The sequence below is a fragment of the Hordeum vulgare genome, chromosome 5H (genome assembly GCF_904849725.1).
Source record: "Hordeum vulgare subsp. vulgare chromosome 5H, MorexV3_pseudomolecules_assembly, whole genome shotgun sequence".
Taxonomy (NCBI): domain Eukaryota; kingdom Viridiplantae; phylum Streptophyta; class Magnoliopsida; order Poales; family Poaceae; genus Hordeum; species Hordeum vulgare.
Genome location: NC_058522.1, coordinates 579581631 through 579653719, shown reverse-complemented (window position 1 = coordinate 579653719; position 72089 = coordinate 579581631). Strand labels below are relative to the sequence as shown.

The 72089-nt window shown below is 46.7% G+C and overlaps 2 protein-coding genes across 2 annotated transcripts; one reads left to right on the top strand and one right to left on the bottom strand.

The window, feature by feature from the left end:
- Positions 1-4311: 4311 nt before the first annotated feature.
- Positions 4312-9080, top strand: LOC123395112 (phosphatidylinositol transfer protein 3-like). The gene is made up of 3 exons (XM_045090046.1): positions 4312-4697; positions 8125-8420; positions 8504-9080. Exons 1-3 carry the CDS (start codon positions 4581-4583, stop codon positions 8850-8852), a joined length of 762 nt encoding a protein of 253 aa, XP_044945981.1. The 5' UTR covers positions 4312-4580; the 3' UTR covers positions 8853-9080.
- Positions 9081-38468: 29388 nt separating this feature from the next.
- LOC123395111 (KH domain-containing protein At4g18375-like) lies at positions 38469-43552 on the bottom strand. Its single transcript, XM_045090045.1, has 8 exons — positions 43443-43552; positions 41628-42222; positions 40442-40951; positions 40104-40343; positions 39742-40026; positions 39574-39629; positions 39316-39406; positions 38469-38828 (listed from the first exon to the last, which is right to left on the bottom strand). The coding sequence occupies exons 2-8, from the start codon at positions 42210-42212 to the stop codon at positions 38697-38699; spliced, it is 1899 nt and encodes a 632-aa protein (XP_044945980.1). The 5' UTR covers positions 42213-42222; positions 43443-43552; the 3' UTR covers positions 38469-38696.
- Positions 43553-72089: the final 28537 nt, after the last annotated feature.

Below are 72089 nucleotides of genomic sequence, written 5' to 3'. Positions count from 1 at the left end.
ATTAGAGTGCCATCACATATCTTATATTATTAAATAGTTAGTATTCATTATTCATTTTTTTTCATATAACAATGCTACATCATCAAGTCATGTATGTAGTCATAAGTTATTTTTTTTATTAATCTCTTCATGCAAAATATATCCTCAGGCATGAATTGTTTTTTCTAGGTAATTAAGCAAGACATTTTTGTAATAATTTTTTACATTAACATTAGTTTTCTAACATTTATCCATATATTTTTAACAAGTTTTTCGCAGCAACGCACGGGGCATCGTCTAATATACATGGACTTGGACATCCGTGCGAATCATTATATGAGGTTCGACACATATACAATATGCACCGACTTGATAACAATGGCTAGCATCCGCGTCGACTCTTAGTAATGTGCCCACTAGCTAAATTCCTATTTGGGCTTAAGGCGTTACTTATAGAGTGCGGGGTTTCGGTGCCCAGACTCATCTGCATCCGTTTAATAAAAAAAAAACTATTTTTTTTTAAATTCCAAATTGTTCTTTGATATTTGAACATCTGAGCAGCTATCAGAAAAAAAGACAAATCGGGTTAAAATGGTGCATGTACAATAAACATTTTTAGAGACCCTGAATTTGTTTTTTTTCAAGCGCAGCTCGGATGTTCAAATTGTAAAAAAATTGGAGAGAACCTCACGCATCAAATTATCTATTAAAAAAATTGAGATTTTTCTAAATTGTTTTAATATTGTTTTGATTTTTTACTCGGCAAGGTGCAGATAAGCCCTGTGCCCAGAAATGCATTTTCACTTACTTATAGGGTTATTTTCAACCTCTCGCACGCCCTCGCATCACCTACGTAGGAGATGTGCAAATCCCAGGTAGGCTGGCTTTTTCCGTGTATGGAAGCATTTGCAATATCTAATTTTATGAAGCTTGTGTTTTTCTTTATTTTATTATCTTTTTATTTTTTGCATTTGTTATTATTATTTTTCATTTTCATATTTCTCAAATTATCATTTTTCTTTTCAAATTCGCAAACTTTCTAAAATTCATGAACATTTTCTGAACCTGTGAACTTGTTAATAACTTCTGCACATTTTTAAAATTTGTGAACTTTTCTCAAATTCATGAATCTTTTTCAAATGCTGAGCTTTTAAAAATCTGTGAACTTTCTATATTTTTGTCAAATTTTCCCGAATTCACAAACTTCTCTCAAATTCGTGAAGTTTTCAAACCTTTTGGCAAATTCATGTTGTTTCAAGAAAAGTTGTGTTTCTTTAAATAATTGTACCTTTATTGAACTTGCAAACTGTTTTTCAAACCTTATGTACTTTTACCATACTACAAACATTTTTTATTTCATCATTTTTCGGATTATGGAAAACAGGTTTTTGTTAGTAAGCTGTAAGAAAACGCTAGTCTAACAAATGCAGACTGTCGCCATTGTCTGTTGGCCGGCCGGCATTCCTTGCGGCGGCATAACAACGTCGGAGTTGGTGGCATTGATCGGTCGATGGGGAGAGGGGTCGAGCGTCACGCACGCGCGAAGAACTGGCACGATCAACTCCAACCGTTGAGTAATAAGATCTTCAATTAATCGTTGTCGTATGTACCAATGTGTGTGGTAGGGCACTCCACCGATTCTTCTCGCGACTGCTCGGTCCCTGGCCTGCCTTGCCATCTAATCGAGCTGAGAAGAGGACCGGCACTACAACTCATTCCTCGGGGCGGTGGCCAGTCAGATTACTGTATCTTACACTTTGAATGTGATGTGTTCTTCCCAATGTGAGGACCGATCAATGCTACTTGTGTTTTCTCTATATACAAATCAAAAGTTATATATAATTTGGGTATGTCTTCATCTAATCTGCTGGTGCATCCACAAGGGTATCTCCAATACTTATCCTTAAACCACTCGCATAAGTTAAGTTGAAGTGGTTGAGACATATTTTATCATCACCCCTCCCCCCCTCCTAAACCTGAGTCAAACTAGAGGGGTTTGTGGGCGACCCTAACGCTACCACGCATGGGTTGGTCACCCGAACCCACCCAAAAATTTCTTCCATGAGAAACGGTTGCCGCACAATCATACCGGCATGCGCCGACCCAGAGCGTCGGAGGTGAATAAGAGTGACCGGACGAGATGGTTATCCTTAATACTGTACAGGTGGTCGATGATCCACTAATTAATCTATTGTCACCACATATTTACAGAACGATGATAACGCTTATCAATAGTACAAGTTTATCAAAAACATCATAATAAATATATATATTATAATGTTTAACAAAATTTGTATATTTAGAAATAAGTTGCAATTCAAATATATAGATTTCACTGCCCTTGCTTCTTTAAGTGCAAATTGTATGACGTACGATTTTCCATAAAAGACCACTGGATCTCAGATCTAGCTTTTCTGTGTCATTCGGCATTCTTTTATGCCTTAATATATTTTTGTTTTAATAAAAATAATTATGTTACAAATATGGCACCAATATATCTAGTACGCAAAACAAAATGAATATTTGTATTAAACTTTTATATTTATATATAACTCATTTTTATACATCACAGACATAGTAAATATATTTTTTATGATCATTAATCAAATGTCAATGTTACTAAATATTTATAATAGTGTTACTTATATTATAATTTTAACGTCTATGGTTGAGCAATATGCATGCACATGTTAAATTTAAGCATTGTTTATAATAAGAGTTATATTGGCTTTAAGTTTTCCATATGCTAACCTAAAAATATATTTAAACCAAATCTCCACCAATATGAAAAAAATAAACAAAAAGTATCACATGTCTTCATGGATTAATTTGTTATACTTGCATTAGCATAGCGATATATATCCCTATATGTATTCTTAAATATTCTTGTAGAGACTCAAAGGTGTATATTGTCAGAAATATCTAGTGGTTTCTAATTCTGGAGTACAAAAAATCACTAGGAGGTGCTTGTGGTGTAAACTTACTTTCGCAAATGGAGCTTATTGTTTTTAGGTATTTACGTGGGTCTTGGATGTAATAACTACTCCCTCTATACGGAAATACTTGTCGGAAAAGTGGATGTATCTAAAAATATTTTCATTCTATATACATTCATTTTTATCCATCTACCTGACTAGTATTTCCGTAAGGAGAGAGTATTTACTAATCATGTAGTGATTGTTTTAGCACAATTCACTAGGTTTATTGACTAATGATCATATGAATATAAAGAGTATCATGGAGTAAACCAAGCCATGTATGTGACCAGTGATCTAAAGAATAAGCAAACCTAGCAAGCTAGATTGTTAGCTTCATAATTTGAGCCTCTTTTTCATGGACGAAATTACACGAGGTGAAAGAAGATCGAGATGCTACAATATCCTTAACCACAGCTTCATATTTGCCATCCTGCTTTGTAGACATATCCTTTAAAATTCTTCTGCATACTTTCTGTTATACGTCCGGACGACCACTGGCTCTGGGGGATCAATGCCGAGGCGCTTCGTCTCGGCATTGAGCAGTCCGAGTGTGAGGCGGCGGAGGAAGCGACGAGAGTGGTCAAGCTCAAGCGCAAGCAGGGGCACATCATCCAGCGCTTGAAGGGCTACATCGTCATCTCCGCGACGACGGGTCCAACTCCAAGGGCTCCGAGGTTGACCCACCTCCTGTCACGGACGCCTACAGTAGCGTCGGCGACCGGAAGGGAAAAGGACCGCAAGAAGTGGTGAAGCTCTGGCCTCTCATATAATCTAGCTCCTAGTATCTGGTTAGAATGTTTAGGTTGATATGAACTGGGTGAATTATGACCGTTTGCTATCGATTTATATTGTCGATTTTGGCTATCTGATGATCTACGTGCTATGTTGCATGATTTTATATGAATATATGATGTCGGATATGAAATACTTGACCGTGGATGCACCGATTCAAGAAATGTGCGATCACTGTCCAAGGATGTACTCCCTCCGTCCCAAAATTATTGTCTTAAGTTTGTCTAGAAGTGGATGTATCTAAATACTAAAACGTGACTAGATACATTCATATTTAGACAAATCTAAGACAAGAATTTTGGGACGGAGGGAGTATAAGGTTCTCGACTTGATAAGTCCTGATGTGGATGCTCTGGCACACGCCAGAACGGCGAAAGTAGAGAATTTTCACAATGACCAAACAGTTGTGCTACAACTGTTTTGGCTTCTATACTTGTATCTTTTTTGCAGATTGGGGATCCAACGACATGGGGTTGAAGAGGGCGGTTGGCCGTCCGTTTCGGCGCCAGTGCACCGCGCGCGCCCCATAAATAAACAGTCGGCGTGGCGAGGTGAGGGGACGCGGCTCCCTGCGCGCCTGGCGTCAATTTTGATGACCTCCGCCGTCACTTCACCCGGAGGAGAAGAGCAGACAGCCCTTGCACAGCACAGCTAGGCCGCACCCATCTCTTTCTTCATACTCTGTCCAGCCAGCCACAGCTCTCGCACTCCTCTGCCGCTATAAAATCGAGAGCCTCCCGAGCGAGCGAGCCACTCTCTCTATCTACTTGGTTTTGCTCCTCTCGAATCGCGGCAAGGCAATCAACCGAGGAAGGAGGCCGGGGGAGCGGCATGGACTGCGGCGGTGAGGAGCAGGCGAGGCAGAACGGCCATGGCGGCGACCCGGCGGAGTGGAAGAAGGTGGCCGAGCTCCGGGCCGTGGTGGAGGCGCAGGACCCCGCAGCCAAGGTACCGCCCAGTCCCACTGCTCATCCCCTTCACGTGATCGCTCTTTATGTCTCAGTTAATTGGTTGGTTTCCCGTCGTAGTAGCAGCAAGCTCACTCACACCTTCTCTCCCGAGTTCATGCATTCATTTCCTCTCATACAGTACAGTAGCAGCAGCTCACACTTTCTTTCACTGTTCAAAAAACTCCCAGTAGTAGCTAGCTCACACTTTTAACTCACAGTAGTAGCTAGCTCACACTTTTGGCCATGTTTGGATACTCTAACTTAGCTAGAGGTTAGAGTTAGTTTTTAGCTCATGACTAACCTTAGACTAACTCTAACTAAAGAGGTGTTTGAATGATAGGATGCAACTAACTCTAATCTAACCCTCATGTTTGGATACTTTAGTGCTATTTCAGCCCCAACTAGCTCAAACTAACTCTAGCCTATGGATCCAAACAGGGCCTTTGATGAAATGTTAAGAAAAAATAGCTCACACTTTCTCTCCTGTGTTTATTCATTTCCCTTGTCTCATAGCAACCAGCCTTGCTCAAACTGAGATCTCCCCACAAAAAATAAGATAAAATATGAAAGATCACAAGCTCGACACCTCTCTCCGTCTCACATTAGGTTGTCGCTCAAATGGATGATACCGGCCGTGCAGCTAACCAACCAGCAACCAACACCAATCACTTAACGAAGCGATAGCTGCACGTGCTTAGTAGTAGAATACCATAGTTAATTATCGTGACCAAGATTGTCGCTCGCGGTAGGTTTATAATACTTAACAAGAAATTACTCTAGTGAGGTTAGGAGACACGTAGCTAAGCGTGGAGGCCAGGTAAACGAATGAGACGATGGACAAAATCAGAAATGATCTACTGCACGTTCCGTCCGGTCAAGTTGTTGGTCGCTGCGTGCGAGTGGTTGATGGTGACGATACGGCTGACACGCTTGCTAGCTTTTCTCTGGTTCACATCAGTCTCTTTTCTTTTACATAGGCAGTTAATGCATGGTCATGGCACGGGTAGTTGGCCGTTGGCTGGTTGGTTGGCCCAGTAAGGTCGACGAGCTGCTGCCATCAGTCCTGAGCAACTAGAGCTACACCGACGACGACGTGCCGTCACGCCGTCCGTACCCACTCTGCGTAATGGACGACTGGTCTACCTCCCTAGAAAGAGGACGATAGCACCATGTCGGAAACGGGTGTGTCAACAGAATAATAAGCAGAGCAAAACATGGACCCAAAACGGCAAAACTTGCTGCACCGACACGTACGTACGTACGTGCACACATGCATGTTTATTCGACCCACCGGCCGGGCCATTCTATGTGCACTCGCATAGCATATTTTATGTATGGCAGGGGACAGTATAATAAGTTTTTGGCGATTGAAAACGTGTAGGTAGTATAGGGAGTTAATTGCAAAAGACTACCATAATTCGGGCCGTATTCATAAGTTGGTGTCATCTTTCAATTTTTTTGCAAATACGTACCAAGATACAAGCCATATTTTGCAGATTCTGTATTTCTACGTATAGATGCTCTTTCTGACACATATGACCCACGGGTCAGTCTCTTACAAAAAAACCGGCCCGGACCACGGGAAAAACCGACTCTCTCTCTCCATCCGGACCGGACAAGAAAAAAAAACTTCTTCCCCTCCGGACCGAGCCCACCCTGCTCCTTCACCCCGCCTCCCCTCACCGCCACCACCGCCACACCCCGCCGGCCACTCCCTCACCACCAGCACCGCCCCTCCCTCCTCCGCCCCCGCGGGCTGGACACGCGTCCGCACGCTCGGCCGCGGCGCGTCCGGCGCCGTGGTGTCCCTCGCCACCGACGATCTCTCCGGCGCGCTCTTCGCCGTCAAGTCGGCGCCCGCCGCCGCCGTGGAGCAGCTCAGGCGCGAGGGCGACATCCTGTCCCGGCTCTGTTCGCCGCATGTCCTGCCGTGCCTCGGCTTCCGCGCAGCCGCCGGCGGCGGCGAGTGCCAGCTCTTCCTCGAGTTCGCGCCCGGTGGCTCTGTCGCCGACATGGCCGAGAGGAGCGGGGGCCGGCTCGAGGAGTGCGCAATCCGAGCGTACGCCGCGGATGTGGCCAGAGGCCTGGCGTACCTCCACGGGAGGTCCTTCGTCCACGAGGACGTGAACGGGCGGAACATCGTGGTCGGCGCGAGGACGGCGGGCTCCGATCGGCCGTTCGGCTGCACGCCGGCGTTCATGGCGCCGGAGGTGGCGCGGGGGCGAGGAGCAGGGCCCCGCGGCCGACGTGTGGGCGTTGGGCTGCACCGTCATCGAGATGGCCACCGGCCGCGCTCCGTAGAGCGACATGGGCGACGTCCTCGCGGCGATGCACCGGATCGACTACACGGACGCCGTGCCAACGGTGCCGGCGTGGCTGTCCGCAGAGGCGAAGCACTTCCTGTCCATGTGCTTCGCAAGAAATGCCTGCGACCGGTGCACGGCAGCGCAGCTGCTGGAGCACCCGTTCCTGGCATCAGCCGGCTGCGGCGTGAAGCCCGAGGAGGCAGCGGCCAAATGGTTGTCCCCCAAGAGCACGTTGGACGCCGCGCTCTGGGAGTCCGACACCGAAGACGACGACGACGACGTTTCAGAGAGCCCCGCCGAGAGGATCAGAGCATTGGCATTCGCTTCCTCGGCATTCCCGGGCTGGGACTCGGACGAAGGCTGGACCGACGTGCTCAACGAGAGCCACCGCCTCCGCCTGCAGCGCCTCCAGCCCGCGGGGCGGAGGAGGGAGGGGCGGTGCTGGTGGTGAGGGAGTGGCCGGTGGGGTGTGGCGATGGTGGCGGTGAGGGGGAGGCAGGGTGAAGGAGCAGGGTGGGCTCGGTCCGGAGGGGAAGAAGGTTTTTTTTTCCTGTCCGGTCCAGATGGAGAGAGAGAGTCGGTTTTTCCCGCGGTCCGGGCCGATTTTTTCTGTAAGAGACTGACCGGTGGGTCATATGTGTCAGAAAGAGCATCTATACGTAGAAATACAGAATCTGCAAAATACGGTCTGTATCTTGATACGTATTTACAAAAAATTTAAAAGATGTCACCAACTTGTGAATACGGCTTGAATTGTGGCAGTCTTTTGCAATTAACTCTAGTATAGGTGGCATCACTGAACGAGTGCACACACATCACATCGTTGGCGGTACCGAATTTATTGTCACGGGTGCAAATGGGGCCATCCATAGGTTTGATTGATCGATCGAACCACCCACATATAGCTCGTGCTCAGAAAAGTCCATCGTAAATGCTCACCAACACCTGTGATCAATCCTTGTCGACTCAACCTCCACGATCACGCCACTTGGTCGTTCAATTCTTTTTGTAGATCACAATCAAGAATTCCTGCATTCAATCATGCACCGTCGTGGACGTGGACCTTCATCCCACCGTCGATCAACCGGCTCACATACATGTGTGTGTGTGTGTGTGCAGGAGGAAGACGACTTCATGCTACGGCGGTTCTTGCGTGCCCGGGAGCAAAACATCAACAAGGCATCGTCGATGTTCCTCAAGTACCTGAGTTGGAAGGGCACCGCCAAGCCGCATGGCTCCATCACCGAGGCCGAGGTGCGCGGCGAGCTCGTGCAGGACAAGCTCTACGTGCAGGGCTTCGACAAGGTGGGGCGCCCCATGATCTACCTCTTCGGCAACCGGCACTTCGCCGCCAAGCGCGACCTCGAGGAGTTCAAGCGCTATGTCGTCTACATCCTCGACAACACCTGCACCAAGTACGTAAAGCTGAACGCGCGAGTTATCTTGCTAGTTCATAGTGCATTATTGACGTATATGTGTCGATCTATGTGTTCTTCAGGTTGCCGGCGGGGCAGGAGAAGTTCGCGTCGGTGGTGGACCTCAAGGGGTGGGGGTATGCCAACTGCGACATTCGAGCGAAGCTGGCGGCTTTGGAGATCATGCAGAACTACTACCCGGAGCGGCTGGGACGGGTGTTCCTGATCCACGTGCCATACGTGTTCATGGCCGCGTGGAAGATGGTGTACCCCTTCATCGACGACAACACCAAGAGAAAGTTTGTCTTTGTAGCTGACAAGGACCTCGACGCCACGCTTCGGGACGCCATCGACGTGTCCCAGCTGCCTGAACAATACGGTGGCAAGCTCAGACTTGAGGGATACAAGAGCTCATCATCACCACCATCATGATTTATTTTTTTGAAGGGTGTCCAATTGTGTCGGAGTATTACTGGTCGCTGCAAGTGGGCTGTTGCAGCAAACAATCTCCAGCGCGCTAAAAATGTTATTTTGACGTTGAATATATTTTTTTAGCGCGCATCTATTGAAATTGCTTGAAACAAGTTGTTGAACGTCTGTGTTTTAGACTCGCGTCATGAAAAATAACTATATACATATAAGTTATTGGAGATGCTCTAACAGTATATTGTCCACAAGGATGCTGATATTCTTTTCTAACATGTGTTTTTCGGATATTCTAACAAGTCAACCAGATTTCAAACAGTTTGATCTAAGAATTAAGTAACCTTGCGTGGAAGAAAGCGGGTAGCGGTACGGAAGAGTACTACGGACGGAGTATGGTTGTTGGGAGAGATGATCTTGGAACAAAAATTCGATTGATCTGTTGGTCCCTGCCTCCTGCACATGCATATGCAATGCATTGATCGATCGACCAAGCTGAATTGGAGTGATGAGCAGTGTAGGTTCAGAAATTGAATGCACGTACGTTGGCGTAGGGCGAGATCGATCTGGCCGTGAACTGTTCTGTGCTGTGCTGCACTGCTGCGTGGTGCTGAACGGTAAAGACAAAAGCCAATTTATTGAGCCGGTACGGTGCAGCGTGTGCGCGCAGGAAGGCAGGTACGGTGCATGTGTCGTCGACCGACATGCTAAATTAATCACGATGTCCAAGCGACTCGATTTATTTTGCGTATCCGACCGTTACTTTCACGGCAAAGAGGACGAGTGCAAGGGTAGCCATGCACCATGGACCATGGTTGGACTTTCTCTCAATATCTCTAGCATTTAAAACATGGCAACTTTTTGGGTAGTCCCATGGCATGTATGAAAAGTAGCCTTATGCTATGTGTGTGATCCAGATATGGTACGTGAGTTTAATTTATGCCGTATGATATTGTATGGATTTGAAATTGGGAAACATTTTTCGACGTCGCGCCGGCCGAACGCTTTGGCCGGTCGTCGTGCGATCCCGCGCGTGGAACCTCTCTTTCTTTTTTGCTGCGAGGCGTTATTTTTTATGTAACTGATATCTTTTTTCTGCTACTATCGATAGGATTTTTTGCTGTAACGGTTTGTGATTTTTGCAACATTTTGTCCATTAAAAAAGTTGCATCCACGTTTAGTTATAAACCCGAGTTCGTTGGATTTTTTTGTTACAACCGTGTTAATTTTTGTTACAACCAGTATCATTTTTTGCTACAATCGTTCACTAAAAAAGTTGCATACACGTTCCTCAGAGTTGTAACCCGAGTGCTATAACCCATATTTTGATTTGCTACCACGCATCATCAGTTTCGTTTTTTTGCTACGACCACATTGATATATTTTTGATATAATCATATTTTTGTTGCATCTATGGCCGAAATTTGCTGCATCGTGACCAAAATTTGCTGCATCGAGGATATTTGTTGGATGGACATATTGATGGTCATAACAGATCCAATCCGATGGATCAGGCGACCCGCGTGTGGCCGATCGAAAGTTCGCTCGCGCAGAGCATTGTCCTTTGAAATTTGCTAATGAGATACACGGTTGTGGAAGTAGATATTTAAAGGATGAACAATCATTATCTACGTACGTGTGATTTGTTAAGCCAAGATGTAGATGCTCTTCACTCTATGAAGAAACACGGCGCATTCTACAATCAACGGGGAGAACGAACGCCGACTACACCGTCTTCCAAAGAGAGGCACCGAATCTAGATGACCAAGTTGCCAATCCAAGTTTTCACGTGGAGGTAAAGGCGTAGCCAGAAACAGATATCCTCTCCCCAAGAAATTGTTCGCCTTTGATGAAGAAGTCAATATCCGTAAACTCTGAAACAAATGTTACATGAACCATCAACGCTCGCTCATAGGTTTTATCCTGGACAAGGAACCCAATGTAGACGTTGTGTCGGAACCTCAAGAAGAAGCCTTCAAGAAGGTGAGTGACGCCGAATGCCACCTATCCTCAAAATGGAACTTCCACACAAAACTAGACACCACATCACGCTCACCGATCCAACGTGCCCTACGTGGTCGTGGCGGCGTGGAAGATGATCTACCCGTTCATCGACGACCACAACAAGAAGCTTGTATTCAACATGTAGAGGGGGCTCACCTCTATGATGCATGATGTCATAGTGTATATCGACCGTCTAAATGGGATAACCAATTCTAATTCAATGTATGTCGACCGTACTACTATCATATCAACAAATGTCATGCCTTAAGTGTGCGTTAGCCAACTTGTATGCGAACGGTCGTTTTCCTCGTCCCTGGCGGTTGGAACCCTAGCCATCGTCACAAGAGGCCAACTTCCAGCGTCGTCTTCCGACGGCTCCCCTCCGTCAACGACCTAGGTCGTCAATGGTGGGGAGGGGAGGGGGGCGTCAGATCCACGCGTGTGCACCTTTTTTAGTTTTCGTAGTCTATTTTTTAGGCTATTCATCGTCTTCGTTGAATAAAAATTATTTGGATTCTTTCCTGATAAGGCCATCGGTCCTGGTTGGGGATGGGTTTGAAAACTAGCGTGTTCAATTAAGGATGGCATGGTGATGGCGGCATCCTAGTAGTGGAGATGTGTCCTCGGGCTCGATCATTGCAACGGCGTTTGCTCTAGCGTCAGCGCGGAGCTTGGGAGGTAGTCCTGGGGCGGATGCAGATTGTGGTCTGCATCGACGACATCTGGAACACGGAACGTGTACGTGTTGGGTTTGTGGTTCATGGATGGCAGGTATGATTTCCTCCTTTGACGTCTTAGTCGTGGTGACATGATATATCTGGAGTTCAATGGCGTGTGCGGGGTGTAGGTGACAATGGAGCTCGAGTGAGGAGGTGATCCATCATTCTTTTCTTCGGTGTCTACTGTGGTGGTGCCGGAGCCAGGTGACGGATGTAGGTGACAAGATCAGAAATGTTCTGCTATCTTTTAAATTTTATCGTGTCGGTCTTTACTTAACTTATACTTTATTTTTTATGATATGAATAAAACACATGTTATCATGTAACAAAAATTGTATGCATGTACAGATGTATGAATGTTGCCCCACATCTTTTTTCTGCTTCTTTTTCTTGAGTAATTTGTATCCTTTTTTTGCATCGAAATCTCAGAGCTTTATTGATGAAAGGTGTTCGCTTGGCAGTCAGCCAACAGGCTGCTCACCAGAAAACTAGGAGTTTCGGTAAGCCAACTCTCGGTAGCACTGCTAGTGCAAGCACGCTTGGCACATAGATGAGCTGGACCGTTCGCTGCTCTTAATACATGCTGAATTACAAAAGAGAAAAAAATAAGAGAAAACTCTTCAATCTCAGAGAAGATAGAAGCCACGACGGAACGTCCATCACGGCGATCATGCCAGAGATTTACAACCTCCAAGCAATCTATCTCCATCACCACTTCAGAAAAACCACGAAGACTTGCGAAAATTACTCCTTCGCGCAGGGCCAGAGCTTCGGCAATGAGGGGATCAGTCACCCCGATTTGAGGCTTACCCCATGCACCCAACAAGGAACATCTGGAGTGAGCCACACCACCAGCAGCGCATTGTTGGCTTATGACATCGACCGCCGCATCGGTATTGATCTTAATCCGGTTACCTTCATGTGGCTGCCACCCATATCCAGGCAAGGTCACAGCTTGCTCTTTTGGGATCTCCAACAAAGCTAGAGCTTCCCTGATGAATTTGATTGATTGCACTGGATCAAACCTCTCGCCCTCATGCGTCCATCTATTCCTTGAATTCCAAATGGACCACATGATAGTAATGATTGTGGTTCGATTCTTCGGAGAGAAACTAGGATCAGAAAGAATGTCCTTTCGCTAGGAATTTGAGTGGAGCGCTCGAAGATGGAAATCCAACAGAGCTTGCGCCTCGACCCAGAAACGACGGGCATGAGAGCAGTGCATTAACGCATGCTCCAGATCTTCATCAGCAAGTTGACATAATTTGCACAGACTTGTATCTCTGATATGTCGATATTTGAGTGTTGCTTCGTCTGGTAGGATGCCACGCATGACCCTCCACCAGAAAATGCACACCTTGGGTACGCTGATTTCACTGTGTAATTGCCGGACTTCTCATGTGCCCAAGCCAAAAAATCCGCCCCCCCCCCCCTCCACGCCGAAGTGGGATGTTCAGGATTGCCTCGGCGTCAGATGCAGCAAAGTTCTCCCTCACCTGATCAACCCTCCATGCTCCCGCCTCGATGTCAATCAGCTCACTGACAATGGTAACGGTCATACCAGGAGGTTTAACTGTGGGAGTCATAGTCCCCGTAGACGGTATCCATTTGACAGTCCATACATTAATGGAAGATCCATCTCCAATGCGATGGATGAGGCCCACATTCAAAACCTCCCTGCCCGCCACAATTGCACGCCAAGTAGCAGAGGTCGAATGTGGCACTGATGCCTGAGTAAAATCTGTATCTGGGTAGTATCTCCCCTTCAGCACTCTTGCGCATAAGGAATTAGGGTTGGTAAGCAAGCGCCATCCATGCTTTCCCAGCAGGGCCAGATTGAAGCCATGGAAGTCTCGAAAACCCATCCCCCCTTTGCATTTTGGCGTCGCCAGTTCTTTCCACGATATCCAGTGGAGAGATCATCTGTCAATGGAACTGCTCCACCAATACTTAGCCATACTGGAAGTTAAGCTTTTGCAAACTTTCTTGGTAAGCAAGAAGCAACTCATGCTGAAGGTGGGAATTGTAATGCCCCAAGTGTAGAACTTTCCCTTCTTGTAACCTTCCATGTGGGGCCACCTTGTCAGATATCTTGATGCTATCATTTTGTGCCATGAATCCATGTGTGATCCCTAGTGCTTACTTCCCTTGCATGCATGAATTACATATCATTCCTTGCCATACTTATGATTGCATGCCATGATCATGTTGCATTTGAGTTTAATAGGAGTAGTGTTGTGATGTTGTGAGTGCATGTGATCTTGCTAGGATTAAGTGGTGTTTTTGCACTACCTTGTGATGCATGTGATAATGGTGTGTGTGATGCAAGAGGGTGTGCTAGTCTTTTAAAGCTCTTGCCTTTTAAACTCCTTTTCCCTCCTATTTTTATTCTTGTCAAAATTCCTTCGTCCCAAAGAGGATTCTAAAATGTCTAGTGGGTTGATAAAATGTGCTTGCGAGGGGGTGCAATTTTTCTGTTTTGATTCCTTGACTTTAGTGGTGCAAATAAATTCAAAACAGTAGGTTAATTACTGTTTTGCATTTATTTCAAACATCTCCAAATATTGCATTCCTATTTTTCCCTATTGGGCTATTATTTCTTATGTCTAGCAGGATTTTCCTTTTAGTTTTTAACCCAGTAATTTTCTTGGGTAATATTTTTCTTCCCTGGAAGCATTCTTTTCTCTGTTGTTCTATTTGGTTAAACTTCCGGTGTATCTAATTCTTTCCCTGGCCCATTAAGCCTTCTCTCGTGCTGGCCCAGTTGGACTCCACCCCTGGCGATAGAGCCCACTAGCGAGCGTGTCCTTCTTCCTCCCGACGTCACCCTGTACGACGTGCGCTCCACCTCTCGATCATTCCCTCCTTGATCCAGCGGCTCGAGCTCGCCTCCCGAGACGTTAAAGAGGAGCCCGGGACCCTCCTCCTCCGCCTTAGGGTTCCCTCTCCGTTCCTCCCAGCGCCGCCAGTTTCCCTCCTGCCCTCGTTCTTCCCTGGTAAGTTTCTGAGAGGAAGCAGAGAGAGAGGGTGCAGCGCCACCTCTGTCAACCGCCGATCCGTCGTCTCCGGCACTGGGCGCCATGTCCGGGGGCTCGGGGTGAGTCCCCGCGACCCATTCCCGGCGCTAGGACCCCGAGGAGCGCCCCCCCCCCCCCCCCCGTCGAGCTCGTCCTTGTCAACGGGACGAACCGGGCGAACTACGTCCGTCCTCTTCTTCGGTCTTCGGCGGAACGACTTCGTCGACACGTCTTCTTCCTCTCCGGCGCTCCTCCTCCCCGTTCGACGCCCCCTCTTCTCCCCAAGGTGAGGGCCGCCGCCCGTGCTCCCTCCTCCTCAGGTCGGTCCGGATCCGGAGCGAGTTCTCGTTCTTCCTGTTGTCGGTCGTCAGGGGATAGCTGTCGCGTGCGAGCAGTAGCAGGGCGAGTAGGCATGCGTAGGTGTACGTAGCAGGTGCCTCCCCTGCATAGCAGTAGCAGCAGCAACCGGCAGTAGGCGTAGCAGTAGTAGAGCAGCTAGCCGGTGCAACTTTGCAGCTGCAGCGGCAGGGAACGCCGGCGCCGTCCGGGCAGCCAAAGGAGGCACCTTTTCCCGTGCTCAGGGCGGGAATGGAGCCCCCGAGAGTCCCGCGGGCCCCGCCGTTGGTTTCCCCTGCCGGTGGTGGCCGGGAGTGGCGCCGCCAGCGTCCTCGGCTCCGGCCGCCGGCGGGATACTTCTCGTGAGAGGAGTGTTTTTCTATTTTTACCTTCTTGTCTAACCAGTTCCCGATCCGTAGCCCGATGGTAGTGTTGTGCTGGCTTATTCTAGCGCCTGTAGGAGGGCGTGGGTTCGAGTCCCCCCTCGGCGCCTTTTTATTCTTTGTTTTGAATATTCCTGTAGGTAGGTTACCTTGCCTTTTCCTTTCTCTTATCCAAATCTGGTGCAGCAGCGCAGTGGTGAGACAGTGGTGCTGGACACCAGGGGGCCTGAGTTCGAATCCCAGCAGCCCCTGGCCTATTTTTTTTTGCTTTCTGTTTTTTCCTGCCTTTTAATTTCTGTTTCCCTAACTCCATACAAAGTGGTTTGTTAGTCTTTGTGATTTCTTGTGATTTCTAACCCTCTTATACAGTGGGGATGATTTAGTTCCTGCTAAAATAGATAGGGTAGATTTAGTATTGTGTGTGTCTTGCACACTAAGAGGTGATGTGTGATCTTGCTATACTTGTGATGGTTTTGGTGGGTGCACCTTGGAGAAGTGGAGCTAACCTTGTTAAGTGGATGATGTTAGACGCCTTGGCCTTGGTGTGAGTTGTGCTTTGAGGTGATAAGAGTCACTAGCTACTCTTGTATAGCCCCAAGCTTGTGAACTTTAGTGTGGGCTAAGGGATCTTGTAGTTTTATTAGCTTGCCTTGATATAGTGGGGTGTGGATGCCTCCCCCTCATCACATGTCTTGAGGTGAGGAGTAGCACTAGATAGCTATTTATGTTAGCATGTGAGGGTGTGGTTTGTTGTGGTAGTTTGCATAATGATGGTGACATGAATACTAGGAAGATCCTAGTGATGCTTGTGAGAGTGTGCACCATCACATACCCATATGTGGGGGGGTGTGCATACTCTCTTGTTAGATAAAGATTTCTTATGTGTGAGCTTGATGCTAGTGCTTGAGAGGAATTGTGGTGTTGGAGTTGTTGATGTGCATGACACAAACATGGGGTTCAAACCCCCATGTCACTTTGTCATTGTGCACATGAAACTCTCCTATGTGTTGTCATCTTAGAAGAATAGCTTATGGGTTTGCATTTCATGTTGTTGAAAGTTTGGGCTTTGTCTCCATGGTATAGATGGAGCCCAAAGGCATGGATCTTGGTGTGTTAGTTGTAGGGGTTTGTGCTCAATACCATAGTGGTGTCAAACACCTCTTGGGAACTTGTGTGTGCAAACTATGCCTAGACAAAGTGGGCATGTGGCTGGAAAAAAATTCCAGATTTTTGAACTCTGAAAATTTCACTAAGTCTGGAATGCTGAAAACATTTTCTTCCCCTGTAGATAAGGTTGTGCTGGTCATTATCTTGAGAACTGGACTTAGTTCAATGCTAGTGTTTTGAACCTGGTATGTTTTTGAAGCTTCCTGTCAATTTTCAAGTCATTTGGAGTCCAGTAGCTTGTGTTTTGTTTGCTGTCAAAAGGCTTCAGAACAGAAACAGAAACTCAGGTGCAGGAATTTTCACTAAGTCCCTGAGAACTGATGGTTTTGGGAAAGTTTGTGGCCTTGTATCTTCTAGAGTTTAATTCCTTTTGCTGTGATTCTTGCTGGAGATGGTAGTGTTCTTGGTTGGCAACATCCACATATATTATTTGTCATGTTTGAAGACCTGTATCTATGTTGCATGTGGCTCACAAACAGCTAAGATGCAGAAACTGGCAGATTGCGTAGTTTTGACTTTTTGTTCAAAGTTTGTGTCCAATTGTTGTTGGGGTGTTCTACCTTGCTCCATTTCATTCATGTTGGGTTAATATATGTCTTGGCAACCTGGGAACACCAGATTTGTGCCAATTGTGTGTGTGGTGATGAATCTTTCACGTAGGGCTTCATATCGTGTTTCGTTGATTCCCGTTGTTCCGTAGCTCCGTTTGCAAAGTTCCTTATATGGTTTTGCACCGTTTTTACGAGATGCATCTGTTCATAGCATTCCCATGCATGTCCAAATAGTTTAGCACAAAGTTCTGTCCAGGAACTTGTTGTAGTTTATCTTGCTTGTGCTAGTGTTAGAAATAGTGGTGCATGCTCAACTTTCATCTCATGCATCATGTGATTGTTGCATTTTGTGGTGCTGCTGTTCATTGTCTGTTATTTTTGTGTTGGGTAGCACCGGGAGCGGAGACCGATCACGTGGAGTCAGGAGAGTACGTGCAGGACGATCCAGAACCATTCCAAGCTGAGGATATCACAGGCAAGATGACATGACCTTGATCCCATATCTAGACTTGTTATGTTAGTTTCGATTCCATGGTATTGCTCGCTGCCTACCACTGAAAATATATTGCCTCTTCATATGCCATGAGCCTAAACACCTTACTCTTTCCTAGCAAACTTGCATGGCTAGGTAGGCTTGCTCAGGTACTAATGTTAGCATTGCTAGTTGCAGGTGTTTATAACTCATGAGTTGTCATGAGCTTGATATCATTATCTTAATTCCTATATTTAAATTAATGTATCTATATATTTGGTAAATGACGGGAGCCCTAGCCTTTTGCCGGGTGTCTTGTTCCGTTATTGCCGCCTTAGTTACCGGTTACCGGTGTTTGATTCCATAATGATCGCTCCTAACACGTTCGGGGTTGTTATGGGGACCCCCTTGATAAATCGCGTAGTGTTAAAGCTTGTCCGGCAGGACCCAACTTTGGTATTAATCTGCTAATCACTTAATAATAAACTGCATAGGGAATAGCTACCCCGAGAAATCTAATCAACAACCCGGGCCAGTGCTCCTCATGAGCGTTGGTCCAAACTTGAGTCGTGTGCGGGGCCAACCCGGGGCAACTCGGAAAATGTCTATCAGGCCACCGTACGCTGTGCTCATCCGGCGTGTCCTGAGACTGAGATACGCGGCTCTTATCAGGGTCGTCGACACGTCGGGAGGTCCTGCTAGCCTTGTCTTACCTTAGCGGTATATCTTGCGTATAGAAATCCCGGTGAAGCTTTGGTTTTCCCCAGAGTTGAGGTTTTTCTCTAAGGAATCCGACGAGATCACGAGATTCGTGATAGAGGATGCCTTTGTGGCCTGTGTTCGTTTGTGATGGACTAGTTGGAGCACCCCTGCAGGGTTTAATCTTTCGGAAAGCTGTGCCCGCGGTTATGTGGCAACTTGGAATATTTTGTTAACATCCGGTATTAGAAAACTTAAACTTAAACTAATAAAATATGCCAACTGTGTGTGTAACCGTGACTGTCCTTTCGAAGATCTCTCTTCGATCGGGAACACGGCGGGGTTATGAATGCCGTAGGTAGGTGTTCAGGATCACTTTCTGATCAAGGATTCACGACCGGTACTATAGAACACAGTCACTTCTTCTTTTGCGTAAGCTAGCCACTTATTCAACCTTAGGATGCAGCAGCTTGACACACTTCATCCCTTCCTTACCCAGTAACATGACTAGATCTGGCACCAAGGTCTTAGATTGTTGAGTCCCCGTGACTCAGGGATTCCTCCGAAACTCCCAGCAGGTACAGGTACCCCAGAGGCAGATGATCCCGACGGCACCCAGCTGGCGTGGCAGTACGACGAGTAGACAGATCGCCTTTACGTGAACTATCCAGAGGACTGAGCCGTGGTCGTGATCGTGGGCCTGCAGCGGGTAGCATAGCATTTCCCTTGTTTTGTAGTCCGTACCGGAACTACCTTGTTTGTATCGGCGTTGTACTCTGTATTTTTAATAAGAAGACAGTTGAATCCCGGATTGTCTACTATATTTATTATTATGTGCTATGTTTACTTGCTTGCAAAACACTTAGATGCGCTTCTTTCCTATTCGGGGCCTCGACCCTCATATCGGAAAGGACCGCATCTTGGTCGTTACAGGAATAGCCTAATCACCGATTTGAGGAGCGTTTCCCGGCCTGCACAAGCAAACAACCTTTCAGACCATCCCCTCATATTGCTTCTCGATCGCTCCCCCAATGTGATCAAAAGTTCCACTAGTGATGCGCCCCACTGACGGATGTTTTAGTAAACATCTCCCATCTGGAGGGCCGTCCGATCCGCTCCGGTGGGGCATCCCATAATTCCTGAAATGACGGTTGAGTTGCAGAAACTTTCGCTTTGTTGCACGAAATAAACTTTGGACCCGTTAATTCCTGAAACAATTTTGCTTGTTGCATATTTTTTTTCATCTTTCTGCAACATAGGTACTTTTGCGGAAGAATTTTTTGCAACAATGATCATGCTTCAGGAACTTTTACAACAAATGTTGCAATTTTTTTTTGCAATATTCGTGATGCGGCTGGCGGCGACCGGATGCCCGGCCGGCGTCGGGGCCGAGCGGCTGACGACGCGAGAGGGTGGGGGGAGGGGAGGGCCTCGGCATCGGGGGCGGCGGCGCGGCTGGCAGAGGCGTGCGGAAGGCTGCCGGCGTCGGGTCGAGCGGCTGGTGGCGCGGGGGTGGGGGAGGATGGAGGCAGGGGAGGGCCGGCGGCGCTGCCTGCCACCGCCATCGCGTCATCGCCTGCCACCGCCATTGCGTCGCTGCCGAGAGGCTACTGCTCTAAGGGATCCAGATTCAGATCCTGCAACAGAAGAGCTGTTGTGGTGCATGAACTGCAATAAGCGGTAAGTTACACACATCATAAGCAGATGAGTGTGTATATAACACGTGTCGCACGGACGAGGCGTCGGATGCCTACATGCGATCTGCCGGTTGGAGGATAGAATTTTCCTTAAAATAAACTTTGACATGTTATAGAAAAAGAAATTAACAAACTAAACTTGCCTTGATGAATTACTAAAAAAATTCATGATCCACGAGATAATGTTGACATGGTTCATAAGTAATACTGAAATTGTCATGATTTATACACTCAATTTCCCATGATGAATTATCAAAAGTTGCCATGATCCACGAATTAAATTTATCGTGGTTAATTATTAAAAAATTTCATGGCTAATTAGTAAAAAAATTCATGAAAATTAGTTAAAATACAATGATACCTTTAAATCTAGAAGAAAATACTAGATGAAACATGTCGTGAAAACTTTATTGTAAAACCTATGACAACTTTAGTGTAAATATATGACAACTTGTAGCCTTTAAGAAAGTCATCGAAACGTATCAATACAGGATCTAATTTTAAAGATCTCGTTAAGAAGGATTTAATGATGAAAATAGATTTTTAGTTAGATTTTTATTTAAGGAAGAAATTATATTTAAGTCCAAAAAACAAAAAATATTTCGGTGATGTTATATGTTCGATATGACAAGATAAATAATTATAAAATTGCGTAAACCATGTTATATATTACCACACATGTAGACGTTATCATCTAGGTTTTATTTCCTTCGAGAAAGGTGTACCCAGGTGTAGCGACCTACATGTATCCGGCCTCGGGGCGTCCTACGTGGAAATCCCTATTTGACGCGAGTAGCGTCAAAATACCGCAGCTTCGCATAGGAAGAACGAGCGGTCGTCAGGATTGGGCCGGCCCGTTTAACCGACTCAGTGTTTCTAGTTTTGAGAACCTTGTTTTCAGCCGGTTTTCCAGTTTTAAAAATTTTCTAGAAGATTTCCTCAACCGGGTTTTTTTTCTTTTCTTTATTCTTTTTTATTTCTGTTTCAAAATTGTTTTGGATTTTAAAAAAATGTTTCGGAAATTGCAAAAATGTTTCAGAATTTCAAAAAATGTTCCGTACTTTGGAAAATGTTCAGAATTTGAAAATATCTTCCAGAATGTAAAAAAATGTTTCGGAATTTGAAACAATATTTCGGAGTTTGAAGCAATGTTCTGGTATTCTGGTATTTGCAAAAATGTTCCGGAATTTGTAAAAATATTATGGAATTTGAAGAAATGTTCCGGAATTTGTAAAAATGTGCTGGTATTTGTAAAAATGTTCCGAAATTTGTAAAAATATTCTGGAATTTGAAAAAATGTTCCAAAATTTGAAAACTATTCCTAAATTTGTAAAAATGTTCTAGAATTTGAAAAAGTGTTCCGGAATTTAAAAAATGTTCCAGAATTTTAAAAGCATTTTCGGAAATGGAAAAAATGTTCCGGAATTTGGAAAAAATGCTCTAAGTTGAAAACAATGTTCCGAAATTTAAACAAATATTCCAGAATTTGAAAAATGTTTCAGAATTTGAAACTTTTCCGGAATTTTAAAAATGTTCCTAAATTTGAAAAACGATTTTGCACATATTTTATAAAAATGTTCCTGTTTATAAAAATGTTCTCATAATTCAAAAAACGTTTGTGCTTGAAAAATGTGTTTGCGCTTTCAAATTTGTTTGGGATTTTTCAAAGTTGTTCTCCTTTTCAAAGTTTTGTTCTCAAGATTCAAAAAATGTTCATGCTTCCAAATTTATTCATGTTTTTCGAAAAATGTTCTTTAAATTCGAATAATGTTTTTCCTTTAAGTAAAAAAACAAATAAAAATAAAAATAGAGAAACAAAATAAATAAAAATAACAGTGAAGGGAAAAGGTAACAGAAAAAGGAAATAAAACTCCTATGCGGCGCTGGAGCTCCTACGTCTCGCCTTCAGCATTTCCACCTTCGGACTTGCTAAAGGGGCGAAAGAATTGGCCCACCCAGGGGCGCGGTAAGTCACAGGCTCGTTTCTCTGTTTTTTTTCTGTTATCTGTTTTTCATTTTTTGTTTAATTTTCTATTTCTGTTTATACTTTAAAAGATTCTAAATATATTTATTACAAAAACCACTCTACCATTTTGCAATAAATGTTCTCTGTTTTTTTTTTGCTTTGTTCTTATATTCTTTTTATACTTTAAAATATTCTAAATATATTTATTACAAGAATCACTCTACAAATATTTTTTGAAGAAGTCTTGAAAATGTATTTGAAAAATGTTGAACAATGCTGTGAATTTTTTAGCCAAACATTAGGAAAATGTTGAATGTGAATAGAAATATTGTTGATAATATATTCAAAAGATGAATTTTTTTATCTTCTATATAAAAATGTTAAGTAGACATTTAGAAAAAATATATTCAACAAGTATTTAAAAAATGTTAATCAATCATTTGAGAAATAGTAAATGTGTATAGAAAAAATGTTGGGCATGTATTAAAAAAGTGATGCAAATTTTGATCATGTATAGAAAAACGTTAATCAAGCGTTTCAAAAATGTTGATCATTTTTTAGACCAAGAGGAAACAGAGCCCCTCATTGCTCCACAGGGCGATGTCGGGGCGAACCCTAGCACCACCACAAAAGCTCCCTACGTCATCGGCTCCCTCGCACCCATTGCCGCCAGCGTTGGCCGCGGTGGCGGTGGGCCCATCACCGAAGGTGCCTAATACATCTCCATCATATCAATTTTTTTTCTTTCATGTCAATACTCTAATATATATATATACTTTTGGCAACATTATATAATATTTTTGGGACTAACTTACAAATCGAGTGCCCGGTGCGAGTTCCTATTGTTTTTCCATGTTTTGTAGAAAATCCAGCGGAGTCCAAACGCAATAAAAATTTACGGAGAAGTTTTGGAATATATGTGAATTTTGAGAAGAAGAATCAACGCAACATGGTGCCCGAGTTGCTCCAAAGCCAACAATGCAGGGACAGGGGGTGGCCGCACCCTGATGGCTTGGGGCCACTCCTTAAGTCGGTTGGGGCCCTTCTTCCTCCGCGAGATAGATAATTCCCCAGTAAAAAGCTCCCCATAATTTCAGCCTAATTGGACTTACGGATCTCTGGATATTTAAGAAACGGTGAAGGGGCCGGAAAACAGTCACGAAACAGAAGAGAAACAAAGAGAGAGAGAGATCCAACTCAGATGGGCTGGTGCCCTCCGGGAGCCATGGCGGCATGGAACAGATGGGAAATTCTCCTCCCGTCTAGGGGGGACCAAGTAAGACCAAGTAAGAAGAAGAAAAATAAGAAGAAGAAGAAGAAGAAGAAGGAGGGGGAGACCAAGTCATGACGACGATCTACACAAATAACTTCGCCACCAACACCACTAATTCTGCCCTTCTCGTTGTAATCTCTACTTAATCATGATGCTTAATACTATATTAGATGATGGAGGGAGTAGGGTTGCTTGATATTTAAAACATTTTCATGATAAGGTAATCCATTCGGCCTAGCCATGCGGAGAGTTGGCCCAATAACCACCGGCTGGTGTTCTGTTCTGTTTTGTTTGTTGTTTTTTGTTCTCTCTCTATTCTTTGATATAAGATACAAGATAATATCTTATAGATGTTTTTCTGACGCAAATATGTATTAGAGAAACAAGAGAACTTAAATAAAAACTTATGCACTTTTGAATATCTCTATGTATTTTATTTAGTAAAAAGTCATATATTTTTAAAAACAATTCGTCAATTTATGAAACAAAACCGTATATTCGAAATTTTTCATGGTGTCTGAAAAATGTTTCATTATGTTTAAAAGTGTGTATAGTCTAACTGAATTTTTTTATTGCGTATGAACATGATTTTATTATGCATAAATAAATGTATGTATCATATTAAAAAAACATCCATTGTGTATTAACAAATGGTAATCATGAATTTCAAAATTTATCATGTAATTATTAAACTTTTAGTTGCATATTAAAAAAATATACATCTCATATATAAATATGTTAATACCATTGAAATATTATGGCATCACATTTAAAAAATGCTTACAGGTTTAAATAATCATGGCAACTATAAAAACAATTATTGAAACATAAAAAAAAAATTGTGCAATTTTTCTTAAAATCTCATGTTTATAAAGAATGTTCAAATATATCTTCAGAAAATGTTAAAGGTGTATATTTAATATGTTAAATGTGTATTAAAAAAATGTTCAACATGTATTTTAAAAATTCTCATCATATATTTACAAAGGACAAGAAAATTCAAAAATCCATAAGGTCATTAAAGAAAAATTTAGAAAAATATTAAATGAAAAACCTTGCGGAACCTTCCCAAAACCAACCGGAAGGTTCCAAAACTTGGCCACGTGTTGTGTTGAATCGCAAGAGGCATAATTACATCCATCTTGCATCAGGCGACACACAAAATTTGCAGTCGATACAACCCAATCAACAAGTGATAAAAGCCAGGCAAATCCAACTTTGTTGATTGCAAACTTGGCATGCTTCGAACGGCGAAGCTCACAATTTGGCCAAATTTCACATTCACTAAGCAGAGACGTCCTCCTGGTGACGATAATCTCATGCATAATTAGTGGCGGAGCTAAAAACTGAATATAGAGAGGGTCAAAACATGTCATATAATGTTAGAGGGGGGCAAATCACCTAAACCTAGCTAATTTTGTTTGATAAATGAAGGATTAGAAGTACACATAGGGGTATTTGTGAGAGCATTGGGGGGGGGGGGGGGGGGAGGCCCCTACCAGCACCCCTTGCCTCTGCCACTATGCATAATCTCATGCGTGTTTCTCTAGTTGTAAACTTTGATCAACAAAGGTTGGCGGATTCTGCTGAAAAAAGGCATGCATCTCAAACTGAATTTAAAAAAGGTGTATGCATATAAAAAATATCAGGAAAAAGAACATGCATATATGCATGTAAAAATTATATAGTCTTTAGTCGACATGACCACAACATAATGTTACATGTATATTGTAGTTCCACCATTCCTAAATATAAGTTTTTTAGAAATTCGACTACAGAATACATACGAGACAAAATAAATGAATATATATTTTAAATTATTTTTATATACATTTATATGTAGTTCATAGTAGAATTGTTAAAAAAAATAGAAACAGAGGAAGTAGTTCATTTGCATGCGTCAAGTCCACGCTGGTAATCGGAATCCCTCAGCTAGCCTTCCGAGAAGGCTAGTGAGACGACGACCAGTCTTCTGAATAACCGGCATTAATTCGGCTGTAGTGGTTTCAATTTGAGGTAAATATATCAATAATGTTTGAACTCGTCACGGATGTTTAGTTTAGTGTCTAAATTTTAAAAATACGACGAAGTGGTTTGGAAACTTGCCTTGGATGTGCAAATACGATACTGTTCCATTTATACACTTAGGCCTTGCTTGTAATGTCCTTTTGTTTTTACATGTGTAATATTTTACAGAGGTATTATACCGGTTATAAGTACAAAATCAGTTAAAACTAAATCAATGGATAAATGTGTGTATTTTTTTTACAAGTGTATTTGGCATAAAAAGTGTATTTGGCATAAAAACGACATCCCAAGCAGGGCCTTAAAGTATGTTGACATGGGACTGTATATGATTGATTTGGTATGGGGGTCCACTACTACCAACGAAACATGATTATTTGAATACTATATATAAATAAGGATGCTGAATTTGGTTTAGAAAGACGAAGAGGATACGTGACGGCGCACGCAGTGCACAGCCCGACTTCTTCATGTCCATGAGCACCACTCTTTCAGCACGACAATGGTTCGGCGACAACAGGCCCGCCTCGGCTACATGGAAGGTCGACAAGGAGAACGTGAGCCCGGCGACACATACGGGCCAAGCTCATGCCCATGACGCCGTCCGAGTACTTGGAACACATAAATGACTGGAACTGCAACTGTTGTCCACTTTCGGCCAAAGTTTTTTTTTAAACGAAGGCACAAGATTTGCTTCATCAATTAAAAAGGGGAATAGAGTTTGCAGTTATACACGACATCCAAACAGCATGACAATTACTCATACGAGATTACAGCCCCTAGTTTCTTAGCGCCTGCCGCTATCCATAGTTTTGTTTCTGCCAGGATTGCCGTGAGAAGTACCGTGGGCGGTGTGTCGAAACACCCTGGTGTTGCGCTCGTTCCAGACGGTCCAGGAGATGAGCATGGTGAGGGAGGGCATAGCATTCTAATTCGGGCTCCAACTGCTAGTCCTCATATCCCACCAGTCTGCAACACACTCGTGGAGGTGCCATTGGTGGGTGTTGATGTGAGTAAGGCCTAGCTTACCGATGACGGATCTCCACAACCGCAGAGTGTACTGACACTGGAATAACAGATGTGGTACTGACTCTTGATGCCTATTGCATACCTGGCAAGATCCACAATTTTCCCATCCGCGCTTCTCCAAACGGTCGGCCGTCCAAATGCGGTCCTGGATGGCAAGTGAGGCAAAGAATTTCACCTTTGGGGGAGCCCAAGCCTTCCAAACCGTGGGGTCCATGGGAAAGAGTCAACCCCGGGAATTGGGCCTTGTACGCGGAGGTCGCGGAGTAGATCCCGTCGTTCGCATGCTTCCAGACGATATCATTGTGAGTCTGTTCGTCCAGCTGTAGATCATGCAGGAGCATCCAAAGAGTGAAGAATTGGCGGATGTGATCCACAGTGAAGGTTGTGAAGGGTTTTATGTTGAGGATCCATGTGCAACTCTTAAGGGCGTCCCGGACCTTCCAATGCTTCCTTCTGGAGGCGTCAAAGAATAACGGTGCAATATTCTTGGGCTTTCGCTCAAGCAGCCACGGACAGTCCCAGAATGGCGTCGATGCTCCATCACCGATGGTTATTGTAGTGGAGGCGTAGAAGAAATCGTGGTCAGCCTGCGTGCACGGGTTGTCGGGACCCACCCATGGCTTGTTAGGCGCTTTCCATTCATACCAGAGCCACCTAACGCGTAACGTCTGCGCAAATTTGTCCGTGTTGAGCACCTCCAGGCCCCCATATTCCTTTGGTCTACAGACAGAATTCCAGTTAACTTTAGAGCTAGCGTTCGTTGTCCTTTTGGTGTCGGCCCAGAGAAAAACCCTTTCCAACTTGTTAAGTTTGTTGAGTGTGCCGGTCGGCACCACTAGAGATGTGATTGAGAAGATTGCTTGTGAGGAGGACCGCCTTGACGAGGGTCACGCGGCCAGTGCTCGTGATGTTTGGGCCATCCCATGTTGCCAGCTTGTTTGCCTCTTTGTCCTCGAGGTATTGGAAATCCACCTTCCTTAGCTGCCACACCGAGAGCGTCAGGCCAAGGTATTTGACTGGGAAAGATGCCCGAACCGCTGGCATGCTCTGTAGGATGCGGTCAAGGTCGAGGTGATGGCACTTGATAGGCACAACAGAGCATTTCTGGAAATTGGTACGTAGCCCAGTGACGTCCCCAAAACCACCCAAGGTAGAGGCGGGGTTATCGATGTCCGTTTTGACAGGGGACATGAAGGCGGCAGCATCGTCTGCGTATATGGAGGTGCGCACCATAGGACCACACCCGCGAATCTTATGGAGCAGGCCTTTCCTAGTAGCCAAGTCCAGGATCTTGTGCAGAGGATCAATAGCGATGACGAAGAGCAAGGGGGAGATTGGGTCGCCTTGGCGGAAACCAGCCCCGTGCTTGATAGGGAGGCCGTGTATCCCGTTAAGAAGGATGCGTGACGAGGATGATGAAAGCAGCGCAACAATCCAAGCTCAAAATTTGACAGGGAAGCCCAAGCGTTCGAGAAGGTCTAAGAAATAGTCCCATCGCACAGAGTCGAAAGCCTTCCTGATGTCCAACTTAAAGAGAAGAGCCGGAGTGTTGCGTGAGTGAAGTCTTCTCGCAAAGTTCCGGACGCACATGAAGTTGTCGTGTATGCTACGCTTCTTGATGAAAGCACTTTGCATGGTGGATACCAGGTCATCCATGTGGGGAGCAAGCCGCAAGGACAGAACTTTGGTGATGATCTTGGCCACCGCGTGAACAAGACTAATAGGCATATAGTCAGCAATGCCCTCAGCTCCCTCCTTTTTAGGCAGCAGAACCACGTTGGCAGTGTTTATCCATTGTAGGTTGGAGGTTGTTAGGGAGTCAAACCATTGGATAACCCGCATGACAATGCTCTTGATGATACCCCTGTTAGGAATAAGCAACTTGTATTCCCATGAGGCCATAGGATATATACATGTACAGGTGGTGGACTATATGCAGGAAACCCCTTATATATTGGGATAAATACAAAAGGGTACATGACTTATATTATAACTCTAACACCCCCCCCCCCCCCTCAAACTCATGGTGGATGAACAACACTGAGTTTGGAGAGATAAAAGCCATGTTGTGCTCTAGTCTGGGCCTTCGTCAGGAAATCCGCCAACCGTAACTCGGAAGGCACATACTGAAGAGCAATAACCTGATCCTGCACAGCAACGCGCACATAGAAAGCATCAACGCCAATATGCTTGGTGAGCTCATGCTTCACAGGGTCGTGCGCAATGCTAATAGCACATGTACTGTCAGATAAGAGTAGAGTCGGTGTAGTGACAGAAACACCAAAATCCTGAAGTAACCACCGTAACCAAGTCACCTCTGCCGTCAAAAGAGCCATCGCTCGCAACTCAGCCTCTGCACTCGAACGGGAAACTGCAATCTGTTTCTTCGTCTTCCAGGCAATGAGAGAACCACCAAGAAAAACACAGTAAGCAGAAAGTGAACGGCGATATGAAGGATCACTGGCCCACGTAGCATCCGAATAGGCCTGAAGCTGTAAAGAACTGGAGCGAGGAAAGAATAGACGGTGAGAGATCGTGCCCCGAAGATATCGGAGAACACGGAGGAGATGACTATAGTGAACCGATGTGGGAGCAGAGACGAACTGACTCAGAATATGAACCAGATAAGAGATATCCGGACGAGTGACAACCAGGTAAACAAGACTGCCAACAAGATGACGATAGCGCGTCGGGTCAGGCAGGGGATCACCATCAGTAGCGCATAGGTGAACATTGAGCTCCATAGGAGTCTCAACAATGCGCTCATCAGTAAGAGCAGCACGAGCAAGAAGATCCTGGATATACTTTTCCTGGGATATAAAGAAGCCATCAGAGGTAGAAGAAACTTCAATCCCAAGAAAGTAGCGAAGAGGTCCAAGATCAGACATAAGGAACTGCTCACTAAGACGGGCCTTGACAAAGGCAATATACTCGGGGTCATCCCCGGTGATGACCATATCATCAACATAGAGAAGAAGAAGAGTCCGACCACGAGGAGAAATGTGAATAAATAATGCTGGATCATGAACACTGGGTGAAAAACCAACGACAGTCACCACAGAGGAAAAACGCTCAAACCAGGCACGGGGGGCTTGCTTAAGGCCATAGAGAGAGCGACGAAGACGACATACCATGCCATCAGGAACAGAATACCCAGGTGGTGGCTGCATGTACACCTCCTCACGCAGCTCACCATTAAGAAATGCATTCTTAACATCAAGCTGAGAGATAGACCAGTGGCGTGTAGAGGCCACGGCAAGAAGTGTACAAACAGTGGTCATATGAGCCACAGGAGCAAAAGTCTCGTCATAATCACGACCATGCTCCTGCTGAAAACCACGAGCCACAAGACGAGCTTTGTGACGCTCAAGAGAACCATCAGAGCGAGTCTTAACCTTGTAGACCCACTTACAAGTGATGGGACGAACTCCGGGAGGAAGGAAAACAAGATCCCACGTACCAGTGCGTTCAAGAGCAGCAATCTCCTCTGCCATCGCAAACTGCCATTCAGGATAAACAACAGCCTGATGATAAGTAGTCGGCTCAAGAACAGCAGCACCAGCGGTGGAAAATCCAAAGCGATCAACAGGCGGACGAGGACGAGAACGCAAACCATAAGTAGGCTGAGATGAGGATGACGACGCATCCACAGAGGCATCGACAGAACGTGAACGACGAGTGTAACACTGAGGAAAAGATGGAACAATGGAAGGAGGAATCGCCAAGGTAGAATCGGGGAGTGACGACGAAGAAGTCACCGGAGAGGAAGGTGTAGACTCTGGTGACATGCTAGACGAGGAGACCGTGGAAGATGGTGGCGACAAATCGACTGGAGGTGGAGAAGCAGAGGGAGAGGAACGAATAGGCAAAGGCTCGACAGGTGTGATAGGTGTGTCAGGAAAAGTGAGAAAAGAGACATCCTCCACTGAAAAGGTCGAGGAAGATGGGCGTGGGTAGAAGGGACGAGACTCATCGAAAGTCACATCCCGAGAGATACGCATCCGACGACCGATAGGATCCCAACAACGATAGCCCTTATGCTCATCACTATAGCCTAAGAAGACACACTCAAGAGACTGAGCGGTCAGTTTGGTGCGTTCGTGGGGGGCAAGAAGAACATAGCAAACACAACCAAACAAGCGAAGCATCGAATAATCAGGAGAACGATCAAAAAGACGCTCGAAAGTAACACCACCCTGTAGAGCAGCGGAAGGCTGGAAATTGATGAGACAGGTGGAGGTGGAGACGGCCTCAGCCCAAAAATGAGGCGGGAGAGAGGCAGCAATCATCAATGCACGAGCCGACTCAAGAAGATGACGATGCTTGCGCTCAGCCACGCCATTCTGAGCATGATCACCAGGACAAGAGAATTGAGAGAGAGTCCCTTGCTCAGTAAGAACACCACGCAACATCTTAGAGATATACTCGCTAGCGGAGTCAGCACGAAACACACGAATGGGAGAAGAGAACTGAGTATGAACCATGGCAGCAAAACGCTTATAAATGGACAACACCTCACTACGAGAAGTCATGAAATAAAGCCATGTGTAACGAGAGAAGTCATCTATGAAAATAATATAATATTTATGACCCCCTTTCGAAGCGAAGGGAGCCGAACCCCATACATCGGAATGGACTAAATCAAAAGGACGCTTAGACACTGACTCACTATGTGGATATGGTAACTGAATCTGCTTGCCAAGACGACAACCTTGACACTCTAAGGAGGCATCTCCTGAGACAGACCCCAGAAGACCTCGACGAACTAATGACGACAAACGAGAACCACACAGATGACCAAGTCGATGATGCCACTGCTGGAAAGAACCAGTAGCCGAGGCGACCAAAGCGGAAGAACTGGCGATAGAGTGGGCAGCGGAAGGAACATGAAGCCAATCCAACTCCCAAAGACCCTCAGAATCACGGCGGTGAGGACCAGCCCCAACCAGAGTGTGCGTGCGACGGTCCTGGACAGAACAAGAGTCAAGGTCAAGGATGACACGACAACCAGAATCAGCAAGTTGACCAGCGGAAAACAAATTCATGGTAAGTCGAGGAACATGAGCAACATCAGGAACAGAATAAGGAGGGGTGGTAAGAGTGCCTCTACTAACGACAGGAAGGGGAGTACCATCAGCGGTGAGGACATGAACAGGAGAATCAAGCGATCGAAGAGAGGACAGAGTGGAAGAATTAGAAGTCATATGAAAGGAAGCTCCAGAGTCCAGAACCCATGGGGATGTACCTGACTGTGTAGAAGGTGGTTGCTCAGTGCGGGAAGCCTCAATCACAGAACCAGCAGTACCCGTTGAGGAAGAACCTGAAGCAGCGAGCAGATGCTTAAGTCTCAGAATATCCTGCTCAGTCAAAGCGATGGCTAAAGCTGTCGAGGTAGATGACGAAGTCGCTGTAGATGATGACCGCGCCTTGCGCAAGTGTTTCTTCTTCGTGTAGCAGTGGGACTCAATATGACCATCATTGTTGCAGTAGTTACAATGTGGACGGGGGCGACCTGAGCCGCCAGAAGGAGTGGGCAAGAGCGGCGGAGCACTCGAGCGAGAAGGGGTCGATGCAGCAGGTGGCGTAGAAAAAGTCCGAGCAGCGAGCACCGAGGGAACCTCCAGCAAACCAGCACCACGTAAGCGAGTCTCCTCAGCACGAATCTCAGAAAGCGCCTCCATGAGAGAAATACGGCCACGAGCAAACAACTGAGCACGCCGGGGCTCGAACTCCTTACGGAGCCGAGACAGGAACTCGTAAACGCGATGAAACTCCAAGTCGGCATGGACAGCCTGGCAACAGGGGCAAGTACGACAACCAGCACTGCAGAGAGAATCAAGCTGGCGCCACATAGCAGAACTCTGTGCATAGAAGTCATCAACAGTAGAGTCACCCTGCTGAAGAGCATGCTCCTGACGGACCACAGAGAGGTATAAGGCATCACCCGAGGGCTCATAGCACTGACGAAGGCGAGTCCACATCTCAAACACAGTAGGAAGGCCCAGAAACTCAGAGGCAAACTGAGGCAGAACGCTAGCAGTGAGAACAGCTGCAGCACGAGCATCATCATCAAGCCACTGGGTGTAAGCAGACAGAGCACCATGATATGTCTGAAGAGCCTCCTCATAAGCCAAGACCTTCGTATCATAAGCACGGATAGCGTCCTCATCAGCAAGCTTAGCCGCATCGTTGGCAGCCTGAGTAGCATCCGCAGGAAAAGCCGGTGGGGTCGGCGGAGTGGGAGCCACGGGAGGAACCGGACATGGCAGACAACAGACCTCACCAGAAAGGAAATCCCATAGGCGGATGCCACGCATGTGAATGCGCATGAAGCCAATGAACTCGGTGTAATTAGTGCCATCAAAGATCACCGGACAACGAGGAACAGCAACGTAGCCGGATGAAGCAGACATTTTTTTTGAAGAAGTCAACGAGCCGCGTCAGACAGCAGGACTCGATCTGGCGAAGGCGAGATCAGATCGAATCCCTGGTAGCTCCTGGCGGCGCGGGCTGGGACCGGATTGCTCGCGGGACTGGATGGAGCGGACCTGCCTACAGATCGAGTCCTTCGTAGCTCCTAGCCGCACGGGCTGGGACTGGATGGCTCGCGGGACTGGAGGGAGCGAACCTGCCTGCAGATTGAGACGGGGCAGCAGCGATCTGGAACCTGCCTGCAGATCGAGACGGGGCAACAGCGATCTGGAACCTGCAGCGCCTCGGCCTGGTGCCTCGCGGGACTGGATCGGGACGGGGCAGCAGCGATCTGGAGCGGACCTGCAGCGCCTCGTGGAAGGAACCAGCAGCCGATCTGGTGCAGCCTTTGAGACGGCAGCTGGACGGGGAGGAGAAGGAGATCGAGGACAGACTTCGATCGGGAGTAGGAGAGAAGGATCAATCACACGAGTTGCAGCGTGCAAAAAGTTGACCTAGCTCTAATACCATGTTAGGAATAAGCAACTTGTATTCCCATGAGGCCATAGGCCAGTATATATACATGTACAGGTGGTGGACTATATGCAGGAAATCCTTATATATTGGGATAAATACAAAAGGGTACATGACTTATATTATAACTCTAACAACCCCAACATTTCTTGAAGAATGCTCCCGTGAAACCATCCGGGCCAGGAGCTTTGTCGGAGGGCATTTCCTTAATGGCCACCGATACCTCGTCCTCCGTGATGTTGCTACCCAAGTCTTCCAAGTCATGCGTGTGGATGCCCAATTCCTCCCAACTGAAGGTTTTATTGTTATTGGAGCCCCGACACATCGTGTGAGAGAAATAGTCATGGATGATTTTATCTTTGTCCTTGTGCCCAGTGACCCATCCTTGCTCGTGCTTTATACGATGAATGTGGTTCTTCCTCCTTCTGGTGATGATGCGGCGGTGAAAGAACTTGGTGTTAGCATCACCATGCTTTAGGTTTGCCGTCCGGGCACATTGGCTCTTCCTAGCCCTCTCTAGCGTCGCCAAACTGATCACACGCCTCTTGAGCCTCGAGCGCATGTCCCGCTCCTCTATGGAGAGAGACCTAGATTCCTGCGCAATGTCCAGATGCAGAATCACTAATAGAGCCGCATGAAACTGGACTTTAGCCTTGGAAAACATCTTTCTACTCCATTCCGAGAGCCGCGTTGCCGTTTTTTTGAGCTTGTGGTAAAGAACCTGGTAAGGCTCGGAGTGCATGCTGCGCTCTTCCCAAGCGTTTTTGACCACATCAAGAAAACCCGGCATCATGATCCAGAAGTTTTCAAATTTGAAAGATCTTGGCCTCCTGGGGCCGCTATCATCAGCAAGCAGAAGGGGGCAGTGGTCGGAGAGGGATGACGACAGGGCATGGAGGACGTGGTTGCCGAAGGACATATCCCACTCCGCATTGTAGAAGAAGGAGTCGACCTTGCAGAGGGTTGGGTTGTCACGCTCGTTGCTCCAAGTGAAGCGCCTATTTTAAAGGTGGATTTCTTTGAGTTCGCGGGACTGCAACGCCGCCCGGAACCGGTTAATCCTACTCCGGTTAAACATTCTCTTATTCTTGTCCCGTGCGCGATAGATTTGGTTGAAGTCCCCGAGTGCAAGCCAGGGGTGCCACTGGTGGGTTTGTGGGAGGCCAACTCGGCAAAGAAGGCGTCTTTGCAAGCATGCTCAGTTGGTCCATAGATAGATGTGACCCAGAAACATGCATCGGTCTCATGGATGCGGGCCAAGCCAGAGAGACAGTATGCAGAGATGGTGATATCGGAGACGACAATGACATTGTCATCCCACAGCAGAAGAATCCCACCTCGGGTTCCCTGCGCCAGACGTTGCGCGAAGCTGCGAAGCTTGTTGCCACCAAGAAAAGCCGCGATAAACTTGTCCACCCGCTCAAGCTTAGTTTCTTGCAGACAAACTAAATAGCATGAAGTAGCCGCGATCGTTGCGCTGACCGTTGCACGTCTCGCACGACAGTTCAACCCACGCACATTCCAGCTTAAGGCATTGATGTGTTGAGACGTCATGGAACACTTTGGCGATCACAATGGGGCTGCCAAAAGGAGCAACCCAAAAAAGGTGGCATGTGGAGAATAGACATGCAAACGGCACATAGTTCGCTTTCACTTGTGCACTTGGAGTTGAAGAAGCGTACAGGGCTTGAAAGAAGAAAAACGAAACTAGTGCAGGACTGTAGCATACACTTAGGAATACAAGCCTTGAAAAAGCCTTAGGCTGGGGAAACATGCGTGCTAAGTTGACCCTGACCAGCATGCTTCTTCAATCCCGTTTGCGACCGGGTCGTCCAGATGAAAGAACTCCCTCATGACCATGATCAGCTCTGGAGCTAACTGGTCACTGAACTTCGCGGTGAAATCTTCGACGACTGCCTCTGTCACATCCTTTCCGTCTCTGATGATGCCAAGCATGCGGCCCACCATCTTCTCAGCGAGCTTGGCAGCTGGGGCAGCTTCCTTGGCCGTGCGTTGCAGCGTGAGCACACCTCTGCTGGATATTTTCACTCCAGCGAGGTCAGACGACGGCTCGTAGGACGCCTTGGAGGTGGACTTTCAGCCAAAGTGGCAGACGCGGCCTGCATCGGCGGTCACGGCCTCCGGTCAGGTCGCTCTTAAATGTTCTCCAAATATAGTGCAAATTTGCCTGCTCAAGCGTTGTGGTCGTAATTCCACTGGCAGGTGTGGTTCCAGACTTTAGGTTCACGAGAGCGCACACTGGATGCTAAACTGCTAGTAATAAAATGCGCCCCTTCATTCTCCACATCACATATTTTATTAAAATTTACTCCCTCTATACCTAAATACTTGTAACTGAAAAGAATCACGGTTATGTTTTCCCCTGATGCATATACAATCAAGTGACCCAATGATCGCTATGATCATCATCCGATTCAAGAGTTCAAATAGAAAACTGCATCAGAAACACTATTACTATTGCCCAGCTGTATACAGACATCAGCCAACCAAAGTAGGCAGCCGTTTCTCTAAAAGTTACAACTGAAAACTGTCAAATCACAAATTCAGAGAAAAGAGCACGCCACACACCATATCATAACACACATAACGGACAAACAGGGGGAATCACCAGCTGATTGCCATAAATTTTCAGCAACCCATGTTATCTATTTACAAGAGGCACAACTCAACAATAAGCATTGTATTAACATAAGTAGAAATTAAGCATTTACAACTGCCATGACTACCTACCGACCTACTCCCTCCGTCCGAACAAATGGATGTATCTACAACTAAAATACATCTAGATACATCCATTCCCATGGCAAATATTTCCATTCCCACAGAGTACTATTCACTATTATGTCAAAGAAACGTAGTCATATCTAAGAATGTGCATGGCTGATGAATGAGAGCAGAAGTCAAGATGAGGAATGGGAAGAGGAGTCAGCTACACAAGGATTATAGATAATTTCAGGACCATTACTCAGCTATAACTATTCAAAAAGGACCGGAAGAATTTTGAAACAGATATCTTACAATTGAAGTACTAGAATACTCTTGAAGGACCATGCAAACACTGGGAAAACGTGTACTACTGTTCTTATTGAATACTACTACCTCTGCTCCTAAATATAAATCTTTTTAGAGATTCCACTATAGACTAAATAGTGATGTATATAGACATACTTTAGAATGTGGATTCATTCATTTTGTTTCGTATGTAGCCCGTAGTAAAATCTCTAAAAAAGACTTGTATTTAGGAACGGAGGGAGTATCAATCATGGCAAGTAGCAAAAGAGTATAATAAGGATGATATTGAAATTTTTATCATACAAAGGATTAGATGAATTTTTGTTGGTCACGATGAAACATATTTCAAAAGATTGCTCAACATTGAAGTATTACTAGTTACTCCCTCCGTAAACAAATATAAGAGCGTTTAGATCATTACTTTAGTGATCTAAACGCTTTTATATTTCTTTATGGAAGGAGTAGTTATCTAAGAATGATGCTGCCACCATGCAGAACACTGGGAAAAAATGTGAATTGCATGTTCTGATTAAAGACTATCATGGCAAGTTGGAGAAAGAATAGAAGGGTTCCTCTCGTACAGGCAACAGAGAATCAGCGATCAGTGCTGACACACAGAACAAATAAGAACTAAGAAACAAGGGGGGAATCATCACCTAAGAAACAAGATTTCTAAAAACTGAATCACTGGAATACTCCTTAGATATCTAAGGATGGTATTGCCACCGTGCAAATACTGGATAAAACGTGTGCTGTATGTTCTGATTGAAGGCTATTGGCAAGTGGCAAGAGTATAAGGACAATATTGAAGTTTACCATAAAAGGACGACAAGAATTCTAGTTGGTAAGATCAAACAGATTTCATAAGATTGCTTAACATTGGAGTATCACTCCTTAGATATATAATGATATCACCACCATACGGAAACACTGAAAGGCAAGTTGGCAGAAGAGTAAAAAGGCCCCTCCCGTACTGGCAAAGGAGAGAATCAGCTATCAGTGCTGACATACAGAACAAAAAAGAACAGAGAAAAGAGGTGGGAATCATCAGCTGACTGCCACAAAATCTCAGCATTCCCATGTTCTCTGTTGACGAATTCACCTAATGGCAATGCATGAGCAGTAGCCACAAGATAACTTGCTGCCTCCAAGCAGTTGCAACTCATAAGGAGAAACTATTTACAACGAGTGGCCATGCCTGGTTAACTATCTACTATTCACAGTTTGGTGTCAAAGAGACAAAACCAATCTAGGAACATGCATGGCTAAGGAATGGCTGCGGAAACTGAGATGTTGAAAGAAGAGGAGCATAATTTTAGGGCCATTACTCAACTAACACCTATTTGAGAAAAACACGAATCTAGGAACATGCATGGCTAAGGAATGGCTGCGGAAACTCAGATGTTGAAAGAAGAGGAGCATAATTTTAGGGCCATTACTCAACTAACACCTATTTGAGAAGGACACGAATTTTACATATTATTGATGAAACAGATTTCAACCTACCAAGTTGATTTCAAAGAAACGTAATTCATTTCTAAGAGTCTACCACCTAAGGAATTTACCAGAGAAGTTGAGATGATTGAGAAGAGGAGTCAAGTTTAGAAGCTGTTTCAGATTATACACAATTTTAGGGTCATTACTCAACTACATCTTATTGATTAGGACACGAATTTTGCATATTATTGATGAAAACAGATTTCAGCCTACCAAGTTGATGTCAAAGAAACGTCGTTCATATCTACGAGCCTATCCACCTAAGGAATTTACCGGAGAAGTTGAGATAATGATTGGACAGAGGAGTCAAGTTTAGAACCTGTTTCAGATATACACAATTTTAGGGCCATTACTCAACTACATCTATTTGAAAAGAATAGGACGAATTTTCAACAGATTTCTTGAAATTGAAGTATTAGAGTGGTCCATAGATATCTAAGGATGATGTAGCCACCATGCAGAACACTGAAAAAACATGCACCACATGTGTGACTGAAGACTATCAATAATGGTAAGCGTCAAAAGAGTATAAGAACGATGATGTTTAAGTCTAACACTGAAAGGACAAGGAGAACTCTACTTGGTAATAATGTGACAGATTTCTTAAAAACAGAAGTGTTGAAATACTCTTTGGATATCTAAATACAGTATTGCCACCATGCACAGCACTGAAAAAACGTGTGCTGCATGTTCTGACTGAAGTGGCAAAAGAGTATTAAGGGCCCTTCCCATACTGGCGGACATATCAGCAATCAGCGCTGACAGCATAAAGAAATGGTTAGATTAGGCAGAGATTGAAGCAGTCATCGAGATTAGACGGGAATATCTGAACATACGATTAAACACGAACAAGTACACACAAGTAAAGCCATGGTTGAGAGTCTGAGGAAGATAGAGAGATAAGCATGAGGTTTATTGGAGAGTTGAAGAGACGGAGAACAACATTTTTGATCTAAGGAAACTACGGGATGGCAAGAGAAGTCCGATAGAGCTGACTGAAGCGTCCACATATATCCTTTCAAACAACAGCAGGAACCTCCTTAAGTAGACATTATGAAAGCTTTGATCAAATTCTCTGCCGACTGCCTCTGCTCAGGGGTGCCAAATATGTGAGCAACATGGTCATGACGAGATGATTTTGATTCAAGAATTTCAATGTCAGCTCCAGAAATCTGCAGTAGTAATCAATAATTGCACGTCAATATTAGGTAAAAATAACCTACAATAATACTAAAAATAGATCATTCAAGATGTCAGATTATAAGTTCATAACACTGATTACGTTTTCCATATGTTCATGGATGTCAATCCTGTACAAAGATTGCTTCAAAACAATCCTGTACAAAAATTGACATTTCATCTCTGGTCATGGTCTTTTACAAAATAAATTAATAAAAGAATCAAATGATCTAATATACTAGGAAAACAATCTATTCTTTTAGGTTCTGATATACAAATGAACTTAATATCTAAGTACACAGCAAGTAGAACCCCATATGAACTGGAGTCTGAGGGCACTCTTTCAGAAAATCCCCAATTAACGGTTTTTTCCTACCTACCTGGGCCTCTTTTACACACCTTTACTAGATGCTCAACTCACATCAAAGCTATAACTTAATTAAAAGTGCAAGCACCAGTAAAATGAAATAGTAAACTGACCTTTCTAATGTTGTCCAAGTTTGTACCATGCTTCCCCATTACTTTTGAAAGGCCACTAGAAGGAATAAACATTTCCATATCCGGTACGCGCCTGATCAGTGGCAACAGCAAAATGAAATACAGTCGTAAGGATTAAAGAATAAAGACCCAAGTAATAACTAGAAATCTAAGAAAGCCTGCACACAAGGGGCATGGCTATTCTTAAAAAAAAGGAGCATGGATTAGAAAGGGTTTATGGTAAATTCCGTTGCAACCTACCTTCCATATGGCTTTGAAGTGTATGAGGAGCGTACTCCAAACCCATCATCTACAGCCTGATGGAGGTATCACCGGTTACGTTTATATCACAAACTTATAGGCACATCTCATTATGAAGATTGAGAGAGAAACAGAAAAAAAAACTGATGTTACAGCAAAACATTTTACCTCCCTGGGGCTGTATCCATGATACAAGCTGCTACGAGGAAATACATTCGAACCACGCTCAACTTCACCCCTTTGATCATGGCGCAATGGAGTGATTTGTTGACTGTAAGGTAATAATGCTGGCATCGGAAAGCTGCTTGAAGACACAGGTTCAGTGGTGGCAACAGTTAACTTCCCATCCTTGCCAGAATTTTGCCTCCCAACGCTGTCCTTGAGAACATCTTCCCGGAGCCTTAGAACAATCTGAACAAGAGCATCACGCAGTTTGTCCACTTCCCCGAACACCTATACGCAATAAACTCGTAAATACATGTAGATAGATCGCACAGAGACTATCTCAAAGAATAACACAAGGGGCAAACCTCGACGAGCTCATCACTGGAAGATGCCTTCCGGGGCTTAGTGCCCTTTGATATGTGGATAATTGCCTTGGACTTATTCCGCATGTCATTAATGATTGAACCACCCTTGCCGATAAGGCAGCCAATGACATTACCCGGAACAAGAAGGCGAAGATGCATTCTATCTTCAGTTTCATCGTTGATCTTTGCTTGAAGCAGAAGAACAGCTTCCACTGCTGCAGACTTAACATCATCGGTGGCCTGACATGGAAGGTGTCACCTCAAATCAAAAAAAAAAATATATATATATGGTGTGTAAACGACAAAGCATAACTAGTGAGCTGGAAGTGTGGTCCGACCTCAGTTGATGAAACTGTGATTATACTTTCCTCCTTGTCATTCTTTGCGTCATCAACATCTACCCTTGCACCACTTTCTTTCCTTATATTCTTTATGGTCATCCCAGCTTTACCGATAACCAACCCAATCTTGTCACCAGGGCATACAACACGCAGCAATAGCTCTCCTGAACATTTTGGGGTGTTATAAGTAGGAACAGCTGGTACCATAGACTGATAAATGGGCAATCCGCCATGAGTATCAATGGGCACAGTAAAATCAGGAACATGAGAACCACGACTTGTTGCCCCTAAGATAGACAGACTTGGATGCCCAGATGGCATAGAAGCATCTGACACGGAGTATAAGCTACTAGCCGGATAAACCGGAAGCTCTGAAGGAAGTATAATGGTTGGAGGAAGTTCATCAATAGATGTTTCAAGAGGAATGTTCTCTTTTGATGGACATTTGTACATAATTGTTGATACTGCAAACAATGCCTTCTTGACAGCTCTAGCATCTCCAGTTATCTGTTAAAAAGGTACTAGTAACAGTTAATAATTAGCGGAATACTCAAGAATGGATATTGAAGAACATAGCAGAGCTCAAAAGATTGATAATGTTCAACAGTGTAACTGAGCACCACACAAACAGAAAACAAAATAGAATTATCAATTGTCTTAATCTGGGAAAACAAAATATAATATGCATGTAACAAGGATAAAATTATAAATATTGCACTGGGAGGTCTATAGTGCTCCCTCTGTCCCATAATAGAGTGCGCATTAATTTCATGAAAATTCAGTTCTTCATCAATTTGACAAAGTTTATAGAGAAAGTTAATTATATCTACGATACCCAATATAAACCATATGAAAATATATTTCATGATAAATCAAATGGCATTGATTTGGTCTTCTAGATGTTGATATTTTTTTCTATAAACTTGGTCAAAGTTAACAATGTTTAATTTTGAAAAGAATCTACTACACACTATATTTAGGGACAGAGGGAGTATTAAACAACTTGCTAGTTTCTGCACCATGATAGAGATGACAATGATATATGCATACATTTTAACACAAAAACATGTACTAAGAACTAAAGGATTGCTGCTTGATAGACCGAACCTATTCACTAATGGTTAATCTCATGTTATGTTGGCACAGCTCACCAAACAATTATATGGAATGGAGGAAAATATACCTGAACGAAATTATCAAAACTCATAGCACATGAGTGTGTAACATCGCTTGGATCTTTTGGTTTAACTTTAATGAACGATTTTGAAACTGAGCGAAGCTTCTTGATGACAGAACCAGATTTCCCGATAACACTTGCAGCTTGACTAGCTGGTACAAGAATGTTGGCTTCTTTATCATCAGAGTCATCAGTGACAGCCAGAGCACCAACAATTGCATCATGCACCTTGAGTAATGCATTTTGTGCTGCGCAAACAGGCTCCCTATCATCATCATCATCAGCATTTATGTCGCTAAGCATGACGTCTCTATGCTTGACATAACAATATACCAAAATAACCCTTTTGTCAGCACCAGGGTAAGGGTCGACAACCTTGACTTTGGCATTCGTCTGTTGCCGGATAGAATTGATCACCTTGCCACCCTTGCCAATTACACTACCAATCACTTTGTCTGGACAAAGTATCCGGTAAACAACTAATTCAGCCATACCAGAGGTTTCCTGGGTGTGGGCCGGCCTCCGCTTTTGGTCCCTGTCTTCTCTGTCATGATCCCTGTGTTGGCCGGTACGCTTACCGGAAGGATTCATGGTTTACTCACTACACAAGAAAATGAACGAAAAGATTAATGACAAACACAATAAAATTAAAATGAATAAATACATATCAATGAGGTGACGTTCATGATATAGCATCAACGCATTCAACAGACTTGAGAGTGCAGAATGATACAAATCAAACAAATGGGTCATGTATCACTGCAATTGATGTGCTAGCAAGATCCTGCCATAATTCTGGTGAATCAGTCGGCATTCACCAAGAAAATACCAGCAGCAGGCTTATCCATATGGACTGAACAAGTAGCAGTCGTCGATTATTCATGTGATCACAACAAATATTAATCAGCGCAATCAAGAGAAAACGGAAAGTAGTAATAAATCGAACACGACATCAACACCAACCACAACCAGTATACCATTCAAAAGCAAACACAGAATGTCTATTAATTATGTGCCCATTGCACACGTGCAAAAAAGGCAAGACACACGGAGCCACGCCACCAATTGGCGCAAATCATGCAGTCACGAGGCACGTGCCACGGCATCAATTGTCACATAACCGTCGGCTGATATCCAACCCATTTCAAAATTTTGATCCAGTTACCAATGTGACAGAACCAGTAGGCGGAACGACGCGGCAAGGAAGCTGGATTCCAGGATAATTGCTACCACACGCCAAGTAAGAAAAAAACGACAACGGATTAGCCGATTGACGCAGCAACGGGGCAATATTTATGACCCTCTAAAATAAAGAGGGGACTTATCTAATCAATAAGCGGCGTTCGACCAAAGATTAGATTCCAGTTACTAATGTGACAGAACCAGTAGACGGATCGACGCGGGGCAAGGAGCTGGATTCCAGGGTAAATGCTACTACGCGCAAAGTAAGCGAAAGACAACAACGGACTAGCCGATAGATGCGGCTACGGGTCAAAATTTATGACCCTCTAAAATAAAGAATGGACTTATCTAATCAATAAGGGGCGTTCGCCCAAGATTGGGCCGAGTGACAATTAAGAGAAATATCACTAGTCCTTTCTCAATAGGAGGGTTATTATCTTCAAGGGAAGAGAGCCCCTCTAGGCGACAGAAACTAGCGGAGAAGATTTAGGGTTCGCAGCGCAAGTCGTAACCCTAAACCCTAGACTACGGTACGCGATTCGCCCCCAACCTTACTTCCCCGAGTCGTCGAATCCCGCTGCCGGACTTGAGGTAGCAGGGGGGAGGGGGAGCGGCGTTGGTGGGCGGAGGGAGAGGTACCGGAACGGCGTCGCGGCGGCGACGGTTGACGGGGTCGAGGGAGCGGCGGCGACGGTTGACGGGGTCGAGGGAGCGGCGACGACCGACGGGGGCGGCGGCTTGGGGACTGGATGACGGGAGGGAGGGGGGTAGGGCTTTTTTTTTCTTGAGGGGGGTATAGGTAACCCTAGCGTGCTGGTTGGGATGGGCCACAACTGGCCAAACGGGCCGGCACGGCACGACCCGTCCAGGCACGTTTATTAGTCGAGCCGTGTTGTGTCGGCCTCTGGACTGTGTCTTCATGCCCAGACACGGTTCAGTTATTAAACGGGCCGGCATGTCTGCCTGATTAGAATGTTGGGCCGCATATATTTAGTCTTATGGGTTTATTTTTTGGTCTACTGGACCATATTTTTGTATATACTAGGAAATAAGCCCGTGCGTTGTAACGGAAAAAATATATCTCATATTCACTCTATTTTAATCCCTAAAACTGCTTGATCATGAACAACCGCCTCAAGTCGTGCCTCCGCTACTCTTTTTTATTTCCTTGTTATGCAATGTGATCATCAACGCAAAACCGGTGGAGCTGCCTCTCCTTATATTCGATAGGTACTTGAAGTGCGCCATGATGCGCCTCATGTGTAGCATCAATTGTCTAACCGTCGACATGTTGGAATCGGCGGCGCCTCGACAGTTTACATATTTATGGATTCCATATTTTAATACTTTTAATTCCATAATTTGATCCATGTCAAGTGGTATTTTTATTTCTTACTGTCATTTATACATCTGCTCCTAAGTGAAATTACTGATAATAGCAGTTGATTATCTTGTATTGTGTAATGATAAAGTTAAATTGGTAGTAACATTCAGTTTTTCTTGCATTGTGACTACATTTGAACTCATTGTAACATAGTAGTAATTATAGAAAAGCCTAAAAAGATACTGATAATAATATGTCAATATTACATAATCAGTGTAAAAGTCAACTACTCAATTTTATTAGATACAAATTTACACTTTTATCTTCTTTTTTTTAGTTTCCATTCAATGCATATGCTCCCAATCTTTTTCTATTTGGTTTGCTTTATTGCTTATCCATCCAATCTAGCACAAAAGCAGTAGCTTCATTTGAAGGCAACCAAGAGCAACAAGAGCATATAGGCGAATCAGCGGCAAAGTTCAGAGAGCCTATTTTGGATGCAGAGTTGCGGAGCTTCAGAAAATTCACAAGAACATCAGAGAGCAAATAAATGTTTGTACAATTTTCTTCTATCTTTAAATTGGAGAAAAGATAGCACCAAAATATCCTCCAAGGTTGAACAATATTCAAGCATGGTCAGCCAAGTGCAAGAATACAAAGTATACATCTGAATCTGAAAAGGACGTCTGACCATCTTAAATAATCAACAGTTGTACTGCTTCTAGATAAAAAAATATTGTACATTTATATTTGGTGCAAGTCACATGTTTGTATTTGACCGAATACTTAGCTAAATGTGTACAAAATATGGGTTACCATGAAGAACCATTTTACATAGGTGATGAAGGGCACAATATAATTGTTGGTCATCTTCCTATCCTACTTTGAGCCTGCTCGGACCTGCATAACCATTTGACAGAAAAAGGTTATATGTTTCTAAAAAAGATTATATGTTTACTAATCCATCTCTGGATCTGGATATAAACAAACCGGGTCTATGAACGAATTAGATGCAGAAACTAGGTAAACTGCGAGGAGGCTTGCTGCTATATTTTTCTATAAATAGAAAACAAAATATACACAGGAGAGAAGAAGAGAACTTTGATTCCTTCTTCATCAGATCGTATACAGTGTGAACATGCATGAACTATCTCACCCCTTTCTAGTTTTAAATGAACAACGTATGGTTTCCAGCTCAAGTGTGAAGATCAGTTAAAATACAAAATCCTCGAGCACGTACACCAACAATTAATTTATAACGATCAAAATGCATTTATTCAAGAAAATATTATTGGAAGAATAGCAATGATCTGTCTATCTGACGGACGTGGAGTGGTGAAATGATAGAAGTAAAAGTGAAAAAAGGGTAAGAGAAAAATAGGAAAAGTAAAAAACAATTCTAGTTACTGAGACTGATGTTGTGCTAGCAGAGGCAGAGGAGTACGGTGATCTCGGAGGCAACCTAGCACTCGAGCCCGGCGGCCAGGGCGGTGCTCCTCTCAGGCTTGCTGACATCTTCATGGTGACCTCACGTCCGGCGTAGTGGCCATAGTAGACGCACTTGTTCATGGTGACCTCCCCTCAGGCTCACTGCCTCTGCTCCCAAGGATGACATTGCAGGTCGAGCGGGGAGGCGCTCCGGTGGTGACGACATCAGGGCCCGGTCGGATCTGGCCAGGGTGGATTTATTTTTAGCGGATTTGTCGTGGAGGCGCCCGGATCCGGCGAGATTGAGGGCCGACGGCTCCATGGAGGTCCCTGTCCGGAAGAAAGAGGGAGACAAGTGAGAGAAGATCGAGAAGGAGGAGAAGGGAGAGTGGCGAGGCGGCGGAGCGGCCAGAGGTCCGGAAGGTACCGGCGGCGGGGTGTGGCGGGGATGTGGGGTCGCTGGCGAGGCAGCTTGCGGGCGCGAGGGGAGCGAGGGCAGAAGGGAGCTACGGGCGCGGGGCGCGAGCGACGCCTGCTCGGCCCGGATTAGGCCTAGGGTAGGGCGGGCCGCTTCTGGGCCCACGCGGGCTGGTGCGGGAGGACGGAGACGCGGACTCGACGGCGGTGACGGCGGGTTGAATACAGAAAATGGGAGGGGCTTTTTTGCAAAAATGGCAGCGACGGGATTTCCGACGGAAACAATAGCCGCTTTATTATTAGGTAAAGATATATTTAAAAAAATCTAAAAATATATTAAAAAAAACGGGTCGTGCCGTACCGGCCTGCGTGCCCACACACGGCCCGAGGCGTGCTTCGTGTCGGGCCCGAGCACGATTAGTCCGTGTCGGGCCGGGCCCGTGTCGGGCCAGGCCCGTGTCGTACCACGCACGCGGTGTTGGGGAACGTCGCATGGGAAACAAAAATTTTTCTACACGCACGAAGACCTATCATGGTGATGTCCATCTACGAGAGGGGATATTCGATCTACGTACCCTTGTAGATCGCACAGCAGAAGCGTTAGTGAACGCGGTTGATGTAGTGGAACGTCCTCACGTCCCTCGATCCGCCCCGCGAACCGTCCCGCGATCAGTCCCACGATCTAGTGTCGAACAGACGACACCTCCGCGTTCAGCACAGGTACAGCTCGACGATGATCTCGGCCTTCTTGATCCAGCAAGAGAGACGGAGAGGTACATGAGTTCTCCGGCAGCGTGACGGCGCTCCGGAGGTTGGTGGTGACCTAATCTCAGCAGGGCTCCGTCCGAGCTCCGCAGAAACGCGATCTAGAGGTAAAACCGTGGAGATATGTGGCCGGGCTGCCGTGGCAAAGTTGTCTCAAATCAGCCCTAAAACCTCCGTATATATAGGGGGAAGAGGGGGAGCCTTGCCTTGGGGTCCAAGGACCCTCAAGGGGTTCGGCCGAGCTAAGGGGGGGAGTCCTCCCCTTCCAAACCGAATCCAACTAGGTTTGGAAGGAGGAGTCCTTCCCCTTTTTCCCACCTCCTCTTTTTTTTCTCTTTGATTTTCTTCCTATGGCGCATAGGGCCTTCTTGGGCTGTCCCACCAGCCCACTAAGGGCTGGTGCGCCACCCCCAAGGCCTATGGGCTTCCCCGGGGTGGGTTGCCCCCCTCCGGTGAACACCCGGAACCCATTCGTCATTCCCGGTACATTCCCGGTAACTCCGAAAACCTTCCGGTAATCAAATGAGGTCATCCTATATATCAATCTTCGTTTCCGGACCATTCCGGAAACCCCCGTGACGTCCATGATCTCATCCGGGACTCCGAACAACATTCGGTAACCAACCATCTAACTCAAATACGCATAAAACAACGTCGAACCTTAAGTGTGCAGACCCTGCGGGTTCGAGAACTATGCACACATGACCCGAGTGACTCCTCGGTCAATATCCAATAGCGGGACCTGGATGCCCATATTGGATCCCACATATTCTACGAAGATCTTATCGTTTGAACCTCAGTGCCAAGGATTCATATAATCCCGTATGTCATTCCCTTTGTCCTTCGGTATGTTACTTGCCCGAGATTCGATTGTCAGTATCCGCATACCTATTTCAATCTCGTTTACCGGCAAGTCTCTTTACTCGTTCCGTAATACAAGATCCCGCAACTTACACTAAGTCACATTGCTTGCAAGGCTTGTGTCTGATGTTGTATTACCGAGTGGGCCCCGAGATACCTTTCCGTCACACGGAGTGACAAATCCCAGTCTCGATCCATACTAACTCAACGAACACCTTCGGAGATACCTGTAGAGCATCTTTATAGTCACCCAGTTACGTTGCGATGTTTGATACACACAAAGCATTTCTCCGGTGTGAGTGAGTTAGATGATATTATGGTCATAGGAACAAATACTTGACACGCAGAAAACAATAGCAACAAAATGACACGATCAACATGCTACGTCTATTAGTTTGGGTCTAGTCCATCACGTGATTCTCCTAATGACGTGATCCAGTTATCAAGTAACAACACCTTGTTCATAATCAGAAGACCCTGACTATCTTTGATCAACTGGCTAGCCAACTAGAGGCTTGCTAGGGACAGTGTTTTATCTATGTATCCACACATGTATATAAGTCTTCATTCAATACAATTATAGCATGGATAATAAACGATTATCTTGATACAGGAATTATAATAATAACTATATTTATTATTGCCTCTAGGGCATAATTCCAACAGTCTCCCACTTGCACTAGAGTCAATAATCTAGCCCTCACATCATGATGCGAATTACATTGTAATAAATCTAACACCCATACAGTTCTGGTGTTGATCATGCTTTTCCCGTGGAAGAGGTTTAGTCAGCGGGTCTGCTACATTCAGATTCGTGTGCACTTTGCATATATTTACGTCCTCCCCTTCGACTTAGTCGCGGATGAGGTTGAAGCGCCGTTTGATGTGTCTGGACTTCTTGTGAAACTGTGGTTCCTTTGCTAGGGCAATGGCACCCGTGTTGTCACAGAACAAGGTTATTGGATTCAGTGCGCTTGGCACTACTCCAAGATCCGTCATGAACTGCTTCATCCAGACACCCTCCTTAGCCGCCTCCGAGGCAGCCATGTACTCCGCTTCACATGTAGAATCTGCTACGACGCTTTGCTTGGAACTGCACCAGCTTACCGCACCCCCATTAAGAATAAATACGTATCCGGTCTGCGACTTAGAGTCGTCCGGATCTGTGTCAAAGCTTGCATCGACGTAACCCTTTACGGCGAGCTCTTCGTCACCTCCATACACGAGAAACATCTCCTTAGTCCTTTTCAGGTACTTCAGGATATTCTTGACCGCCATCCAGTGATCCACTCCTGGATTACTCTGGAACCTGCCTGCCATACTTATGGCCAAGCTAACGTCCGGTCTAGTGCACAACATTGCATACATGATAGAACCTATGGCTGAAGCATAGGGGACGATGCTCATATGCTCTCTATCCTCATCAGTTGCTGGGCACTGAGTCTTACTCAATCTCGTACCTTGTACAACTGGCAATAACCCTTTCTTGGACTGTTCCATTTTGAACCTTTTCAAAACTTTATCAAGGTATGTGCTTTGTGAAAGTCCTATCAGGCGTTTCGATCTATCCCTGTAGATCTTAATGCCTAGAATGTAAGCAGCTTCTCCTAGGTCCTTCATACAGAAACTTTTATTCAAGTAATCCTTTATGCTCTCCAAAAACTCTACGTTGTTTCCAATCAGCAATATGTCATCCACATATAATATTAGAAACGCCACAGAGCTCCCACTCACTTTCTTGTAAATACAAGATTCTCCAACCACTTGTATAAACCCAAATGCTTTGATCACCTCATCAAAGCGTTTGTTCCAACTCCGAGATGCTTGCACCAGCCCATAAATGGATCGCTGGAGCTTGCATTCTTAGGATCGACAAAACCTTCGGGTTGCATTCTTAGGATCGACAAAACCTTCGGGTTGCATTCCAACCATAGTTCTCGAACCCGCAGGGTCTGCACACTTAAGGTTCGACGTTGTTTTATGCGTATTTGAGTTATATGGTTGGTTACCGAATGTTGTTCGGAGTCCCGGATGAGATCATGGACGACACGAGGGTTTCCGGAATGGTCCAGAAATGAAGATTGATATATAGGATGACCTCATTTGATTACCGGAAGGTTTTCGGAGTTACCGGGAATGACGAATGGGTTCCGAGAGTTCACCGGGGGGGCACCCACCCCGGGGAAGCCCATAGGTGTTGGGGGTGCCGCACCAGCCCTTAGTGGGCTGGTGGGACAGCCCAAAAGAGGCCTATGCGCATTGGGAAGAAAATCAAAGAGGAAAGGAAAAAAAGGGGAGGTGCGAAAGGGAAGAAGGACTCCACCTTCCAAACCAAGTAGAATTCGGTTTGGGAGGGGGAGACCTTCCCCCTTAGGTTCGGCCGACCCCTTAGGAGTCCCTGGACCCCAAGGCAAGGCTCCCCCCTCCTCCTCCTATATATAGTGGGGTTTTAGGGCTGATTTGAGACAACTTTTGCCACGGCAGCCCGACCACATATCTCCACGGTTTTACCTCTAGATCGCGTTTCTGCGGAGCTCGGGCGGAGCCCTGCTGAGACAAGATCATCACCAACCTCCGGAGCGCCGTCACGCTACCGGAGAACTCTTCTACATCTCCGTCTCTCTTGCTGGATCAAGAAGGCCGAGATCATCGTCGAGCTGTACGTGTGTTGAACGCGGAGGTGCTGTCCGTTCGGCACTAGATCGTGGGACTGATCGCGGGATAGTTCGCGGGGCGGATCGAGGGACGTGAGGACGTTCCACTACATCAACCGCGTTCACTAACGCTTCTGCTGTACGGTCTACAAGGGTACGTAGATCACACATCCCCTCTCGTAGATGGACATCACCATGATAGGTCTTCGTGCGCGTAGGAAATTTTTTGTTTCCCATGCGACGTTCCCCAACAGTGGAATCATGAGCTAGGTTCATGCGTAGATGTCTTCTCGAGTAGAACACAAAAGTTTTTGTGGGCGGTGATGTGCGTTTTGCTGCCCTCCTTAGTCTTTTCTTGATTCCGCGGTATTGTTGGATCGAAGCGGCTCGGACCGACATTACTCGTACGCTTACGAGAGATTGGTTTCATCGCTACGAGTAACTCCGTTGCTCAAAGATGACTGACGGGTGTCAGTTTCTCCAACTTTAGTTGAATCGGATTTGACCGAGGAGGTCCTTGGATGAGGTTAAATAGCAACTCATATATCTCCGTTGTGGTGTTTACGTAAGTAAGATGCGATCCTACTAGATACCCATGGTCACCACGTAAAACATGCAACAACAAAATTAGAGGACGTCTAACTTGTTTTTGCAGGGTATGCTTGTGATGTGATATGGCCAACGATGTGATGTGATATATTGGATGTATGAGATGATCATGTTGTAATAGTTAATATCGACTTGTACGTCGATGGTACGGCAACCGGCAGGAGCCATAGGGTTGTCTTTAAACTAACGTTTGTGCTTGCAGATGCGTTTAATATATTGCTAGGACGTAGCTTCTATAGTAATAGCATGAGTAGCACGACAACCCCGATGGCGACACGTTGATGGAGATCATGATGATGGAGATCATGGTGTGACGCCGGTGACAAGAAGATCGTGCCGGTGCTTTGGTGATGGAGATCAAGAAGCGCATGATGATGGCCATATCATGTCACTTATGAATTGCATGTGATGTTAATCCTTTTTGCACCTTATCTTGCTTAGAACGACGGTAGCATTATGAGTTGATCTCTCACTAAAATTTCAAGACGAAATTGTGTTCTCCCCGACTGTGCACCGTTGCGACAGTTCTTCGTTTCGAGACACCACGTGATGATCGGGTGTGATAGACTCAACGTTCACATACAACGGGTGCAAAACAGTTGCACACGCAGAACACTCGGGTTAAGCTTGACAAGCCTATCATGTGCAGACATGGCCTCAGAACACATGAGACCGAAAGGTCGAGCATGAATCGTATAGTTGATATGATTAGCATAGAGATGCTTACCACTGAAACTATTCTCGACTCACGTGATGATCGGACTTGAGATAGTGGATTTGGATCATGTACCACTCAAATGACTAGAGAGATGTACTTTTTGAGTGGGAGTTCTTAAGTAATATGATTAATTAAACTAATTGTCATGAACATAGTCTAATGGTCTTCGCGAATTACGATGTAGCTTGCGCTATAGCTCTACTGTTTTTATATGTTCCTAGAGAAAATTTAGTTGAAAGTTGATAGTAGCAAACTTTGCCGAGGATTGTCCTCGTTGCTGCACAGAAGGCTTATGTCCTTAATGCACCACTCGGTGTGCTGCACCTCGAGCGTCGTCTGTGGATGCTATGAACATCCGACATACACGTTTCTGATGACTACACGATAGTTCAGTGCAAAATACTTAATGGCTTAGAAGCAAGGCGCCGAAAACGTTTTGAAACGTCACGGAACATAAGTGATGTTCTAAAGGGATGAAATTGTGATTTCAAGCTCGTGCCCTTGTTGAGAGGTACGAGACCTCCGACAAGATTCTTTGTCCACAAAGTAAAGGAGAAAAGCTCAATCGTTGAGTGTATGCTCAGATTGTCTGAGTACGACAATCACTTGAATCAAGTGGGAGTTAATCTTCCAGATGAGATAGTGATGGTTCTCCAAAGTCACTGCCACCAAGCTGTGAGAGCTTCGTGATGAACTATAACATATCAAGGATAGATACAATGATCCTTGAGCGATTCGCGATGTTTGACACTGCGAAAGTAGAAATCAAGAAGGAGCATCAATAGTTGATGGTTTATAAAACCACTAAGTTTCAAGAAAGGCAAGGGCTAGAAGGGATACTTCGTGAAACGACAAAACAGTTGCTGCACTAATGAAGAGACCCAAGATTAAACCCAAACCCAAGACTAAGTGCTTCTGTAATGAGGGGAACAGTCACTGAGGCGGAGCAACTCTAGATACTTGGTAGATAAGAAGGTTGGCAAAAGTCGAAAGAAGTATATTTGATATACATGATGTTGATGTGTACTTTACTAGTACTCCTAGTAGCATGAGGGTATTGGATACCGGTTCGGTTGCTAAGTGATTAGTAACACGAAATGATAGCTACGGCATAAAACGGAGACTAGCTAAAGGCGAGGTGACGATACGTGTTGGAAGTGTTTCAAAGGTTGATATGATCAAACGTCGCACGCTCCCTCTACCATCGAGATTGGTGTTAAACCTAAATAATTGTTATTTGGTGCTTGCGTTAAGCATGAACATGATTGGATCGTGTTTATTGCAATACGATTATTCATTTAAAGAGAATAATGGTTACTCTATTTTCTTGAATAATCACCTTCAATGGTTTATTGAATCTCGATCGTAGTGTTACACATGTTCATGATATTGGTGCCAAAAGATACGAGGTAATGATGATAGTACCACTTACTTGTGGCACTGCCGCTTGAGTCATGTTGGTATAAATTGCATGAAGAGGCTCCATGCTGATGGATCTTTATACTCACTTGATTTTGAATCACCAGTGACATGCAAATCATACCACATGAGCAAGGCCTTGTTTTCATTGAGATAAAATAAGATAGTAACTTGTTGGAAGTGATACATTTTGATGTATGCAGTCCAATGGGTGCTGAGGCACGCAGTGGATATCATTATGTTCTTACTTCATTGACAATTTGAGTAAATACAAGAGTATTTGCTTAATGAATCACAAGTCTGAAATATTGAAAAGTTCAATTCTGTTTTAGAGTGAAGTTCGTCGTAACAAAAGGATAAACTGTCTACGATATGATCATAGAAATGAATATCTGAGTTACGAGTTTTGGTACGCAGTTAAGACAATGTGGAAATTGTTTCGCAGTTCATGCCACCTGGAACATCATAGTGTGATGATGTGTCTGAACGTCATAGCCACGCACTATTTGGTATGGTGCATACTATGATGTCTCTTATCAAAATACCACTATCGTTTATGGGTTAAGCATTGGAGACAACCGCATTCACTTTAAATAGGGCACCACGTATTTCCGTTGAGATGACACAATATAGACTGAGGTTTAGAGAAATCTAAACTGTCGTTTCTTGAAAGTTTGGGGTTTCGACACTTATGTGAAAAAGTTTCAGTCTGATAAGCTCGAACCCAAAGTGGATAAATGCATCTTCATAGGATATCCAAAACAGTTGGGTACATCTCCTATCTCAGATCCGAAAGCAAAGTGTTTGTTTCTAGAAACGGATCCTTTCTCGAGAAAAGGTTTCTCTCGAAAGAATTGAGTGGGAGGGTGATAGAACTTGATGAGGTTATCGAACCATCACTTCAACCAGTGTGTAGCAGGGCGCAGGAAGTTGTTCCTGTGGCGCCTACACCAATTGAAGTGGAAGCTGATGATGGTGATCATCGAGCATCGGATCAAGTTACTACAAGCCTCGTAGGTTGACAAGGTCGCGTACTACTACAGAGTGGTACGGTAACCCTGTCTTGGAGGTCATGTTGTTGAGCAACAGTGAACCTACGAGTTATGGAGAAAGCGATGGTGGGCCCAGATCCCGACAAATGGCTGGAAGCCATGAAATCCGAGAGAGGATCCATGTATGAAAACAAAGTGTAGACTTTGGAAGAACTACTTGATGGTCATAGGACTATTGAGTAAAAATGGATCTTTAAAAGGAAGACAGACAATGATGGTGATAAGTCACTGTTAAGAAAAGCTCGACTTGTCGCAAAGATGTTTCTGACAAGATCAAACAGTTGACTATGATGAGACTTTCTCACTCGTAGCGATGCTAAAAGTCTGTTAGAATTATGTTAGTAGTTGATGCATTATTTATGAAATATTGCACGTAGGATGTCAAAACATTGTTTCCTCGACGGTTTCCTTGAGCAAACATTGTATGTGATACAACCAGGAGGTTTTGTCGATCCTAAAGATACTAGCAAGTATGCAAGCTCCAGTGATCCTTCAATGGACTGGTGCAAGCATCTCGGAGTTGGAATATACACTTTGATGAGATTATCAAAGAATTTGGGTTTGTACAAGGTTTATGAGAAACTTGTATTTCCAAAGAAGTGAGTGGGAGCACTATAGAATTTCTGATAAGTATATGTGGTAGACATATTGTTGATCAGAAGTAATGTAGAATTTCTGTAAAGCATATAAGGTTTTTTGAAAGGAGTTTTCAAAGGAATACTTGGATTGCGCTACTTGAACGTTGAGCATCAAAGATCCATGGAGATAGATCAAAAGCGCTTAATGAAAGTTTCAATAAGATGCATGCCTTGACAAGTTTTTGAAGGAGTTCAAAATAGATCAGCAAAGAAGGAGTTCTTGGTTGCGTTGTAAGGTGTAAATTTGAGTAATACTCAAAACCCGACCACGGCAGAATAAAGAGAATAGACGAAGGTCGTCTTCTATGCCTTAGCCGTAGACTCTAAAGTATGCCATGGTGAGTATCGCACCTGATGTGTGCCTTGCAGCAAGTCTGTTAAGAGGTACACAGAGTGATCCAGGATTGAATCACTGATCACCGGTCAAAGTTATCCTTAGTAACTAAATAGACTAAGGAATTTTTCTCGATTATGGAGGTGGTTAAAGAGTTCGTCGTAAAGGGTTACGTCGATGCAAGCTTTGACACTAATCCGAATAACTATGAGTAGTGAAACGAATTCGTATAGTAGAGTAGATATTTGGAGCATTTACGAATAGCACGTAGTAGCAGCATCTATAAGATGACATAAAGATTTGTAAAGAACGCACGGATCTGAAAGTTTCAGAACCGTTGACTAAAACCTCTCTCACGAGCAAGACGTGATCAGACCCCATAACTATATGGGTGTTGGATTCGTTGGAATCACATGGTGATGTGAACTAGATTATTGACTCTAGTGCAAGTGGGAGAGTGTTGGAAATATGCCCTAGAGGCAATAATAAATTAGTTATTATTATATTTCTTAGTTCATGATAATCGTTTATTATCCGTGCTATAATTGTATTGATTGGAAACACAATACTTGTGTCGATACATAGACAAAACACTGTCCCTAGTAAGCCTCTAGTTAACTAGCTCGTTGATCAAAGATGGCCAAGGTTTCCTGGCCATAGGCAAGTGTTGTTACTTGATAACGGGATCACATCATTAGGAGAATCATGTGATGGACTAGACCCAAACTAATAGACGTAGCATGTTGATCGTGTCATTTTATTGCTACTGTTTTTCTGCGTGTCAAGTATTTATTCCTATGACCATGAGATCATATAACTTACTAACACCGGAGGAATACTTTGTGTGTATCAAACGTCGCAACGTAACTGGGTGACTATAAAGATGCTCTACAGGTATCTCCGAAGGTGTTCGTTAAGTTAGTATGGATCAAGAGTGGGATTTGTCACTCCGTGTGACGGAGAGGTATCTCAGGGCCCACTCGGTAATACAACATCACACACAAGCCTTGCAAGCAATGTGACTTAGTGTAAGTTGTGGGATCTTCTATTACGGAACGAGTAAAGAGACTTGTCGGTAAACTAGATTGAAATAGGTATACGGATACTGACGATCGAATCTCGGGCAAGTAACATACCGAAGGACAAAGGGAATGACATACGGGATTATATGAATCCTTGGCACTGAGGTTCAAACGATAAGATCTTCGTAGAATATGTGGGATCCAATATGGGCATCCAGGTCCCGCTATTGGATATTGACCGAGGAGTCTCTCGGGTCATGTCTACATAGTTCTCGAACCCGCAGGGTCTGCACACTTAAGGTTCGACGTTGTTTTATGCGTATTTGAGTTATATGGTTGGTTACCGAATGTTGTTCGGAGTCCCGGATGAGATCACGGATGTCACGAGGGTTTCTGGAATGGTCCGTAAACGAAGATTGATATATAGGATGACCTCATTTGATTACCAGAAGGTTTTCGGAGTTACCGGGAATGTACCGGGAATGACGAATGGGTTCCGGGAGTTCACCGGGGGGGGGGGGCACCCACCCCGGGGAAGCCCATAGGTGTTGGGGGTGCCGCACCAGCCCTTAGTGGGCTGGTGGGACAGCCCAAAAGAGGCCTATGCGCATTGGGAAGAAAATCAAAGAGGAAAGGAAAAAAAAGGGGAGGTGGGAAAGGGAAGAAGGACTCCACCTTCCAAACCAAGTAGACTTCGGTTTGGGAGGGGGAGACCTTCCCCCTTAGGTTCGGCCAACCCCTTGGGAGTCCTTGGACCCCAAGGCAAGGCTCCCCCCTCTCCTCCTATATATAGTGGGGTTTTAGGGCTGATTTGAGACAACTTTTGCCACGGCAGCCCGACCACATATCTCCACAGTTTTACCTCTAGATCGTGTTTCTGCGGAGCTCGGGCGGAGCCCTGCTGAGACAAGATCATCACCAACCTCCGGAGCGCCGTCACGCTGCCGGAGAACTCTTCTACCTCTCCGTCTCTCTTGCTGGATCAAGAAGGCCGAGATCATCGTCGAGCTGTACGTGTGCTGAACGCGGAGGTGCCGTCCGTTCGGCACTAGATCGTGGGACTGATCGCTGGATAGTTCGCGGGGCGGATCGAGGGACGTGAGGACGTTCCACTACATCAACCGCGTTCACTAACGCTTCTGCTGTACGGTCTACAAGGGTACGTAGATCACACATCCCCTCTCGTAGATGGACATCACCATGATAGGTCTTCGTGCGCGTAGGAAAATTTTGTTTCCCATGCGACGTTCCCCAACAACAATTGTGCTACAGGTCGTAGCATCCGAGGATTTATGAATTTGGCATTGCTTTTTTGGTATGCCGGGCACTCTCAATGATATCAATGTGTTGCAACGGTCTCATTTGTTTGCTAGGCTTGCTAGTGGTGATGCTCCTGCTTGCAACTACACTATCAATGGGCATGAATACACAAAGGGGTACTATCTTGCATATGTTATATACCCTCCTTGGTGCACATTTGTCAAGAGCATCAAAGAACCCAAAACAAAAAAACAATGTGAATTTGCAAGGGTGCAAGAGGCAGCCTGCAAAGACATTGAAAGAGCATTTGGTGTTTTGCAATCTAGGTTTGCCATTGTCCGTGGTCCTGCTCGTTTTTGGGATAAGAAAACCTTGAAGAACATCATGACATGTTGTGTTATCCTGCACAATATGATTCTTGAAGATGAGAGAGGATTGAACTTATAATTCTTTTACGACAATGTGGGTAGCCGTGTCAAACCAGCCAGAGACCCAAACTGCATTAGAGCTTTTCTTCAGACATACAAGGAGATTGAAAATGCAGACACCCACTTTCAACTTCAGGAAGATCTCATTGAGCACCATTGACAAAGGGCTGGACAGTGACTTATTTTTGTATTCATGACAAGTTTTGTATTGCACTATTTAAGTTTGCTACGGTTATTTAAGTAATTATTTGTAATGCGGATGATTATAGTATTATGTTTGATTCAAATAATTCAGTTTGTTTTCGATTGTTGAATTATGCTGTATTTGATATTTGCGGGCTGATGATATGCGGGATGCAGCGACGCAAAGAGCAGACCCCGCAAAGCCAACCAGTAAAAAAGTGTATTCCACGAATATACTTTTTTACGAATTCGTTTGAGGGGTCTGCATCTGTGTCAGCCCGGGTCAGCCCGCAGAAGCTGTTTTACACGAACTACAAACGCGTTTTGCGGGCCGACGGGATGCGGGGTCTGCTAGAGTTGCTCTTAGGAAGCTAAGAAGAAGCCTAAGAATCAAGGAGGCTTTGGGATTTCACGCATGTATGGGTTCAAGCTAGCCACGTTGGCGATGCACGCATGGACAACGCTTGATGTGCAACATGTTAAAACAGAAATACTTTCCATCATCATTGATCTCGAGGCTTAGGTGACGTTACCTGGGTGTAATTTCGAAAATAACAGACGATTCGTGTCGTGGGTATAAGCCTGACAGTAGATGTGTAGGGTACGAATGAGATGGGCAGAGTCTTAGCTACGGCGAGGTTGTATGAGTTCAGGCCCCTCTGCGGTGGAGGTAACGGCCCTACGTCTCAGTGCTCTCGGAGCTTGTTGCCGAGTGTAATATGGAATACAATGATTCTCTAACCCCTCTACCAGTGGGGGAGGGCGGCTTATATAGAGTGCGCTGCCCTCCACAACGGTTCCAGTATGAGGGCGGAGTAATGGGGTTGAATGCATACGTTACAGGTAACGTATGCTCTAAATGCTAATAAATGCGCCCGGAAACGTACGACCGTTTCCCTCCAGAGAGGTTACGGTGTACCGAGTGTATCCAGTCGGTTAGCTTGGTATTCTCCGAATGCTAGTATCCGACTGGATGATACAAGACCTGTTGCCGACTGGATAATGGGGACTCCTTAATTCAGTCGGGGCAGACTTAAGACCCTGTCCTTTGTGTGGGGTAGTCCTTGGGTAGGACCTGTATGGCAGGCCTATGACCCTACCCTAGGACTATGACCCCATCATTAGTCCCCGAATGGATTGGGGTTGAAACGACAAAGCGGTGCTTGAAGTCCGGATCCGACCGGATTAGATTCGGCTTGGGCGTTGCTTGCCTCTATCCATTTTACCTTTTCTGACCGACGATCCGAGTGGAAGTGCCTGCGAAACAGACTGTCGGGAGCCGAGTGTTTCTGCGGCATCTTTTGACACGACCGGTCAACTGACAGCGGCGGATTTTCCGGGATCTCAAATTTCGGGTTCCGCGCGCTCAGCGGGGACGATGTCAGTGCACTTGAGTAGCGCCTGACGCCTCGATTCTCGCGCCTTCAACTCCTCCATTGATATTGCCGCGGCCGATCGGGCGGATAAGGTTTCGGGGCCACCCGCCAGTGACCCAGTCGGAACCCTATTTAAATCTGGGCGGCAAGGCTTCTTCGTTACGCTCGCCGAATCTTTCGCTCTCGCCTGCTCCGTCTTCCTCGCCACCTCCAGCGCTCCTACACTCCTTCCTTCTCCTTCCTCTCGAGGGTTCGCCGTCGCCTCCATGACCAAGGGTCAAACCAGCAAGATGGAGGCGAGGAAGAAGAAAGGCAAGGCGGCGGCGCCTGCTCAGAGGCGGCAGCGGCCGCTGTCGGCGGGGTGGATCCAAGGAGACTTCCTCCCCTCCACGGTGACGGAGGGAGATTTGCTGCAGCTGGTGGAGAACGGAATGCTCGTGCACAAGTCCTGGAGACTGCCGGCGGAGGACGAGGTCGAGCCAGCGCCTCGGGAGGGGGAGCGCGTCCTGCTCCTCAGCCATGTCCACCGAGGTTTTTCTTTGCCCCCGCATCCTTTCTTCAAGGGCATCATGAACCACTTCGGTGCCCAACTTCATCATTTCCCTCCGAATGCCAACGCGCACCTTTCTGCCTTCATAGTCTTATGTGAGTGTTTCATCGGCTGCCCTCCCCATTGGGGTTTGTTCAAACACATCTTCTCCGCCCGATCCCAAACCATCAAACGACTTAGCCAGTCGGATGATAAGACGCACCTCCTCCAGCTCTGTGGGGGTTTAGGATTCCAGAAGAAGAGTCGGAGTAGCTATCCTGCTCTCCAGTTAAGTGAGTCGGTTAGGAACTGGCAGTCGACGTGGTTCTACTGCCAGGATATCGCCTGTCCGAATGCGTCGACTGGTCTGCCTCCTTTTAGTCTAGACCGGCCCGCCCCGCCTAAGCAACTCGCGCTCTCGAAGGCGGAGAAGAACGACGTCCAGCCCTTGGTTGAGGCACTCGTGGACGTCGTCAGGAAGGGGGTCACCAGAATAGACCTGCTGAAACTCTTCCTTGGTCGGCGGATCCAGCCTCTGCAGGCTCGCGACCATGCCATGTGGCATTATACGGGGCCCGAGGATTCTACTCGGACCAATGTTGTGGGCGTGACTGAGGAGAGGGTGACCTCGTGGGTGCTCCAGATCACGGGCCCCTGCGAGAATCCCAAAGGATCGCGGCGAGTGAAACCCTTCTGCGCGGATAATCCTCCGCCGAATCAGGTGAGAGACTCTTGTCGAGTGCTCCTAATTGTCTTAATCTTGTCATTTGCTTGAATCTCTGTGTGATGTTTGATGTCGCCGACTGAATTTTATGCAGGAGTGGACCAACTGGTTTTCTCCCATCTCGAACGGGAACTCGGCCGAGGAGGAGGAGGGCAGCCAGGAGGGCAGCGTGGAGAGCGCTGAATATGTCTCCGACAGTGGGGAGTCGGAGGAAGAGTCCAACGAGGAAGAGGAAGAAGACGAGGAGCAGGACTCGCCACCCCCACAACCGGAGCATCAGACTAAGCGCCGACATGAGCCCACTGTCCCCTCAGCTCCTCCCGCGTCTTCGAGTGCTCCGCCGACTGCTCCAGTGGTCCCGAGTGTCCGAAGCGCTAAGAGGACCAGGGATGCCGCCGCTGAGCTTGCGGGCCAATCTTCTAAGGCGCCCAAGCCGAGTGGGCCTAAACCTAGGAAGGCTCTACCGCGAATGAGGGTCGCTCTCCCCGTCACCTCCACGTAAGTGTACTCAGCTTTCAGTTTTTTCTGATATCCGAGTGAGCTTCTGCTTACTGGCCGAATGGATCTCACTCGACAGGGTCGCTACTTCTGCCACCTCTCCGGCGCTTCAGGATGACGACCTCATGGACACGGACAACGTCGTCTCGTCCCAGCCAGGTGCGTTGTAGGAACGTCGAGTGTTTTATACCATCGTGTCCCAGTCAGGTGCTTCTTTCTTTTTCTGAGACCTCGTGTCATTCGGCCTGTCAGGGGCGATCTGCCTGGATGAGGGCAACCAGGGGAGAGCCGACCCATCCGTGGAGCCTGTTCTTGAGGCTGCTCCTCCCGCTGTCGCTCTCGCTGCCGACGTGCTGCCGACAGAGGCGCCGCCACCGACTGAACCAGTGCCGGTGGAGGAGGAGCCGACTGGGGCGGACCTTGGGATGCCTCGGGAACTTCCGACTATTCCAGGTTCGTCGAATGCTGAATTCAGCATCCAGCGTCTTCCGGAGGAGCAGGTGGGAGCGGCCAAGGGGGCTATGATGCAGGCGGAGCTGATGGCTGGAGAAGCCAAGAGGGCCTATGACTCCATTGCGGCCTTGTACCAGCGGAGCTTGGAGCTGCGCGATGATATCCGAGTAAGTGGTCTAGTAAGTATTTACTTTTCCCCTGTAACCCACTGGGTATTCTTGAATAGTAGCTGTTATTTGCAATGGGTTCACTCTGAGTGAACCCAATGGGTGTAGTCCCCGAGACTTCTGTCGAGTGCTTGCACCGACAGTTGTCTTTATACATGTTGCTTTGAGTTTGGTTGTATCTGTAGATAGGAGTACCGAGTGCGAGTAGTTGTTGCAGTCGGATTGCACTTACGGTAAGAGTCCCCGAGAGTAAGTTGTACTCAAGTCGGGTAGTATTGGCCTCGGAGGCGTAGTTGATAACATGCATCTCAATAGGGCAGGCCTGCTTGAGGTGCATGCCAGTGGGGTCACTCTTAGTGAACCCACTGGGTGTAGTCCCCGAGACCGCTGTCGACTGCTTGCGTCGGCAGGGGTCTGAAGAACTTAGACTGTTAACTGTTGAACTTTCTGATTGTCCCTTGTTTGTTGTTGACAGAAAACTTGTGCAATGGGATCAGCCTATGAGACTCTCAAGGCAGAGAGGAATCAGTTCGCTGGCGAACTTGATGCGGCCATGCTTGCAATGGCTGGCATGAAGGATGCCCTGGCGGAACGGGAGAAATCATTGGAGCAGGTGCGTGAAGTGAACAAGGTGTTGACTGAGGAAGTGGAAAAGATGGGGAAGCAGAGGACTGCGCTGATGAGTCAGATGGATGTGCTGAACAAACGATGTAGAGCGCAAGAGAAATATGTCAGCGACTGGGCTCGGCAGATGATGACGCGTCTGGCTGGTAAGTCCTTATTTTTCCGAGTGGTTGTGCTATGCGCGTAGCACTCGGCGCTTATTGTCTGTTTGTCCTATTGTCGCAGATTTTTGCTTTGACGCCGAAGCTGAAGCGGCTGACGTGGAGCGTTCGATTCTTGAGAACGTTCCACTCGGCGACGACGCCAATCGGGATCTGCTCCGTGCGCACATCCGCGTGGGCAAAGTTGGTCCTTTCATCGGCCGACTGAGAGAAGTCGTCAGCCGAATCGACAAGGAGCTTTGGCCAGAAGATGAGTCGCGGCAGGAGATGGAGAACCTGATGACCCGACTGGAGGAGATTCCCAACAGAGTGCAGTCGTGGAAGAAATCTACAGCTCGTTGCAGTGCAGATGTTGCTCTGTCATTGGTCCGAGTCCATTGCAAGGAGGTGCGTGAGGAAAAGCTGAAGACACTGAAGGTCGCCAACACGAAGAAGCTTCGATTCGAAGACTTCATGGAGACGTTCCTTGAGAGTGCTACCCGCATCGCCGATGGAATTGACTTGGACACCTTTGTTGAGCCCTCCAGTCCTGGCGCTGACCCTGCTGACGCGTAAGAAAACTTTATCCTTGGTATGCCGAGTGTGTTATCTGTAAGGTACTTTGGCCACTTCTGTTGGCTGTCACACTTTTAAATCGGTGCGGGTAAGCTTGATCCGCACCGAGTTAGCTATCTCTGCGAGAATTTTGGAATCCGATTTTTGCTCTTCTGTTGCAATGTTGATTCGAGTTTTTGGTTGGCGTTTCTTCGTGAAGCCAAAGGCAAACAGCCGATGCTGGATCGCTGTTAAGCTCCCTCCGAGTGTGACGTGAAGTGCACACTCGGAGAAGGTTATTACTTAGGCGATGCTGGATCGCAGCTAAGCCTCCGAGTGTGACGTGTAGTGCACACTCGGAGAAGGTTAATACTTAGGCGATGCTGGATCGCAGCTAAGCCCCCGAGTGTGACGTTAAGTGCACATTCGGAGAGAGTTAATACTTAGGCGATGCTGGATCGCAGCTAAGCCCCGAGTGTGACGTTAAGTGCACACTCGGAGAGAGTGAATACTTAGGCGATGCTGGATCGCAGCTAAGGCCCTCGAGTGTGACGTTAAGTGCACACTCGGAGAGAGTTAATAGTTAGGCGATGCTGGATCGCAGCTAAGCCCCCGAGTGTGACGTTAAGTGCACACTCGGAGAGAGTTAATACTTAAGCGATGCTGGATCGCAGCTAAGCCCCCGAGTGTGACGTTAAGTGCACACTCGGAGAGAGTGAATACTTAGGCGATGCTAGATCGCAGCTAAGCCCCCGAGTGTGACATTAAGTGCACACTCGGAGAGAGTGAATACTTAGGCGATGCTAGATCGCAGCTAAGCCCCCGAGTGTGATGTTAAGTGCACACTCGGAGAGAGTAATACTTAGGCGATGCTCGATCACAGCTAAGCCCCCCGAGTGTGACGTTAAGTGCACACTCGGAGAGAGTGAATACTTAGGCGATGCTGGATCGCAGCTAAGCCCTCGAGTGTGACGTTAAGTGCACACTCGGAGAGAGTAATACTTAGGCGATGCTGGATCGCAGCTAAGCCCCCGAGTGTGACGTTAAGTGCACACTCGGAGAGAGTGAATATTTAGGCGATGCTGGATCGCAGCTAAGCCCCCGAGTGTGACGTTAAGTGCACACTTGGAGAGAGTGAATACTTAGGCGATGAGGGATCGCAGCTAAGCCCCCGAGTGTGACGTTAAGTGCACACTCGGAGAGAGTTAATACTTAGACGATGCGGGATCGCAGCTAAGCCCCGAGTGTGACATTAAGTGCACACTCGGAGAGAGTGAATACTCAGGCGATGCTGGATCGCAGCTAAGCCCCCCCGAGTGTGACGTTAAGTGCACACTCGGAGAGAGTGAATACTTAGGCGATGCTGGATCGCAGCTAAGCCCCCGAGTGTGACGTTAAGTGCACACTCGGAGAGAGTAATACTTAGGCGATGCTAGATCGCAGCTAAGCCCCCGAGTGTGACGTTAAGTGCACGCTCGGAGAGAGTGAATACTTAGGCGATGCTGGATCGCAACTAAGCCCCCGAGTGTGACGTTAAGTGCACACTCGGAGAGAGTAATACTTAGACGATGCTGGATCGCAGTTAAGCCCCCGAGTGTGACGTTAAGTGCACACTCGGAGAGAGTGAATACTTAGGCGATGCTGGATCGCAGCTAAGCCCCCGAGTGTGACGTTAAGTGCACACTCGGAGAGAGTGAATACTTAGGCGGTGCTGGATCACAGCTAAGCCCCCGAGTGTGACGTTAAGTGCACACTCGGAGAGAGTTAATACTTAGGCGATGCGGGATCGCAGCTAAGCCCCGAGTGTGACGTTAAGTGCACCCTCAGAGAGAGTGAATACTTAGGCGATGCTGGATCGCAGCTAAGCCCCCCGAGTGTGACGTTAAGTGCACACTCGGAGAGAGTGAATACCTAGGCGATGCTGGATCGCAGCTAAGCCCCCCGAGTGTGACGTTAAGTGCACACTCGGAGAGAGTTAATACTTAGGCGATGCTGGATCGCAGCTGAGCCCCCGAGTGTGACGTTAAGTGCACACTCGGAGAGAGTTAATACTTAGGCGATGCGGGATCGCAGCTAAGCCCCCGAGTGTGACGTTAAGTTCACACTCGGAGAAAGTTAATACTTAGGCGATGCTGGATCGCAACTAAGTTTTTTTTTGAGACTGGAGTCTGCGACCGCGGAAGAACTTTGAACCTGCAAAAAACTCAATCTGCTTTATATTATTTCGCCAACACTTGTTCTTTACATCGCTTCAGTCAACGGTCACGTGTAGAAACACTTCAGGAGATCTCCGTTCCATGCGCGCGGCTCGTCAGTCTCTCTTTCGATGTTGTAGAGTCTGTATGCTCCGTTGTTCAGCACCTTGGAGATGATGAAGGGTCCTTCCCAGGCTCGAGCCAACTTGTGAGGTCTTTGTTGATCCACTCGGAGCACCAGGTCGCCTGCTTGGAACGTCCGACTTCTGACGTGGCGTGCATGAAAATGCCGCATATTTTGTTGATAAATGGTCGAGCAAGTTAATGCCATCTCGCGTTCTTCCTCTAGAAGATCTACTCCATCTTGCCTTGCTTGTTCTGCCTCAGCTTCGGAGAAGAGTTCGACTCGTGGGGCATTATGAAGCAGGTCACTCGGAAGGACCGCTTCTGCTCCATAAACGAGGAAGAACGGTGATCGCCTCGTTGATCTGTTCGGAGTGGTGCGGGGGCCCCAAAGCACTGAAGGTAACTCGGTGACCCATGCGCCAACAGCGTGTCCCACCTCTCGCAGGAGTCGGGGCTTCAAACCTTGAAGAATAAGCCCATTCGCCCGCTCAGCCTGTCCGTTGGATTGAGGATGTGCTACGGAAGCAAAATCCACTCGGATACCCTGACTCGCGCAGAAACCCTTGAATCTGTCCGAGTCGAAGTTTGTCCCGTTGTCCGTAATTATGCTGTGAGGTACACCGAATCTGAAGATGATGTCCCTGACAAACTTGACGGCTGTCGAAGCGTCGAGCTTCTTGATGGGCTTCGCTTCGATCCACTTCGTGAACTTGTTGACTGCCACCAACAGATGTGTGTATCCACCTTGGCCTGTCTTGAATGGGCCGACTGTATCTAATCCCCACACTGCAAACGACCACACAAGAGGGATCGTCTTCAACGCAGACGTTGGCTTTTGGGACTTGTTGGAGTAGAACTGGCAGCCCTAGCCATCTCATTAGCCTGTAGCCAAAAGAAGCCAGCCCTGAACGCCTTGGCTACGATTGCTCTCGAAGAAGCGTGATGACCGCAGGTTCCCGAGTGAATATCCCCCAGAATCAGCTGCCCCTCCTCTGGGGAGATGCATTGTTGAAGAACACCCGAGATACTTTCCTTGTACAATTGGCCTTCAATGACATGAATGACTTCGATCTGCGGACTATCTATCTGGCTTGGACTTCGTCTTCTGGAAGTTCTTGCCTCAAGATATATGCCATGATCGGCACAGTCCAATCGGGAATGACAACCAGAATCTCCATGACCAGATCAACCACCGCAGGTACATCGACTTCAGTCGGATCTGTTGCGCTCTTGGGTTGTACCGATTCCTCTATGAAAGGATCTTCTTTGACTGAGGGGAGGTGGAGGTGCTCGAGGCAGACGTCACTCGGGACTGGTCTCCGAGTGGATCCGAGTTTTGCTAACTCGTCAGCTGCTTGGTTCTTCAGTCTTGGAACATGGTGGAGCTCCAGACCTTCAAACTTCTTCTCCAGCTTCCTCACTGCATTGCAGCATGTGGTCATGGTGGGGTTCCTGACGTCCCACTCTTTCATCACTTGATTGACCACCAAATCCGAATCGCCTTAGACCATCAAGCGACGGACGTCGAGTGAGATGGCCATGCGTAATCCGTAGAGGAGAGCCTCATACTCTGCCTCGTTGTTGGAGGAATCAAAGTGTATCTGCAACACGTATTTGAGCTTGTCGCCCTTTGGTGATATGATCACAACACCAGCGCCGGAACCATTCAACATCTTAGACCCATCGAAGAACATTGTCCAATGAGCCGAGTAGGTGTGGGTCGATTGCTGTTGTTCTACCCATTCTGCTATAAAGTCAGCCAGGGCTTGAGACTTAATAGCTTTCTTGGCCTCGAACTTGATGTCACAGTACAGCATCTCCATTGCCCACTTTGCCACTCGGCTTGATGCATCTCGATTGTGGAGAATTTCCGACAACGGAGCATCAGAAACGACAGATACCGAGTGGTCTTGGAAATAATGAGCCACCTTCTTCGCAGTCATATAGATCCCATAGATAAGTTTTTGATAATGGGGATACCTCTGCTTGGAAGGAGTCAGGACTTCGGAGACGTAGTACACTGGCCGCTGAACTTTGTATGCTTTGCCTTCTTCTTCTCGCTCGACTGTAAGAACAGTACTGACGACTTGATTTGTAGCCGCAATATATAGAAGAAGGGGCTCTTTACTGAGCGGAGTAGTAAGAACCGGCTGGGTGGAAAGTAGGACTTTGAGGTCGTCGAATGCGACTTGGGCTTCATCTGTCCACTCGAAGGTATCTGACTTCTTCATGAGTCGGTACAGAGGAAGTGCTTTTTCGCCGAGTCGACTGATGAACCTGCTCAAAGCCGCTAGGCAACCTGTGAGCCGTTGAACATCGTGTATTCTGACCGGCCTTTCCATTCGGACGATGGTCCCGATCTTTTCGGGGTTGACGTCGATCCCTCGTTCGGAAATGAAGAAACCGAGTAACTTTCCGTGGGAACACCGAATGAACATTTGGCTGGGTTGAGCTTGATATCGTACCTACGAAGGTTGGCGAATGTTTCTGCCAAGTCAGTCAGCAGGTAGGAACCTTTGCGTGACTTGACTATGATATCATCCATATATGCCTCCACATTGCGACCGATCTGGTCGAGGAGACATTTTTGGATCATGCGCATAAAGGTAGCTCCTGCATTCTTCAGACCGAAAGGCATAGCGATGTAGCAGAAGCACCCGAATGGGGTGATGAAGGCTGTCTTTAACTCATCGGGACCATACAGACGGATCTGATGATAGCCCGAGTAGGCATCGAGAAACGACAGACGCTCGCAACCCGCAGTCGAATCGACAATTTGATCTATGCGGGGGAGCGGAAAATGGTCTTTCGGGCAGACCTTATTGAGGTGCTTGAAGTCGATGCACATTCGGAGCGACTTGTCCTTATTGGGCACCATGACAACATTGGCGAGCCACTCGGAGTGGTGAACCTCGCGAATGAAGTTGGCTGCCAACAGCTTGGCCACCTCTTCCCCGATTGCCTTCCTCTTGTGCGCGGCGGACCGGCGCAGGCGCTCTCGGACAGGCCGAGCGACAGGATCCACATGCAGTCGGTGCTCAGCCAACTCCCTGGGTACACCTGGCATGTGAGAGGGTTTCCATGCGAAGATGTCCCAGTTCTCATGGAGGAATTGGGTGAGCTCGGCTTCCTATTTAGGATCGAGGGTGGTGGAGATGTTCGTCGGGGCAGCAGTGGCGTCCGTCGGGTGGATGCTGACCTTCTTCGTCTCTCCCGCCGACTGAAATGTAGACTCTGAAGCTGGCTTCTTCGAGCGCATCAGGTCGGCGGGGTCGACTGTTTTCTTGTACTCGTCTAGCTCGAGGACGGCCATCTGCTGGTCGGCGATCCTTGATCCCTGCTGCAGACACTCTTCAGCCCGCTGCCGATTGCCTGTGATGGTGATCACGCCTTTCGGGCCTGACATCTTCAACTTCAGGTACACGTAACATGGACGGGCCATGAAATGCGCATACGCTGGGCGACCCAGAATTGCGTGATAAGCGCTCTGGAAGTCAACCACTTCGAACGTCAGCCTTTCCTTGCAGAAGTTCTTGTCGGAGCCGAAAATGACATCCAACGCGACCTGGCCGAGTGATTTGGCCTTCCGTCCAGGGACGACTCCGTGGAACTGCATGCTGCTCTCGCTGAGTCTGGACATCGGGATGCCCATCCCCTTGAGGGTGTCGGCGTACATGATGTTCAAGTCGCTGCCGCCATCCATGAGGACTTTGCGCAGTCGGACTCCTTCTACCACCAGGTCGATGACCAGGGCCTGTCTTCCCGGGGTGGGTACATGTGCCGGATGATCCGACTGGTCGAAGGTGATCGCAGTCTGGGACCATTTAAGGAACTTGGGGTTGGAAGGGGTGGCCATGTTCACCTCTCAGTTCACCAGCTTCAGTCGGCTCTTGCTCTCGACGTCAGCAAAGATCATCAGGGTGGCATGGACTTGGGGGAACGGATCCTCCTTATCCTCCTCATCCTGCTCATGGTCCTTCTCACTCGGTTGCCCTTCGCTGAACCCCTCGATCAGGAGGCGACACCGTCGAGTGGTATGCTTCGCATATATGGGGTTGCCTTCTTCGTCCATCTTCGTGTGCACCGGACAAGGCTGGTCCAGGATTGGATTGTTGAACGGCTTCTTCTTGGGGGTAAACTGCGCCTTCCCTTTGCCCTTGAACTTGGCATTGGTCACGGGTGCAGCCTCTGCTTGTGGTGCGGGTGGAGCTTTCTGTTTCTGCTTCCGAGTGTTACCTCCGTCAACATCGCCGACTGTCTTGTGCTTGCCGCTCCGGATGCGGTCCTCTTCTTCGCTATTTGCATAGCAAGCTGCTATCTCCATCATCTTACTCATGGAGATGTCGCCTGTTCGACCAAACTTTAGGTACAGCTCTCTATACCGCACGCCTGCCTTGAAGGCGCAGACTGCTTGATGCTTGGTGACGTTCTCCACCGTGTGGTAGAGAGTTGTCCAACGCTGGATGAAGTCGCGCAGGGGCTCATTCGGCTTCTGGACACAGTGCTGGAGCTCCACAAGGCCTGCAGGGCGTTTGCACGTCCCTTCGAAGGTCCTGACGAATACTCGGGCCAGATCTGCCCAACTGTAAATGCTCGAGGGGGCCAACTGGTTTAGCCACGCTCGCGCCGAGCCGTCGAGCATCAGAGGGAGGTGCTTCATAGCGACATGGTTGCCCCCTCCTCCGATCTGGACTGCCACTCGGTAGTCATCCAGCCATGTTTCCGGCTTGGACTCTCCTGTAAACTTACTGATTCCCGCTGCAAATCGGAAGTTGGGCGGGATGTCAGCCGAGCGGATGGCTCGACTAAAACACTCGGGACCGGACACGATGGCCCTGCTTCCACTCGGACGGTCCATATCGTGACCATCACGGTGGGCTCGACCCCTGTCGACTCTTCGCTGGGCGATACGTCCTCTTGCGTCGGGTCTTGGGTCGTGAGTGACGTCGACTGAACGCCGATCATCATGATGTCGGGACCCATAGGGCCCACCCCGCGGAGGGGTGCATGAGCGGCGGCGATCTTCATGAATCATGGAACGACTGCCTCCCCTGTGGCGCTGATGGGATCCAGGGCTGTGAACCGACCGATGCGTGTTGGCGTGGATGGAACTATTGTAGATCCGGTCGTGCGACTAGGAGACTGCCGAATTCTGCTGCTGCGCCATGTGCAACAGGACTCGGATATGCTCGATCCCTCTACCAGCCTCTGAATCAGTCGACTGGAGGGAATCGGCTATCTTGGCAGCCGCAGCCAAGTTGAGGAGGGGCGTGCGGAACACTTCTACGTTGCTCCGCCGAGTGTGTCGACTGGCAGAACGGCGAGGTGGACGGCGCGCACCGGATGCTTCGCCGACCTCGTGCTCGCTTCGACCAGCTTGACGGGGATCTTCATGGGAGTTGGCCATGTGTACTTCTGCTGCAGGCCCGCGGCCCGCGTACTCAGAAGGAAACTCAGCCGGAACTGAGCCCGAGCACTGAGAACGTGGGGCAACCACAACAGACTCCAGAACTGCCACTTGAGAAGACGCGATCTGACGCGCTCGGGCATGATGCACCCAACGTTGGAGACGCGGGCGGCGGGACCGCTTGTTGCGGCGCATGATGGAGGTGCAGGTCGACAACGGAGCCGATTGTTGGAGAAGAAGAACGCCGCGGGCGCCGGCACGGAAGTGCGTGGCCCCGCGACGGGGAAGCGCCTCGACGTCGAGAGGTGCCTCCCGAAGCCACGCCGAATCATCGATGGTGAAGGAGAGAGCGCGGAAGAAGATCTGGTGACCCATGCTCGAATCTCCACCGGTCGACATGACGAAAGGAAGTAGTCGCAAAACTCGCCGGAAGTCGCTTAGACGCCTGCCCCACGGTGGGCGCCAACTGTCGTGGGTATAAGCGTGACAGTAGATGTGTAGGGTACGAATGAGATGGGCAGAGTCTTAGCTACGACGAGGTTGTATGAGTTCAGGCCCCTCTGCGGTGGAGGTAACAGCCCTACGTCTCAGTGCTCTCGGAGCTTGTTGCCGAGTGTAATATGGAATACAATGATTCTCTAACCCCTCTACCAGTGGGGGAGGGCGGCTTATATAGAGTGCGCTGCCCTCCACAACGGTTCCGGTATGAGGGCGGAGTAATGGGGTTGAATGCATACGTTACAGGTAACGTATGCTCTAAATGCTAATAAATGCACCCGGAAACGTACGACCGTTTCCCTCCAGAGAGGTTACGATGTACCGAGTGTATCCAGTCGGTTAGCTTGGTATTCTCCGAATGCTAGTATCCGACTGGATGATACAGGACCTGTTGCCGACTGGATAATGGGGACTCCTTAATTCAGTCGGGGCAGACTTAAGACCCTGTCCTTTGTGTGGGGTAGTCCTTGGGTAGGACCTGTATGGCAGGCCTATGACCCTACCCTAGGACTATGACCCCATCAATTCGTGTAAATAAGATATGTGTGATACGCGATAAACAATCCACTCGGATGAACTGTTTGTGATGAGAAAATATAATACACACGGTTACTATAGTTAATTCATGTGCGATTCTATGTGTAGATTTGTTTTTTGAAAAATGCAAACTAGTTGCTTGCGGTGGCAAGGAGTATCGCACACGATGCGTATGCAAGTACTCTGTGCAATGATTAGTAAGTTACGCATACATTTTCTTATGTTAACACGTGTGTGATAACACGTGACACCGTATACGGTTGTCGGATTGTGCGTCGATGCTAATCGCTAGCAGAGCGCGTACGGAGGGACGTGACCCGAGCGTGCCTTGGCGCCTAAACGATC

Excerpts from the sequence above, each read along its gene's own strand:
- LOC123395112 (XM_045090046.1), top strand. The coding sequence starts at position 4,581 with ATGGACTGCGGCGGTGAGGAGCAGGCGAGGCAGAACGGCCATGGCGGC. Across the intron at positions 4,698-8,124 it reads CGCAGGACCCCGCAGCCAAG|GAGGAAGACGACTTCATGCT; the intron begins GTACCGCCCAGT and ends GTGTGTGTGCAG. Across the intron at positions 8,421-8,503 it reads CTCGACAACACCTGCACCAA|GTTGCCGGCGGGGCAGGAGA; the intron begins GTACGTAAAGCT and ends TGTGTTCTTCAG.
- LOC123395111 (XM_045090045.1), bottom strand. The coding sequence starts at position 42,212 with ATGAATCCTTCCGGTAAGCGTACCGGCCAACACAGGGATCATGACAGA. Across the intron at positions 40,344-40,441 it reads TCACAGTTTCATCAACTGAG|GCCACCGATGATGTTAAGTC; the intron begins GTCGGACCACAC and ends CTTCCATGTCAG. Across the intron at positions 40,027-40,103 it reads CCAGTGATGAGCTCGTCGAG|GTGTTCGGGGAAGTGGACAA; the intron begins GTTTGCCCCTTG and ends TATTGCGTATAG.